Source organism: Natrix helvetica (assembly GCF_964273705.1).
Source record: "Natrix helvetica genome assembly, chromosome: 5".
NCBI classification, from domain to species: Eukaryota; Metazoa; Chordata; class Lepidosauria; order Squamata; family Natricidae; genus Natrix; species Natrix helvetica.
The window spans coordinates 51551895-51621385 of NC_138551.1; the positions used below are offsets into that span (position 1 = coordinate 51551895).

General features: G+C 39.8%; 1 protein-coding gene across 1 annotated transcript; it reads right to left on the minus strand.

Moving 5' to 3' along the window:
- Nucleotides 1-3387: 3387 nt before the first annotated feature.
- Nucleotides 3388-42763, minus strand: SLF2 (SMC5-SMC6 complex localization factor 2). The gene is made up of 20 exons (XM_081953871.1): nucleotides 42551-42763; nucleotides 38702-38745; nucleotides 36616-37196; nucleotides 35042-35099; nucleotides 32672-33492; nucleotides 30890-30972; nucleotides 28958-29062; nucleotides 28152-28319; nucleotides 27964-28066; nucleotides 26658-26733; nucleotides 25203-25344; nucleotides 23136-23241; nucleotides 22220-22396; nucleotides 20361-20458; nucleotides 20168-20252; nucleotides 18648-18770; nucleotides 17428-17505; nucleotides 12064-12150; nucleotides 10238-10306; nucleotides 3388-9952 (listed from the first exon to the last, which is right to left on the minus strand). Exons 1-20 carry the CDS (start codon nucleotides 42655-42657, stop codon nucleotides 9917-9919), a joined length of 3147 nt encoding a protein of 1048 aa, XP_081809997.1. The 5' UTR covers nucleotides 42658-42763; the 3' UTR covers nucleotides 3388-9916.
- Nucleotides 42764-69491: the final 26728 nt, after the last annotated feature.

The following is a 69491-nucleotide window of genomic DNA, read 5'->3' on the forward strand; positions in this document are numbered from 1 at the left end:
ACTGTGGAATAGGCATTTTGGATAGCATAAAATAAACAAACAAGATTAAAGTAATTAAAAAACAAATGGAAAGATGTCTCAGTGGGTGGTAGAAACTTTGGAGAATGTTTTTCTCTGCAGCTTCTAGCAAGATCTGACCCATTTTCAAATTCAGTATTGCTCCCCCCCCCACCTGCCCCACATGTGATTTGTTTTCATTCTGTTCTGTTTTCACTTGCTGATGAATAAATAGTTTGGTCTAGTGCAGGGGTTCCCAAACTTGGCAACTTTAAGACTTGTGGACTTCAACTTCCAGAATTCTCCAGCCAGCTATGCAAGTATTAGCAAGTTTAATGTCCTCTGGTCTAGTGGTTAAGACACCAGGCTAGAAAGCAAGACTTTGAGTCCAAGTACAGCCTTAGCCATGAAAACAAGCTGGGTGTCCTTGGGCCAGTCACTCGCTCAGTCCAGCCCACCTCACAGGGTTGTTGTTGTGGGGAAAATAGGAGGAAAGTAGGTTGATGTGGATATCAAGGATAAGAGCCTTGAATTATTTGTGAAAATAAGAATAGGCAGGATATAAACAAACAGATAAAAAGAATCCCAAAGTAGTTTCTTTCCAACATGCCATTGGATTTGAACAAAACACAAGATAAAACCTTCCGGCATTCTTCCTACCACCTGCCAGCAGTGACCATAGAATACTGAATTTTCTTCTTTGTATTGAAGTAATATGTTCGTGAGTATCAGGGGTGGGTTCCAGCCAGTTCTAAACTCTTCTATAGAAGAGGTTCCAGAAATCTACAGTGCCATTTAGAACCAGTTCCAGCTCCCTCCCTCCACCCGTCTGCACATCATCACGATGAAGAGCGAGAGGAGGAATTCTGGGAGTTGAAGTCCTCAAGTCTTAAAGCTGTCAAGTTTGAACATCCCTGGGGTTTTTTTCCTAAAGGGTTAGGGATGCAAGGGTCTTGTAACTTGACAGCTTTTAAGACTTGGGTGCTTCAAATGCCAGTTTCTCAGCCAACATTTTGGTTGCTAAGCAAGAGCATTGTTAAGTGAGTTTCACCACATTTTACAAGTTGGCCATGCCCACCGTCACATGGCTGGCAAGCCACTCCTACCCAGTCACATGGCTGGCAAGCCACTCCCACAAAGCAGGCCACACCTACAGAAGAGGTTCTAAAAAAATTTGAAACCCACCACTGATGGGTATACAAGTCTTTATTGTAGTATCCATGTATTTGTATGTAGTAGGAAGCAGTAGGCAGACTGTATATATGGTGTGCCCCGAGGCATATATACAGAAGGGAGGAGAGCTTAGAATGGAGCAGACACCAACCTTTGGAGGTACTGCTTAATTGTGTCCCATCTTCCCTTGGGATATTTTCTAGATTTTTTTTTCCTTCTGCAGTCCCCAGCCTAATCTGGCCTATTTCAGTCTTTCTTGAACAGGCTTCTCTCTCCATATTCAATTTACTCCAATACTGTATGATTTAGTGTTCTCATGTTAACAGACAGGTGAAGGACAGAATACTGAGCCTAGAAATTACATAATATCTGCTGCATTCTTTTGGGTTGGAAAGAAAAACGTGACACGATCAACAATACCACCATCTGGTGGCGCCTCACATGCAACACTAGAGCTTTACAACATAAATTGCAAAAGATAAGTGTTAACGTAACAGGTAGTCCTCATTTAGTGACCGTTCATAGTTACAAGTGTGAAGAAAAAAATAACTTTGCAACCAAGGGTTTGTCTTTGAAAGATCAAGAAGGCATGGGGCCAGGTTATTTCGGAACTGCCACTCCCCATTACATCTATCCATCCCATCAGGTTTGTAGGAGGAACTTGCTGCAGATCCAATTCACTAAAGATTTCCATCTGATGGGATCCAGGAGACAGGTCTTCTCTGCTGTGGGACTCACCTTGTGGAACATCACCCCCCTCAAGATGAGGTTGGCTCAGACTCTACTGACTTTTCAAAAATTTCTTATAAACGTGTTTTTCCAGGAAGCCTGGGGATCCCCTGACAATAGGGAGCCCACACATTGGGCGTACATATCATTTATAATATTGGGATGCATTTTTTTTCATTTCCTTTTTTTAAAAAGAATATTTATGTTACACAGCTTTTGTATTATGTTTTAATTGTTGGTTTTATTGTATGCTGCTCATAGTCCCATAGTCACGGGGGGATACTCTAGGCCAAGAGGAGAAAAGGCCACATTGGAAAATTAAAAATCTTTCTGGGCCACCAAGAGATAACTTCTGTGTGGATTAGTTGTTTTATAGCTAGTGGAACCACACCAGCACTGGAGTTGGCAATTGCAATGGTTCTAAATTTACCTTTAAAAAAAAACGTGGACCACACAATGCTTGGTGGACCACCTGTTGTGCAGGCAAAGCAAGATTTTTTGTTGCTCTAGGGCAGGAGTGTCAAACTCTATTTCATTGAGGACCACATCTGCGTTGTGTTTGACCTCGGGTAGGGGGGGAATGTGGCCAGCTCTGTCACTTGTGTTGGGGGTCCCTGTGTCAGCCCGAGTGCTCTGCCAGCAAAAACCTGCTCCCGAGCTCCATTTTTCGGTTGCAACGGCCTCCTGCAACCCTCTGCCAGTGAAAACTGAGCTGAGGAAGAGCGTGCATGGCCCTGCTGAGCTCTATTTTCACTGGCAGAGCCACCACGGGTCGATCCTTTGCTGTTTCCAGGGTGACCCTATGGGCCAGATCTAAGCACCCTGCGGGCTGGATCCAGCCCCTGGGCCTTGAGTTTGACACCCATGCTCTAGGGGGTCAAACTGGCGCCCACAGGCCAGTTTGCATCACATGCAGGCTATGCCCACCCCCGCTCTGCGAAGGGGAAAAACGTCACAATACATCATGTGATGGCAATGTGATGCGAGTTTGACACCCGGTCTCTAGGCAAAACAAAAGTTTAAAGATCTTGGAAAGTAGAGCAGGATTTGAGCTCTGAATAGTTGAGCCATCAGAAACACCCTGTCCAACTTCCCAAACGTTCTTATACAGTAACAGAATAACAGATTAACAGAACTGGAAGGGACTCTGGAGGTCTTCTAGTCCAACCCTCTGCTCAGGCAGGAAACTCTATACCATTTCAGACAAATGGTTGTCCAATCTCTTCTTAAAAGTCTCCAGTGTTGGAGCACCCACAACTTTTGGAGGCAAGTATAAGGAGAGGCTGAGCTCGATCTAAGTTCTCAGTTTCACTTTTATGAATTTGGGGACTGTGTGATTGTTTCATGAGCCATACTGTTGACAATCCAGTACAAAGAATTTAAAAAATGCTGAATCTTATCTTACATAACAATGCAGCATAACTTCTTCCTTTTCAACTTTAGTACATTGCTATTTCCAGCTTTCAACCAGAGTGACTTGATAGTACATTTGTTTTAGAAAGTTTTAATTACATATTACAACAGTACAAACACAAACAAGAAACAGCTTAGTAAAAACAAAATATCTAGCAGCATTAAATAAAAATTAACTGGCTGTATAATTAGAGACATCTATAATTATGCAGGGGAGGGGAGGATCCAAAGCCATGAGGTTTTTTTTTAAAGAAGAAATAACTAGAATAGTTTTGATACTAATAGTCAGATAAATACACTGAAGTCTGATCTAATCATCACTATAAATTCTGCCCATGCATTCGCAAAGAGGCTGAAGGGAAATTATTCACATTTTGCAATCAATATATTAAGCAAGGGTGCATAAGAATCTGAATTGTAGTTTCATTTATATCATTTAAAGTTGCACTAGCTGTTGCAAATACATGAACAGAAAAAAGATGCATCAGATAGAAATCAGGAATAAACCATCAAGAAAGTGTGCAAGAGTCTCACTTGAATTTAGAATCTTCAATGGAACAGCAGTACGCTTCATTTTGCATATGTATGTTTAATTTTTTAAAGTAGTAAGCTAAGCAAAAAGAAACTTAATGTACAATATTTAGAGAGATGGCCTTACCAGAAATCTCACTTGTAGCTGGAAATCATATGTTGATCTCTATTTATGGTCGATTTAAAACAGTGTGTCTCAACCTTGGCAACTTTAAGATATGTGGATCTCAACTCCCAAAATTCCCCAGCCAGCATGCTTAGATACAAATACTTCAATCAGAGTAGTTTTTTTAATATATTCCAATATTCAATTTATGAATCTTTTCCTTAATTTGAATTCTTTATTATATAAAAACAATGATGGAAATATGCCTAGAAGAGAGTACTGAATTGAAGGAATAGCCTCCATTAAAAACCCTCATTTATATACTTCCAGTAGTATATTATTTAGAGAAGTCCTGTTCTCTGTAGTAGCTTGGTCTCCAAATCAGATGGAGAGGCTACAAAACAATTCTGGCAGCTATGCTGGTATATGACTATAATACAAATGTAATTTGAAATTTGGGCAGCTTAAATAAAAAATAAACAGTAAAAAAAAAAGCAAATAAATCCTGTATCCCACTCCCTCTGACACAATCATCACCTATAGGGCTCCTTGCAGTGGTGGGTTCCGTATTCCGTTCCAACCAGTACGGTTGGAACAACCCCAGTGTCACTCACATGGATGCGCGCAGCGCGTGCATGCATTGTACTTGCCTGCGATGCTCTAGCTGCTCAACGCAGCGTTGCACAGGCGCCGTATGTGCCATGCGAGTGCGCGGAAGCACCAAAGACTTAAAGCACAGGTAAGGAGCTTGGGTGGGCGGGTGGGCCCTCCAGAGCACCATACCGGAACGGTACCCAGTGCTCCAAGCAGGATCCGGTATGCCCGTACCGGGGCGTACCGCCTGCAACCCACCACTGGCTCCTTGGAACACTCTACCCAAGACCTGGGCAACAGCCAGGGTTTTAATGACTTGTGGAATACATCAATGCTTATCTTGTAGTTGATTCTGTTATAATCTTGGTGGTTGGGCCCAAAATATACAATTTACTTTTTAGATTACTGTAACAGTATGTAAAAGGTGTCTAGGTATCAATGATTCCCAGCCTGTGATCTTATTATAAAGGTAAAGGTTTTCCCTTTCCAGTCATGTCCAACTGGAAACTAAACTGGATCTTATCATAGGCAAGTCAATAATAGTCTGTGAGCGTTATTACCCTTCCTATGCAGGTGGGTATATTATCATAATTATTTCATTTACTATTTCATGGTAACTTTGGGGTGGGGCGAATGTATGCCAGTGACCTATTTGTGAGTTCTCATGAGGTTTTGGTAATAATGAAGAGGTCCTCACAAAGGAACAGATTGGGATGTTACATTTTTGTTATTTGGTTGCTGAGTTGGGCTGTTGATAGGACCCACTAAAATTAAATTTAATCATATCTTACTGCTGCAGTTCCTAAACTGCATTGCAGCACCCCAGGGTTTATGTTACTACTTAATAAGTGTGATTGTCCTAACAATCCCACAAAGATACTAAGGATGCCCAAGTAAGTTTGAGAACATCATTTTCATTAAATCAATTTACTTGTTCAGCTTTGTCCGGGATCCATTAAGTTAAAATATGCCTGGCTGATTTTTGATTCAGTATGTTATGTACAATTACAAAGTATACAATTATACCTACAAAATACACTACTTTTGAACTTTTAAAAGTATTTTGCATTAAAGTGCAACAATTAGTCTTTGATTTTTATGTCCAAAAGCCTAAATGTATTAATTAGATAAGTTCTAACTTGAAATCAGAATATTATACTAGTCTTTCATAACATGAGTATTATGGGAGTTAAGGTCCAACACACATGAAGATAACAAAGTTAAGATTTTATTGGTTTATGGTTCTCTACTTTTTGGATTAACTTTTCTTAGAATATACATGGCTTTTGAAAACATAAAGCTAGTTCACATACCTAGTTAAAGCAAGAATTAAATACTTTATAACTTAAATTCCATTCAAACAATACATTCATATACTGTATAAATCTCAAGTTGGGTTGTGCAGCCTGAATAAAAAAAAATGCACGTCCAAGACAAAACAAAACAGAATTTTAATATTAGAAGTACCAAGTACTTGGATAGCTGGAGAAGTCTGAGCTATAAATACCATTTTTCAGAGAGATTACGCTTACAGAGTTTGTAAGAACCATACTAACATGCCTGTTGTTTAATATTTAATATAAATGCATATAAACAACTGGAATGAATTAGCCTCAAATGCTGTAAGACCCTACAGTTAAAATGTTATTTTTGCAAAAGGGGGGGTTCTGTCCTCACTATATGTTTTTTTAAGAATATACTAAGGATGACATGTTTCCTATTTACTGTGAATTTTAGAGATGTAATCAGTTAATGTAAATGTTATTCTTGCACTTAGTGGTTAAATTGGAAGTTTCATCTGAGCATTCTTGAAAAACTATAAAAATCATATTTCTTCACGTAATATATAGATATTACAAAATATACATAATGTACATGTGTATTATATATACACATTATATACTATACACAATATACATTGCGATTGAAATGTTATCTCTTTAAAAATTTGGCACAGCGGTTTATTCAAAAGTACACTTTAAGAAAAAAAGTCTCTGTCCAAGCCTTTATGATCATGGAGATATACCAGGCTGTTTCTATTAGGCTAGCTTTCTTCCTAAGGGTTCAGCTCTTGCCAGTTTTTACACTTTCTACAATAGTCTTTAATGCAATCTAAGGTGCTGCAGCCAATAGAATGCAGAGGAAGTGTACAACATCTCATGAGAACAGAAATTATTTCTAATTGCACACAGGAATTATTTGTACCCTAGGCACAGAATGAAGGAAGAATCAATAAAATCTATCCCATCTAAATAATAATAATGATGATGATGATGATGATGACAAATTTGCAACAATGGCAACCAAGATAGGCAAGGTCCTAGAAGATGATGGAATACAACTTGAGAATGAAGAAATGATAAAGGCAGTAAAACCAGAAGAAGGCTACAAGTACTTGGGGATTTTAGAGGCCTCTGACTTAATGCACAATAAAGTCAAGGAATTAACCTCAGCCAAGTACATTCGACGAATTCGCAAGATATTAAAGTCCAAACTGAGTGGAGGAAACATCATAAAAGCCATAAATACCTGGGCTATACCTGTAATTCGATACTCTGCAGGAATAATTGACTGGACCCAGATGGAGTTGGAGAATTTGGACAGAAAAACAAGGAAGCTTATGACAATGAATCATGCTTTGCACTCTAAAAGTGATGTTGACTGATTGTATCTACCAAGAGCAGAGAGTGGTTGAGGAATCCTACAAGTAAAGCAGACTGTGGAAGAAGAAAGACACAGCTTGAATGATTATTACATCCAGAAAAGTGAAGAACTAATGATTGAGGAAGTAAATAAAGGAGGCCTTTTGAAGACAACTAAGTTAAAAGCTGAATATAAGAAAGAAGTAATTGAGAAGTGAGCTGAAAATTGGAAAAGCAAAGCTATGCATGGCCAATACTTGAAAAGTATTGAAGGCAAAGCTGACCAAAAACTAACTTGGAACTGGTTAAGATCAGGAGTACTGAAAAAAGAAACAGAAGGCTTTATTTTGGCAGCTCAAGAACAAGCCTTAGCTACAAACTGCATGAAGGCAAAAATTCAACATGTTGCCACCAATAGCAAATGTCGCCTCTGTAATGAGAAAGATGAGACAGTTGACCACTTGATCAGCGGGGGCAGCAAAATTTCACAAACTGACTACCTACAACGCCATGACTGCGTTGCTAATATTATTCACTGGAAATTGTGCCAAAAGTTTGGATTTGAGTACAGCAAAAACCACTGGGACCATCAGGTTGAAAAGGTTTTAGAAAATGAGAAAGTCAAGATATTGTGGGACTTCAGAATCCAGACTGACAGGCACTTGGCCTACAACACACCTGACATAACAATAATTGAAAAGAAAAAAGTATGGTTCATTGACATTGCAATACCTGGTGATGCACAAATTGAAGATAAACAGCAAGAAAAAAATCACAAAATACCGGGACTTGCAAATTGAGGTTAAGAGACTGTGGAAAAAGAAATCATGTGTTGTCCCAATTGTAATTGGAGCCCTTGGAGCAATACCTAAAGGGCTACCTCGCTATTTGAAAATTCTAAATTTACCTGACTTGAACATTCTGACTCTACAAAAAACCACCCTACTTGGAACAACTTATATCCTCCGTTACCTTAACAGTTCCTAGGTCCTTGGTTAGGACTCGAGCTGTTGAGCTACCAATCAGCCCCAAAGGCTGTGAATCTCCCCAAAGATTAACTACATAATAATAATAATCGCCTTGGGTGCAGTCCCAAAACAACTGGAGCACCACTTGAACACCATAGGCATTGACAAATTTGCCATCAGTCAATTGCAGAAGGCGGCTTTACTTGGAACTGCTTTCATCCTGAGATGATAAGGTAAGGACTCGATAGGTAGACAAAAATGCCAAACCCAGACTGAACATCTGGCTGACTGCAATGGTTAATAATAATATATCCTTACTTATTCCTTCTAAAGTACCATTTTCCATTAAAACTTTATATTGGAATTAATGAAACTCTCGACAGCATTAAAAGTCAGAACCAGATTTACACTTCAGAGGCATAAACCACCATCCATTGAATAAAGATAAAATTCCTGAAAGATTTATCAGTTCTTATTGCAGACTTAGATAATAGCAATTTGTACCATTTATTTTGCCATTTCTTTATTTAACATGACTATCTTGATTTAAATGTAAATATAAAAATGAACTATTTTATGTATACTATTTCTAAAGCATTTAATTTGTATGGCTTCTAAAATTTTATTTACATATATGGAAGTGCAGATTAAAACTGCACACAAACAATATTTACACACACATACATATACATACATTTATATTAATATTAAGACTGAAACTTATGGATGATATATTTTATGTTCATGTCATAAAATAATGCATATAGTTAGTCCCAAGTAATATAAATTAGGGGTCCCCAACCCCTGGGCTGCAGCCCGTTCAAAACTGGGCTGTGGGATAAATGGGCAAGCCCGTGTGTGAGAAGCTCCACTCGCGAGAGCAGATAGCGCTTGCGCTCACGAAGCTCCGCTTGGCTGGAGCTTCCGGAGCGAAACCAAGCATCCTCTGCTCATACAAGTGGAGCTTTGTAGGCAAACAGAAGCAGTTGTGGCGCCAGGCCGCCAAGCTGGAAAGGTTGGAGACCACTGATATAAACAGAGGAATACATGAATTCTGATATAAAAGTTTGACCAAATTATTGCATCAATTTATTAGCATGTGATATTTATGAATACTTGAATGTTAGGTATGAACAACCAGCAATCTTAAACATTTAAACAATATGGACTTGCTATGACTGATTTCACAACCCTTTTATTATAAATATAAAGCTACAGACTATCCAAATTTACTTGAAGGCAAACTCTAACCGAATAAATTCCAACTTGCTTTCCAATTTGTATATGTCTGTATTTTTTGTGTCATCCAACAAATTACTGTTTCTTTCCATTTCAAAAGCTAACATTCGATATGCTAATAATGCAAGTTAAAAGTCACATCCATATAACTGATACTATTGTAAGATCACCAGAGAAGCATTTTCAATACTGAAAACAAATACCAATGATGTTTTTTAAATTCTGCTTCACAGTAGGAATGAAAGAATCATATTTGTTGTAAAAGGGACAAAATAATCCTACCTTGATTTTTTTAAAATGTGTCCATCAAGTTTAGAATGACTTAAAAACCAGATATTATCATCAAGTAGAAAGAAGCAACTTTCTCAATGTTAAATGTGTCTTTTAAAAATACAGTTTACTATAGTTGCTCAATTAAGTAATTGGGGGAGTTAAGTGCACTTTACAAGAATGCCTCTTCTTAGACAATAGTGTAGTCTTCCAATTCATTTTCTTGATCATTTGATCATCCAGTCTCTATTTTTTTATGTATCTGGGACCCAAAAGTCATGGATCTGACCCTATAATAAAAGATTGTCAAAGGAATTAGATGGAAAGATATAAACATTTAAAACAGATTTGAAATACAAAAACTAACTAGTAGAAAACTATTGACATATCAACACAGCTTTAAAATCAACTTAATTGGTCTAAATTCAACAATGCATATCCCTTTACTCCATTCCAGGGTTAGTATACTCTTTCTACTTTTTAAGGGGCAAAAAAAAATCTTTCCAGAAAGTTTTATTTCTATGCCATTATTGATAATATGTAATATTTTTGTATGAAAATATATTATACCGTACCTGAATAAGCTGAGAACTGTGTATCATTTGCTGCCATTTGCTGTATGTTCTAGCAACTAAGTCTTTTACCTAGAGACAGAAAGTTAGGAACTGGTTGGAAGATGAAGTGATGACTATTGCTGCTGGTCTACATTATTTTGGGGTGTTAGGAATATAACAGTACTTACTTTGGAAGAAATAAGGACAGAATTTTATTACAAATTTAAAGAGAGCATTCTACACAAGTAGGACGCAGGGCAAGTCTCGTGCCCAGGACTTTAAGCAAAGTAGCATTTGCAAGTTAACAGAATGTTGCTGGTGTTATGAAGGTAGACCTTGACCTGCAACACTTTAGGTTACGGATGGTGCTGAATGAATGGTGGCTACAACCAGTCCTCAGTGTTCTGGCCATCCCAGCACCCCTGCAATCACATAATTGTGACCTGGGTGCTTGGCAACACATCAGATTTATGACCTGTTACAGTGCCTCATGATCATATGATTGCCATTTGCATCCTTCCTGCTGATCTCCCTAGAAAGTTAATTAGAAAGTCGGCATAGAAGACTGTAAGTTGCTGGGGTAAGTTTTTCCCCCACCGTGCATCTTTCTCCAGCCCCTCTTTGTTCATGCTGCACCAGCCATTCATGCACCCTTCCTGATTATCTCTTTCTCACCATCCCTGGCTTGTACCTCTCATGCACCCTTCATACACCCTTCCCCAACCCTCTCTTGCATTCCTGCATCCCTTCCCAAAGTCCTGTGTTGTGCCTCTCGTACATCCCCCCAAACCCTTGTGTACCTCCCCTGCATCCTGGTACTCTTCCATCCAATAGCAGCCATTTATCTGGCTTGGGACTTGCAACTTCCTGCTAATCATAGCAAGCCAGTAGGAAGTTGCCTTACCTAATAACAATGGGATTTGGTTATCAATGGCAACCAGAACTGCAGGAATTGCCTTCACTAAGCAATATAGTCATACTTTATTATTTAAAGTCGTAACTTATTGTGAAACTCTGGTTCCAATATCTGTCATTAAGTAGAGGACTTCCTGTACCTTGTGAAATTAAGAGTTGCTTCTAATATTCTGGATACATTTCTGTTAAATACCCTTTCCATCAATATTATAGACCAGCAATGGCTAACCTTTTACATCACCATGTGCTGACCTGTGTGCCGGAAATTGCACGCAAAACCATCCCGCCTGGACTGCGCAGCCTCCCTGGCCTTTGTATGCACAGGAGCGCCAAATTCTGAAAGAGCAGCATTCTGTCATGCATCCATGCGCTGGCACCCGAACTTCCAGTTTCCGGCACGAGCCCGATGAGCAGCTGGCCGTCACACATGTGCATGACAGAAGCCTGGAAGTTTGGGTACCAGCATTCACATGCGCACCAGAACGCTGCTCTTCCGGGTTTCGGTGCTCTCACATGCATGAAGTCCAACTGACTGGCGAGCGTGTGTGCACAGGAACACAGAAGGAGCCAGCGAGGCCACTCATGTCGCGCGGGATGGCTCTGCATGCTGCTTCAGGCACGCGTGCCATAGGATCATCACCATGGTGATTGACCATAAATGGAACCAGTAACACAATGTTCTAATACAAAGGTATGTTCCCCCCCCCCCTCACATTTGGATGAGATAGAAGGAAACTATTTGCAAACTTGTCTTCTCAGAATTCTCAGAAAGTAGGAACTGGTACAAAGACTTCAGAGCCCAGAGTTAAGAACGATCAAACAATGTGTTTGCTCTGATCAAGGTAAATTGTTATAATGGTAAAGAGGAATTTTAAAAGACAAGAGGATATAATGCATATCTTCCAGGATGAGAAAAGAAATGGCAAACTCACCTTAGTTCTGTAAAGCAGTCTGACGTCTTCCCTAATATCACACTTTACATGTTTTTCTAGGGTGCTACAGAGTTTCAACAGCCATTTCTAAAAGGACATTAAAGATTTAGTTAGATTATTTCAAACAATTGTTGTTATGGTTTGTAAGTGTAAATAATATTAATATTTTGTCCAAAATTTGTAAAGCTGCAGTATATTTCACATTTTTAGTGCTTTGTAATGTAATCATGTCAGAGATGATTACAAATTACTTAGGAATTTCTATTGTCTTTCCACTTCTAAAAATCCCCAACCCTAAATGGCTTAGAAGTTGGCTGGGTAAACAACTGTCTACCCCAATACAGGTAACCCGCAATGCACAACCACAATGAGCCCAAACTTTCTGTTGCTAAGAAAGTATGTTGCCAGTTGTTAAGTGAATCGCCTCAACTGTTAAATTAGTAACTTAACTGGTTGTTAAGTGAACTTGGCTTCCCCATTGACTCTACTTGTCAGAAGGTCGCAAAGTGATCACATGACACCAGGACACTGTAACCATCATAAACACATGCCAGTTTCCAGGCATCTGAGTTTTGATCATGTGACCACAGGGATGCTGCAATGATTGTGTGAAAGAAGTTGTAAGTCACTTTTTTCAGTGCTGTTGTAACTCTGAATGGTCACTAAACAAATGGTTGAGGACTAACTTGCACCTATCAGACTGGACATTGTAGTTGAGTTCTCTTATATTACTCATAAAGTATAGGATGTACTACTTTTGGAACTGTGTTCCTATCTGCCCACATAAGGAAAGGAGTCAAGAATTTCTGCAGGCTTCTTCTGTTTTGAGCTGATATATTGTGGTGTTAGTCATTTATGATATATGACTTTTCCATCACAGTGGAAGCAAAAATAAATTGAAATAATATTGATAAATATTAACAGTAAATAACTTCCTGACAAATTGACCATGGCTTACCTGAAGGGTCGTTCTCTGTGTGCTGCAGGAGAGTCCAAGCATGGGTTAAATTAGTCTGGTTGCCCAAGGACTGAGTTCAAATTCCTTGGCCATGCCTCCTGCTCCTCCTTACGGCTAGTTTTTTAACGATTCCTGGAACCGGAAGGTACGCTGAGATGGCGTGGAGATCATCTGGTGTCCCCGAACCCTGGGCCCGCGTGGTATTTGGGCGGGGTTGGACTCTCCCACAGCGCACAGAGAACGACCCTTCAGGTAAGCCAATGGTCATTCTACTGTGTGCTGCTTGGAGAGTCCAAGCATGGGATATACCCAAGTTAACTGTCCCCAGGGTGGGTAGAAGATGAGGCCAAGGGTCCGGCCGCAGTATGAACTTGCTGCAGCACCCGCCTGCGAAATGAAGCCTTGGTCGAGGCAAACATATCCAATTTATAGTTCCAGACAAACAGTGAGGGGGATGACCACGTTACCGCTCTGCCAATGTCCTCTATGTTCGTCTGGGTTGCCCAGGCTGCTGTCATTGAAGCACTCCTTGTGGAGTGGGCAGTGATGTTGCGTGAAACTGCTCTGGACTGATGCTAGTCTCACCGGCCTCCTTCTGAGGTCTGCTGCCACAACTGAGAGTTTTGGTGAAGGCCCTGGGTGCTGACGACAGGCCGAAGGGCATGGTCCTGTATTGATAGTGTCGGCCCGCCTAGAAGAGCCTCAGGAATCTTCAATGATGGGGCCGAATTGGTATGTGTAAGTATGCCTCTTTTAGGTCTACCAATGTGAGTAGATCCCCGTGCCTTATCCCTACAAGAATGGTTTGCAGGGACTACATTTTGAACTTCCTGTACGTTACGTGGTAGTTGAGGTTCTTCAGATCTAATATTGCTTTCCACCCCACCCACCCAACCCACCCCGAGCTCTTTGGCACCAGGAATAGGATGGAGTAAAATCCCCTCCGTTCCTCCTCTACTGGTACTGGCTCTATGGCGTTGATTTCCAGGAGATGTTGGATTTCCTTGTGCATGAGCTCTCTCTTGGTTGGGCAGGAGGGAGTGGGGCAGCAAATGAAGTTCCTCAGGGAAAGGGAAATGAACCCGAAGGTGAGGCCCTGCTTCACCATCTGTAGAACCCAAGAGTCCGACGTGGTGAGTTCCCATTGTTTGGAAAACTGCTGAAGACGCCCCCCGATGGGAGACAGACAGTGCTGGTCATTTGGTCTTACAGAAGGGCCTCTGGGAGGCTCCTCCTCGGCTATTTCTACGGTAGGGATACTGTTGCTTGCCTCTATCTCGAAAGGACTGCCTGTCCTGAGACCTACGTATCGGAAGATTGGGAATATGGTCTGTGAAATGTTGAGGCGTTGAAGGAGGCCTCAGACGTCCGAAAGGATTGCCTCCTAAAGGTTGGGTCTTCCTCTCCTGCTTCTTGGTACTGGTGGGAAGAACCTTTCTCTTATCCTTAGATTCAACCAACACCGAATCCAAGGTCTAGCCCAAATAGCTTGTCACCTTTAAAGGGAGCAGCGGCCAATTTCCACTTTGATTTCATATCTACTTGCCAATAGCGAAGCCAAAGGAGGCGTCGAGATGTTACATTAGACGCCAGCGCCCTGGAAGCAAATTTAGCCACATTTAACGAGGCGTCAGCTGAATACTGGGCTGCTGCAATAATCTTATTCATGTCTTGACGGAGACGTGTGTCCTCTGCAGGCAATTTAGCCTGTAGTTCTTCAACCAAAGGATGGAAGCCCTTATTAAAAAAGGAGGCAGAAGTAGAGGCCTTAGTGGCCCAGACTGTTGCTTGGTGTGTTTTGTGGCAAGCCTTTTCCGCCTTCCTATCCTCTGACTTGAGGCCCTCCATAAGGTCAGCCGGAAGAACCGAATTAGATGTCAAGGAGGCCACAGGAGGATCTACAGGGGGTAATTTGAGAACATTTTCCAAAGTCACCTCCACTGAATAGTCTCTTGTCCTCTCCACTAGGCGTGGCCAGGGAGCCCAGCTGGGACCATTGGTGTTGCACCATGTCCATAAAAAGTTCAGGCACAAGATCCTGGGCCGGAGCCTGCTTTTTTAACATGCTGTCCCTGGGATTAGGAGCATCTGCTCCGGAGGTTCCCTGTCCTGTCTGAGGGGACATGCCAAGCTGCATGATGGCTTATGCCCTATGCAAAATGGACCTGAAGGTATTGGGTTTGAATAACCCTGAGAATGCAGGGGTGTCTGGAGGAAGATCTTCATCCTCAGACAGTTCCTGGTCATCCTGATCCTGCTCATCCCCTACAGAAACCTCGCTGTTGGCAGAAGATTCCAGGGATGGGTGCCTCACCCTGCGCGTGGAGACCCCAGGGTCCTTCCTGTTCCCGTCTTCTAATTGGCTATCCTTGCGCTGAAGTCCTTCAGCTTTGCCTTGAGAAATTGCATGTGCAATCACCTCCTGCACTTCAGAAGAAAGCACTAGGCCTCTATTCTCCCTGAAGCGATGCCTAGCCCGAGGAGCGGTGGGGGAGAAGACTCTGGGCCTGAAAGCCTAGGAGGAGACTCAGGAGGGGAGCCTGGCTACGACTGAAAAGAATGGCCTTGAGATCTGGGGCCCACCCCTGAGTTGTCAGGGGACAAATCTAGGTCCTCCTCTAACACCTGCAGAGGGTCTGGGCGATTAACTGGGGAGAGATCCCCCTCCTCCTGAAGCCCAGCAGATCTGTCCTGTCGCTGGGCCTTTGGGGCTGCTTCTACTGAGGCCTTGTCCTTGCCAGCCATCCTGCTCTTCCCTTTGGCCTTGCCCCTGGTGTTGGCCCCAGGCGGGCCAGAATTACCGTGTCCTGAAGGCTCCGGCTGCTCCGATGTAGTGGTAGGCATCCTGTAGGCTCAGATGGATTTACCAGTTGGAGCCCTCTCACAGCAGCCAATAGGGAGGAAACAGCGCCAAAGCATGCCTAGGAAGGTGCAGCCGCGTGGTCTCCAAGCCTCGGCTGGTTTCACTTTCGCCGCTATTGGAGGCAGAGGCTGCACAGTAATGTCTGATGCAGAGGTGGAGGATCCAAGGAATGACCATGTGGTGGCCAAAACAACGTGGCCGCCCAGAAACAAAATTTAAGGCTTGGGTGGTAGCGGCGCTGCCGGCAACCCGGACAATGGCCACACACCACCTGGCAGCAATGCTCCAGGAGCAAGCAGCGCAGACAGGTGTCTCCAACAAAAGCGTGCAAAAGTGAAGGCTTACGATTGGCTGCCACGCAGAGGGGGGTGAATCCAAAATGGGCAGCCGCAGCAGCCGCAAAAAGGATAAAAGCCTCCCAAGTCAGCTAGTTTAAATTTTGAGCAGGGGAAGCTGTCCGCGGTGCCAGACACCTGCAGCAACCCTCAGCTAATCAAGCCTCCCCGCTTAAGGCACGGAGGCAATCACCGTCACCGTCCCCCCCAACAGCTTGCTCCTCACTCTCTCACCTCTGTAGCTCGATCCGATGCAGTCAAATAAAGGGGAAAAAATACACACAAAGAAAATAACAAGTTAAAACAATAAACCTGTGCTCAATTTGGAGAGTCCAAGCCGAATTAAATCAAAACAGCTGGAGTTCACTTAAATTCATCTTGAATGGGCCAGACTGAGTTAAAAAACTGGCCTTAAGGAGGAACAGGAGGCGTGGCCAAAGAATTTGAACTCAGTCCTTGGCCAACCAGACTAATTTAACCCATGCTTGGACTCTCCAAGCAGCGCACAGGAGATTATTTAAACTTTTCAAGCCACAGGAAATATTTCTCCCAAACCTAAAACCTGAAATCAGACAGACTTGGAGAAAAGCAAGTAACAAAACATCTGAAAGGGACACAACCCGATATATGGGAGCATCTAAGAGGCACTTCATTATGGATTATTAAAGCAGCCATATCATTTCCAAAGCTACCATAGCTGCATTAGAAATTGTGGGCTCCTTTTATGTTCTCTGAACATGGTTGTTTGTTTGTAGACATTTCATTAGGCAACTAGGTAACATAATCAGTGATAGTGAGTATGGAGTACAGAATAGAAGATCAGTGACTGCAGTCTGATACTTCACTATTATATTTTTATGAAAGTATGAAGAAGTATCAACAAGTGATTTAATTCAAGTGCTAAAATGGATTGCAATTATGACCATATTTTAAGTACTCCATATACAATATTAGCTGGAGATCCATAACCGGATCTTCACCAATTTTCATAAAGAAGCTTTTATACAAGTCATTTTTTTCTTAATAAAGTACTGTCTAGGGAAACTTCAGCGTTAAAGATTATAGCTGCATGTATGAAATGGGAACCTGTTATTTATATGAATAATAGAACAGTGGTCAAAATTCATTGATTTCCAACCCCCAGTACATGTATGTTCATGAAAAAAAACGTGTACATGTTAGTGAAAGAATTTGAGCAAATTACTTACTCTTTGATTGGAACTTGTACGCTCGAAATTACTAGCTTCCCTAACCAGGTGAAGGAGGACGTAAGTCAGATAATAGGCCTAGAAAAAAAAATCAGGCAACATTTAGTAAAAATTGTTACTTAAAAGGCTACCAAGTTTCTGGGACTAAGAAACCCAACAGGCTTTTTTTAGGTAGTTCAGCTTTTGAAGTGCTTCATAAGGCTTACACACTACCCAGACATTTCTCTCTTATTGCACATTCAACATCCATTAGACTTGAAAGCTATCAGTGACAATTGTATGGGGAAACATAATTGTATGTCAAACTCTCAACCATCTGCAAATAGCGTAAGAAAATTTATGTTCTTAAAACATGTTTAAAAAATACAGGTAATCTTCGACTGACTACGAATCTTTTAGTGATTGTTACAACGGCACTGAAAAAAGTGTCTTTATGACCAGTTGTAACCATTGCAGCATCTCCATGATCATGTGATCAAAATTTAGGTACTTGTCCACTGGCATGTATTTATGACCGTTGCAGTGTCCTAGGGTCATTTGATCATTTCTAACTTTCCCAGCTGGCTTCCCACAAGCAAAATCAATGGCCAGACTCACTTAACAATCACATGATTTACTTAACAACTGTCTCACTTAGCAACCGGAATTTTAGATTCAATAGTGGTCATACGTCAAGGATTACCTGTATGTTTATATTTAAAAAAAGAAGAAATTCATTTTAAAAAAGCCTGTGGGTTCCCACCCTATTCCCACCCACTCTGCTCCTTGCATATTGGGAGTTACATGTCAGACTCTTTGGCAGTTGCCAAAGTTCTCAAATGGAGAATAATCTTTTTCCCAAACATGAATCACACAGAGTTTTCTTAACAGGGGTTACAAGAATCAGAACTAAACAATATATCTCCCCCACCCCCCTCCTCTCTCCACACACACGAAACAATCTTTTCCGGTAAATAAAAGAGGAACTAAGAAACTTCTTGATTAACCATGATCCGAGAACTTCGCTTTTAATATCAACACTTATACATCACTCCTTTTCAGTGAAGGAATTTTCTCAAATTGAGTCCATTAACATTACCCATATTCACTCTGCTGCACATAGAATAGCAACTTGGTTCTGTGACCTCGTGAAACATGAGCATCTCCAATATCACCAAGAAACACAAACACAGTTTAGACAGCATATCTTGTCTAACTCTACTTTAAAAAAAACATATTACCTGGTGCTCAGATTCAGAATGAAAAGGCTCTGTAACACCATCATGATGACCTGAAGTTTCTGACAGCCTCTTTAACAGACCTGAAGGTTTCATCTTCACTAGCTCCTTACACAGAAGTGACATCTATTGGGAGATTAGAGTGCAATACGGTTCACATTATGGGGTTTCTTCAACCTTGAGAAGAATGATCTTAAATCATTTTAGAAACTAAAACACTGCAGCAGCAGGGGTAGGAGGCAGTTTCCTCAAAATCTTTATGCATGCAGCTTCTGAAACTCTGATGCCAGGAATAAAATAGGAGGGACTATCACAGCAAGAGGAATCAAGCTCTATCAAAAAGAGCAGCTCTGAACTAAAATAAAGTAGATGAAGATTATAATTCCCTTCATCTAAATTCTGAAAACATCCAGAGGATACATTAGAATTTAAACACCAACCTTGAACAAACTATGTTTACAAGTTTAAATAAAAAAGAATCAAAAAATATAGTGCTGGGGCCATATTTAGTCAAGGAATTTGGATGCAGCTGACAATGTCTCTTCCACTTGGTAACTAATCTCCCCCTTAACACTGCTGTCCTTGACATTTTCCTGTTTATTTCTCTTTAGCTTACTTTCTGTTTCTACCATCTCCATTGTTTTGTCTAGGTCTAGTTCCTCTATCTGTTCCCTGATTATTTTTGTGTGTGCCTAAATTGCTGACTTGCCTTTCTCCATAATCTCTGCCTTTTGCAAAGACCCATTCTAAATGCTGTGCCTTCTTATATCTTGCACTCATTCTACATAATAGCATAATAAGCTGCAGCTTTGGGGAGGACTTGTGCTGCAGCAGTGAATATAGAATGGAGTCCATAATACCGAGGATAGGAAAAATTAAACAATTAGAAAATTAAAATAATGAATATAAATAAAATATATTATGTAGAATATAAAAAAATAAAATGATGTCTCATCCATTTTCTGGTGTAACTTTCAATTTGCTATGCAATAGTGCAGTGTTTCTCAACCTTGACCACTTGAAGATGTCTGGACTTCAAGTCCCAGAATTCCCCAGCAGCTGGCTGGGGAATTCTGGGAGTTGAAGTCCAGACATCTTCAAGTTGCCAAGGTTGAGAAACACTGCAATAGTGGGTGCAGCTCTCAAGTACATGAGGGCTGCACACCACTAAAAGAGAAGTAATTTTTTTACAAAGAAATGGAAGGAACATGAATTAGCAGGATGGTGAGATTACTAATGTGAATTTATGCTCTGCTTATTAGATCCATGCACTGATTCAACCCTGAGCTGTAGACTAACCTAGGAAGTTTTTAAAAAAACATCCAGAAGGCGGCCAACTAAACTACCCCCATAGCATGCCAAGAAGGCTACATGCTCATTTTTAAGCAACTGAGTTAGATTCCTAGAAGACTTACACAAACACAGTCAAATTCAAAAAATATAATTAAAAAAGCTCCCTTCACTGAGAAAACAAATCTTAAGTCTAGCAAACTATTGTTCTAATGAAAGAATATATACTCTACCTGATGGTCATAACTTCTGGGTATTTTCACATGGCTTTTAAGAAGTTTTGAGATTATTACCAAGCTAAGATGTCGTCTTATTTGTCTAGAAGAATAAAATTAACATAAACATAAATATGTGAGTGATTATAATTTGGCGCTTTTGGTATGAATTCTGATAGGCATACTAAGTGGTATTGTCTTAAAAGTTTACCTTCCACGAATTGTCCAATTGGGGATAAACTGAACAAGCCACAACAGATTATGATGGTGGTTGGATAGACAACTTATTGCCAAGGATAATTGGGGCATCTTTTTAAAAGAGAAAGACAAATTTGTTAATAGAATTTGAAAGCAATTGCTAAATTCCGTATCAGTATGTATCCAATTGTTAGACAATACATATAAATATTTATTATATTTAAAGACTATTCATAGCATGTGATTGATAGGTATTGGCTTATTACATTAATATTTCTTAATATTTCACATTTATTGAAAAGACAAAATATGACTATCAGAACCACAGCTTAAAATGCTCCCTTTATGCAAAAATATTTCCATTTAAGGCATCTAACAGCAGTTACTGATAAGTGGTTTTAGTATATTTTATTAGATATATCAGTTCATAATTAATTAAACCCACTGACTATATTTGCACTTAACATCAAACTAGACTTTTAAACATCTTTTGTAAATGACAAAATAATTATAGCTTTTATAGATCATTTCTAGGTTTTTTCATTATTAAACAGAAACCCAATCTGCATAACACTTTTAAAATTATTTTTAATACAAAAAATAAATTGTGGTTTCTTTTGGGCAGGTTTGCCCACTGTGGTAACACAAAGTGAGCAGGTAGTATATACATATGCATTAGAGCATATACCGTATTTTTCGGAGTATAAGACACACCTTTTAAAATCTGGGTGTGTCTTATACACTGAATGCAGCATTTTTTTTGCCTCCCGAAGCCCCACCCCTTCATCAAAATGGCCGTGCATACCCCCATGGAAGCTTTCAGAGAGTTCCTGGAGGCTGGGAAGGGCTGAAATTAGCAAAAAATGGGCCGTTGTTTGCCCCCCCCAGAAGCACTCTATAAGCCTCCATAAGGCTATTTTTTGATAAAAAACGGGCCGGTTTTTGTTAGTTTTTAGCCCCCCCCCCCAGCACACTGCAAGCCCCCCCAAGGCTATTCATGCCTTTTATTTGAAAAATAACAGGGCATTTTGGGGAGGTTTGCAGAGTGCAGAAAGTTTTTTTTTTCCTTTTGGAAAGTTCTTTAACTGATTGATAAAAATTACGTTGATCAAGTGCTGTGCCAGCAGAAACAAAATCTTAGGTGCTCCAGCAATTTCCTTCTCCAGCACATGGATAAATACACCTAGAAACATCTACCTACCTACCTACTCTATCTCCCCCCCCCAGTACCTACTGTATTTCTCTCTCTCTCTCTCTCTTTCTATTCCGCTACCTACCAACCTACCTACTCCCTCTCTCCCCCTACCAATCTACTGTACTTCTCTGTCTCTTTCTATTTCTCTCTCTATCCATCTCCCTACCTACCTACTGTATTTCTCTCTCTCCCCCTCTATCTACTACTCTTTCTCTCCCTCTCCCTACTGTATTTCTCTCTCCCCCTCTACCTACCAACCTACCTACTCTCTCCCTCTCCCTACCTACCTACCTACTGTATTTCTCAATCTCTTTCTATTTCTCTCTCTATCCCTCTCCCTATCTACCTACACTTTCTCGCCCCCTACCTACTGTATTTCTCTCTCTATTTCTCCCTCTCTTTCCCTTTATCTACCTACCTACCTAGCTACTCACTCTCTCTCCCTACCTACCTACTGTATTTCTCTCTTTCTCTCCCTCTCTATCCCACTATCTACCTACCTACTTTTTTTTTTAATTTGCCTCTTCAAAACCTTGGTGCATCTTATACTCCGGTGCGCCTTATACTCCGTTTAATACGGTAATTTATAGAAAGCTTACGGTAATTGATGCTGAGTTTTTATAATGTTAAAAATTGGATCTTTCAAAAATGCATTCAATTAGCAGAAATTAAGTTACCTCATTATCCCAGTTTCTGACACTTTCAAGCAATTTTATAATAAGGCACTCCAAGTCTACTAGTGGAAATTGCTTCAGTTCTGTTTCCAAACTTAATTTAAATAGTAGCAGTAGCAATATAAATATTTCTCTGTCTGTGTAACATTCTGGACACACATTTATACACAGTCGTAGAAACTTAAGGAAAGGAAAAGAGAGATAATGACTTCAAATATTTTCAGCAATATTAATTTTCAATTTCAAAAGCAGTTGTCAGGCCTGCAGCCACATTCCTTTTGGATCTTTGGCCTGCCACACTTTCTATTATTCTACTATGCCTTTTCTATTGTGGGAAAATGGGAGGGGGGATTGTACGGTGTTAGATGCTATGTAGCCAAAATAAAATTCCTTTCTAGAAAACCAAGGTCATCCTTTGTCTACACCTCTGCACCTGATGGGTGGAACTGCCAGCTTGGCAGTGGAAGATTAGACCATGTGATGGACTTGTGGGTGTGGGGGCAAGATCAATGGGGTGGGGTAAACCGGGAAGCTTTCAGATTCGGCTTTTCCCAGATGTACCAACATGACTCTTAATAAATTGGAACGTTGAGCAATACTTTGCCTTGGACTCTGATTTAATTTTGGATGCTATTTGGAACCCTGACAGCAGTATTTGTGTGTGTACATTCTGAATGTATCCTTGATTCTAGTGAACTTTTTAAAGATAGCAATATATTATATAAAGGATTAAAAAAAACCTTTAACATTTTATTATATTAAATTCTTGTTAATTTTCTCTATCTTAGGAAAATGTTTCCCTGTGCATCTTGAACTACTTTTGCAAGGAAAATTCCAGCTACTACTAACGATTTTCAGTTGAAGAGGCCATATTCTTATACTCAACAGAGGACTTTTAAAAGCAAAACACCATTCTTACCTTTGTTATATTGCAAAGATTGCTCTCTATTAGAAGAAAGAAAGCTGTTGGGTTTATACAGATGTCTCTTTTTGATTGGTTATTCACAGTTACATGCATTCTAGACCTGGTTAAAAAATAAAGTCTTGTTTCCATACAGTTTATTACGTATTTTAAATTACATATATTCATTTCCACATGTAATCTATTATTTTTATTTTTATTTATTTCTTGGATTTCTAGACTGCCCCCTCTCCCAAAAAGGGATAACCTAGAAAGAACATTCTATATTTTAAAATTTCAAAACTAATAATTTTATTGCATAATGTGGTAGGTAGGAGGACCATACTGTAACAAGTCTCAGAGCCATGGCAATCTGAGTTTTAGTAAAATCGCAAAAACAAAGGCTTAAGTCAGGATTGTTCAATCTTTTGTCTTGCCTGAGCTGACAGAAGGGGAATTTTGCGTCTGTGTGTACACACCCCAGAAGTGGGGGTTTTTTTTTCAGCACAAAGCTCATAATTGGACTTTGACTGACATGCTGGGAAACACACTACTAAAAGTAGGGTGGGCCAGGACCAATGTTCCCTCTAACTTTTTTTTCAGTGTGAGCAGAAAAGTATAGTGTTTGAGCGGCACATTTTTATGCCTGAGCACCTGATTTTTTTTCACAAATGTCACCTAAGACAACAACGAAATCAGTATTATTTGAAACTCAAAGTTATGTTTCTTCAAGGTATTCGCTTAATTAAAAGTGTTATATAATGTCAGTATCACTTAACAACGCTCCTGCTTAGCAACCAAAATGTTTGCTTAGGAACTCTGGCATTTGAAGCACGCAAGTCTTAAAGCTGTCAAGTTACAAGACCCTTGCACCCCTAACCCTTTAGGAAAAAAAACCCCCAGGGGTCTTCAAACCTGACAGCTTTAAGACTTGTGGACTTCAACTCCCAGAATTCCTCCTCCAGTCATGTTGGCTCAGGAACTCTGGCATTGAAGTGTGCAAGTCTTAAAGCTGTCAAGTTGCAAGACCCTTTGCACCCCTAACCCTTTAGGAAAAAAAAAACCCAGGCGTCTTCAAACCTGACAGCTTTAAGACTTATGGACTTCAACTCCCAGAATTCCTCCTCCAGTCATGTTGCGGCAACGTCATCTGCGTGGATCCATCTTCGGCTTTTTTCACAGGGGGCAGGGCTGCTGCTGAAGATGCCGACGACGAGCCCCTGCCGCGACCAGAATAACAGCTGCATCCTCCTCCTCCTCCAACAGCACCACTACATTTTGAGTGAAGCCGCCAAAGCTCCCGCTGGCGCCCCCCTCCACTCGGAGCACCGCGTTACCCCTGCTGCCTTCTCCGCCGCCGCCATGCTTTTGAGAAGCCATGAGGCCTTTTTCCCCTGCTCCTGCCCCCCCGCGGCCTCATGGCTCCTCAAAAGCACAGCAGAGGAGGAGGGGGCAGGGTAACGCGGGGCCCAGCTCAGGTGCTTTGAACGGAGGGGGAGGCGCTGCTGCCATGGGCGGGGGCGACGGCGGGAGCTTTGGCAGCTTCACCTCTGCCGCAGTGTCGGGTGCTGTTAGAGGAGGAGGAGGCGGTAGCAGATATTCCGGTAGCGGCAGGGGCTTTACTCTAGCTGCAGCGCCGGGCGCAAGCAGCTAGGATTGGCCACCCACAAAGGACCTCCTCCCCGGGCTTGCTTTCCTGGCGTCAGTCGCCCCGCACTCACCAAAACAAGTCCGGGGAGGTCCTTTGTGGGCGGCCAGTTCTAGCCGTCTGCAAAGGACCTCCCCAGCCTCCGGCGCCTGTGACAGCAGAAAGCACTGCGCGGCAGTTGGAAACTGCTGCGCGGTGTTTTCTTGCCACCTGCGCGGGCGCGCAGCCATGCACCTTAGAGGGAACAGTGGCCAGGACACAAACTAAATTTTACTTAATTCACATTTACATTTAATTAAAATTAATTTACTTAAATGCAATTAATAGAAGTATTCCAAATTATTACAGATTTTGAATCACATGAAAAAATATTAATTGGTGGCAAATCTTTGGACAGATTGCATACTTCAGATTATAACCTTTTGCTAAATACTTACATAATATCATTTTCAGTAAAGCGAGGCTGAAAATGTTGCAAAGGGAACAACACACTGAAGGAAATACCCATATTGATTAACACAGTTGTTATATCAAATAATGATGGAATCCATGGCTTGTGTTTGTCATTCTTATCAGAAACTGCAGAGAGAAAAAAAGTGACAATTTTCTCTTCCGGTCAGAGAAACTGGAGTCCACTTAAGAAGAGCTATGTAATTTTTTTATTCAGTAAGCAGAACAGAATTAACAAATAACTAAATGTGATATGATCACAACATACTTTTGAAATTACAGCCGTTATGTTTCCTTAATCAAACTGTACTAAATATAATTCCTATCGTTCTTGTACTTCTGCTCTGCATAATAACATTCAGAAGGGCAAACATCTATAATAGCCTAAGCGCTTAGACTTATATACCGCTTCACAGTACTTTCCAGCCCTCTCTAAGCAGTTTTCTGAGTCAGCATATTGCCTCCAACAATCTGAGTCCTCACTTTACTGACCTTGGAACAATGGGAGGCTGAGTCAACATTGAGCCAGTGAGATATAATCGATGTTATAAAGCTAAGAAAATGGATGAAAATATTGTATCTGTACAGAATATCTTTTGAATTGTATATTCTAAAGTCTCCTCCTTGAATCTGATTTGCTATCAATTAGTTGCATCAACTTAGTTCCAGTTTCTATGTAGATATAAGAACATACCGTATTTTTCACACTATAAGACACACTTTCCCCCCAAAAAAGGTGGGTTGAAAAGTCTGGGCATCTTATAGAGCAAATATTGCGGCAGAGGGAGGGGAGTTGGTGCAGCAGCAAATGTCACTGCTGCCACCACTTGCTGCCGTCACGGAATATTGGAGCCTTTGGTGCTGATTAGTGGTTGGATCGGCCTCTTGGAATATCACCAACCAGCTGTTCTAGGTGGCAGGGATCACCGCTGCTGATCCCTGCCGCATCCCTGCCACCTAGAACAGCTGATCTGCGGTATTCCAGGAGGCCGATCCAACCGCCAATCAGCTGCTTGGCAGCAAAGGCTCCAGTGTTCACCAGCGTCGGCAGCAGCTCAGCTCAGTTGGCCGGGGGTGTGCACAACAGAATGGAGCCCTGATGAGCCACGTGCTGAGGCCGCGATAACATGCTGAAGCTGACCAGGCTGTTTGCTGCAAGGATGCTAGCCAGATGAATACCGGATGGATGCTGGGAGGCAGAATTATTTTTTTCTTGTTTTCCACCTCTAAAGCTAATGTGCGACTTATGGTCTGTTGCATCTTATAGTGCAAAAAAAATGGTACTTTTATTATATTGGTAAAGCTATAAGGCACAATCTGGAATAGGAATCCTTAAAAGCTTAATCGGTTTAAGTTAACAGCAGAATCTAATCAGGTTTCTTTTGAATGAATTATGCAGTAAGTAAGGTTACAAGGTCTCAAGTTTTAATTCAAATACTTACAATTTCTAATTGTTAATAGCATCAACACATCCAAAAATTTTCTTGAAACTGTGCTATCTGAGTGAATTGACATCATCTATTTGAGAAAAAACATATTTAGCAAATTAAAACATTTGTTACGGATTTAGTTAGAACCTAATACAACAGCTTGTAACACTGGGATTGCAACATGATGCCTTTGAGAACCATAAGAAACTGCTGTGACCTGATCCTCTTACTGCCCCAATTCTTTGGAAGAATAGGACAGTGTTTCTCAACCAAAGTTAGCTGTGGAATTCTGAGAGTTGAAGTCCACCCATCTTCAACTTGCCAAGGTTGAAACACTAAAATAGGACTGTAAATTTTCTCTGAAACATTCCCAGCCAGCTAAGTTCTGTTTTTGCTTTTTTAAAGGTTTTTGAAAGGAAGACATTTCTATGCTTCAGAGATTATTTTTTCTACTAAATTTGCTGTACACCTTTGAAGGGAGCATTTTACTAGTATGCCTCTGAGAATGCACTGTTTCTCAAAACATCACCTTTTTTTCCTCTGAAATTGATATTTTGTGGTATTATCTAGGAGCAAAACTATTGTTTGGTATTAACCTTTACTTTACCCTTTGTGAGTACATAGGTCTATTGCAGCCATTGTGCCACTAATAATTCTTCAAATTTTCAAATGTATTCACAATTTTTAAAAAATGAGACACCAACAGAATATAGCGATTTGTAAGTGATTTAGTAAATGATTTCTTGAAATGCTATGTTCAAATGCAGTACAGCTTTTTCTAAAAATCATGCATGTCCTTATGGAACCCCCTTTTGATGTTGGAATAAATATAAAGTAGATTACTAAACTGACTAGTTTCTCAGGCAAAACCAACGACCTGGGGGTACTTTTAGTATTCCTACATCCAACCTGTCAAATAAATAATACATTCTGCTAAAGAAGTAGAGGGGAAAACAACAGGCAAGCACACTGAAAATGTGAAATGCAAAATGTCAGGTAAATTTTAAGCATTATTGAATATAATCTTATAATTATTTTTTAAATGAAGTAAAATTAAATGAGAATATTCATTCTATACACTAATGCTATTCTTATTGACACTGCAACAGGGCAGAAGTACTGGCTAAAAATGTAAAAAAAAAAAAACCTCAAGTTTTCTGAATTTGGCAAGTGATCAAGTTCCAGCAACTAATGGCCAAGAATAGGAAAGTGGAAACAGTCAATGCAGAAAACTAAGCTAAAGTAGTGAACTAATTATAGTTCATACTCATTATGTATTTAATTATATTCATCCAAGGCAAAATAAAAGATAACTTACCTGAAACATCCATTTTAAAATTGGTACTGGACAAGGAGAATTATGGTAAGTAGATGCAAGTAAGCCTTCAATAGTTACAAAAAGCTGTTGTGTTATTTCAGATCTGCAGAAACAACCACAAATTAAGGTTTGATCTGATATGTTCATAGTTAGCCTAAACATTCAAACATTAAAGGATCCATTCTTACCTAAGAAGATATTGTTCAATCCGATTCTGAGGACGAAAACCAAAATTTCTCAAATCAAGATTATTCTGGCTGAAGATTTTCCCAGCATTCACTATGTGAAATATGTTTTCTCCAGGGTGCTGGTCGGGAATAGCATCCTGGCTGAATGAGTATTTTTCTATAAATTCTCTGAAAGACAAAATTATATCTGGAAATACACTAAAAAGAATTTAAAGCACAATAATTTGGATGTTAATTCTCTTCAGTTTATTGACCTGGGTGAGATTTGTACTTAAACAGCACGTGGGTAACTCACTTTCAATACAATCTCTCTATACCTCCTTTCTAGCTAACTTTAGGATATCCTATAAAGCAGCTACTATGAAAAGAGGAGAACTTTAGGAGTCAGAGTAACTCAAGAGTTATGTTAAGTTCATGTATTGTATTAAAACATAGTTCTGTATGTATGTATGTATGTATGTGCCTTAGGATGTTGATAAACTCAGCATATTATATCAAACTATGGCTGAGCATGATACATAAATACAGATACTAAATGACAATGTCTGAAACGGTATAGGGTTTCCTGCCTAGGCAGGGGGTTGGACTAGAAGACCTCCAAGGTCCCTTCCAACTCTACTATTGTATTATATTATTGTATTATGTATCCAAATAAGTATAATGTTAAAATAACTAGAAAGCTAAGAAAGGGAATAGATTACAGAAGTCAATGACAAAATGTATGAATATGACAAATATGACAAACAGTATGAATATAACTGTAACAATATGAGAAAGCAATTAGCAACTGAAATCAGAGGACCAACCTATGTTCAGCAGATAATTCACCATCAGTAGATTGATCTTCAGATTCAGAGTTTATTCCAACTATCTCTTTGACTTGCTGTAACTGGTTCTCTAATTCATCTACCCTAAAAAGAGAGATAAAACTTCTTTCAAAAGAATCTTGATCCTTGGTTATAAAAAACTTTTCAGAAACTTTATATGGCAAGATAGTAGCATTACCCAAGATGCTTCTCCTGATCTTTTAAAATAAAATCTGGTGGCTATCTAATTTATAAGCATGTACTGTCACATGATGTAAGCACATTTCTGGTAATAAAATAAAAGTGCTGAAAGTCCCGTTTCAACGTCAGTTCTTTTCTACTGAAAACAGTTAAAGCAGGCTTGTCTGTCTAAAGTGGTAGGACAAACAATATGAAATACTTTCAGTATAGAAAGGAAAGAGAGTGGGCTACACAAAGAAACCAGGAAACTTTTGTTAGGAGGAAATTACTGCATTACCAAGCTTCTATAACAAATCGTAACATTATTTTATTCACACATCACTTCTACAGCTATTACATTATCTTTCCTTATGGATGGGATATGGATAATCTTTCTATATCCTTTTAAGGGCCTAAAGGCGTGGCTCTGAGAGCTGGCTTGGGGCCCCAGTGGGGGAATAACAGAGTGGAGGTGGTTGATTAACAACAGATCCCAGCTTCCTCTGCATTCCATCCTGCCCTCCTCACATGTCCTTATATTCTAATGTTTAATTTTGTTTTAATGTATGGGTGGAAACTAATCAAGGAGAGAAGCAACTTAGAACTGAGGAGAAATTTCCTGACAGTTAGAACAATTAATCAGTGGAACAGCTTGCCTCCAGAAGTTGTGAATGCCCCAACACTGGAAGTCTTTAAGAAGATGTTGGATAGCCATCTGTCTGAAACGGTATAGGGTTTTCTGCCTAGGCAGGGGGTTGGACTAGAAGACCTCCAAGGTCCCTTCCAACTCTACTATTGTATTGTATTGTATATATAGACAAATTTTATGACTGTAAGCCACTGACTATGGTAAGATGGGCAGCCATTATAAATAAATAAATAATAAATAGAGGATAATATATGTAGCTTAGGGTTGAACTGTGCTCTCTGAGTTTGGTGCTCTCTGAGTTTGGTTGTGTGGATGCAGATGTTTCATTACCAAGTAGGTAACATCATCAGCGTGAAAGGGATTTCGCAGGGATTAACACCAGACAAACAAGCAAGCAGAAAACAATATCCCAGTCAAGGAATAACAAGGAGAAAAACCATATCATCACTAACACTGGCAGGGCATGCTACTGTATATAAACAGAGAGTATGAGGTACAACCCCATCCTCACCAGCAATGATGATGTGACCAAGTTGTGTAATGAAACATCTGCAAACAACCAGGCTCAGAGAGTACAAAGGATCCCATAAACTTAATTTATTAGTACTAAGATTCTGGTAGCCTTTGTTTTAGTTTATTACTAATTTCACTGCCCTCCACCCCCAAGTGATAAATCTTTATTACTGTCCTTTTATTTTTTTAAAGTCACTAATTAGCTGTCCCAAGAAATAAGCTGGAAACATTAGTTAACTGCCTTTTTGTGATAATGTCCCAAGGCCATAAAGAGGAAAGTTATCTCTTGCTCTGTCTGCTTGAAAATAACCTTCATTTATTTTTTATTATTGTTTTTACATTTGTCCCTGTTTTTCTTCTCTCTTTCTAGGCTCTCCCATACCTACATGAAGTCAAGTCACACCTTCATCTAAAAAAACTTTTAAAATCTTAACAATTAAGTACTTTTTTCATTATATATGTAAAAACAAAACTTAGCTCCCTTGCCAAGAGGCAGGTGAAATGCAAGTAACAGCCAAGTTATAATTATGTGTAAACAATAATGTGTAATTGTATAAATGAGGATGGACCAGAAAGGTAAGCGTGCATACCTCCTTAACTCTTCCTTCTCTTTCAGGAGATGCTCCAAATGATTCATGTACGAGGCCCCACGCTCAGTAAAAGCTTTAGAAGACTGAAGCAAAAGTCCATGAAAAAGATAAAATATTTTCAGACCACTGATGGCTATTAGACTTAACATCTACATTTCTTAGATGTTTATTCAAGAAAATGCTTGAAAGAGCTAGAAACACCTGAAAATCAATTACGACAGTTGAGCCCAAAATTTCTGTTAAGTTAGACATTTATTAAGTGAGTTCTGCCCCATTTTACGACCTTTCTTGTCACAGTTGTTAAGTGGATTACTGTAGTTGTTAAGTTATTGGCAGTTATTACGCAAATCTGGTTCCCCACTTATTTTGCTTATCAGATCACAAAATGACCAAATGACTATGAGACATTGTAGCTATCCTAAATATGTGCCAGTGTCCAAATTTTGATCTTGTGACCATAAGGATGCTGCTTATAATCATCGTGAAAAATGGTCATGTCACTTTTTTCAATGCTACTGTCATGTGACTAAACATCACTAAATGAATGTTTATAAAGCAAGTATCTGTATCTCAAATGTAATAAGTGGAATATCAGAGGGGAAAAAACATGATCTCTTTAAAAAATTGTTTGTTGGTCACAAGCCCTCTAATAGACTCCAACCTATTAACTGAAAAACAGTGACTGAGCTAATCACAAGGATGTCAATATGGGATTTTTCCCCCTATGTGGTACAAGTACAAAGTTTCAAAAGTTTCCACCACAAGCAGGATCAATTGAGAAACAATTTTCTGGCAAATATTACTTTGTATGTTCTGTCTAAAACTCTCTAGTGTGAAAATATCTTCCCTTTTGCAATGGCTTATACATACATACACATATACACATACACACACACACAAACATGTATGTGTGTTACAACCCCTGGTATGCCCAAATATGGGAGGGAACTCACTACTCCCCCTTTCTGTCTATCGGCTCACTGCAGGAGACCATCCAGGCAGAAAACCATATTTTTAATGTAGCCTTTTTATATTTGTGTTGTATTTGTGCTGATAAATAAATAGAGGGAGACTAATATAGATCTATTTCAAGCTATTTAGCTCTCATCAGCTAGCCATACCCTTCGAACCTGGGCTGTATTACATATTAGGCAGATGTATTAGCCACTAAGCCACAGGCTCTCCTCCTTATCAGCTGAGCCAGGGAAATAGGTATGTATTTGTAATACAGCCCAGGTTCGAATCCCAGTAAGGGTATGGCTAGCTGATGAGAGCTAAATAGCTTGAAATAGATCTATACTAGTCTCCCTTTATTTATTTATCAGCACAAATACAACACAAATATAAAAAGGCAACATTAAAAATATGGTTTTCTGCCTGGATGATCTCCACAAATACATATCTATTTCCCTGGCTCAGCTGATAAGGAGGAGAGCCTGTGGTTTAGTGGCTAATACATCTGCCTAATAAGTAATAAAGCCCAGGTTTGAATCCCAGTAAGGGTATGGCTAGCTGATGAGAGCTAAATAGCTTGAAATAGATCTATACTAGTCTCCCTTTATTTATTTATCAGCACAAATGCAATATATACATATATATACGATTCAATTAAAAAGACAGTTGCTATCTTCATATTATAATGAGGGTTTTCTGGAATTATTAAAAAATTTTAAAAGGTAAAATAGGGCTGGGGGCTGTACAAGTAAAGAGTTGGTTTTCATGAGGATATTTATGCCTATGGTCATCTCAGTAGATAAGACTTTCTAACCAACAATTACTTACAGAAGCATTATGTGTTGTAGAATTAGTGCTTGTTATTTCATCCTCATCCACAGCTTCTTCTGACTTTTTTGTAGTTGGTCTGACACTCTGGAATAATATTTTTTCAAGAGGGATGAGTGTCTCTTCTTCGCTACTGTCCACGCTGCAATCAGAGACCTCAGCATCGCTATCAGAAATGCTCTTTAATTTTTGAATTAACTCATAGGCTTCATTGTTAGATTTATTTAAATTACTTGAAGAATTTGGAATAGTGTCACAAGTATAATCTTCGAGTGAGACAACACTGTCACACTCTCCCAAAGAACATCCAAGAGGCTCAGCAATTTTTTCTGAAAGAACTGTAGAAGCATTATTTCTTGTTTCTAAATAAATAAGAGGAGTAGATGTCTGTAATTTCCTATTGCTAGTATCTGAAATTTGGATTTGGTCATTTTTACTTCTAGTGCATCTATATGATTTATTTTCATTTTCATCAGCTTCAGATTTTTTTACTGAAATAGACAACTTACTGCCAGACCAATCTAGATCTGCTGGCTGGAAATTCTTGTGAGCAGTTATTCTGTGTTTTGAGTAATTATGGGAAATGTGTGAACTACGATGTTTGTGTTTATTTAATGTCGGACCATTTTGTAAATGTTTCATATGTGTTTTTGATGAAATCCTTTTCCGCTTTCTAGGATGTTTATAGTTAGCTCTTCCAAATGAAGTTGTAGCACTGGAATAAGGTGTAGGACTAGGCTGGCTTTTTGTGACAATAGTCTTATCAGAGCTTAATCCTGAACGAAACACACTTTTTGAAGCTTGTGCTGAGGAAGACTCATCTGTAAAATGAAAATAAAATGATCACATTGTATATCTCTGTCATTATTAACTATACAAATGGTCAAAATAATAATGAAAGTGATTATTCTCTCCTCTTGCATGCATGCACATCCACAAAATGTATAATGTTAAGCAGTATATATTTTGAAGCAGTAAACTTCAGGAAATTAAATGCTGTAGGAACTGGGTACTGTATTTAATTCCCTAAAGTAGTTCAATACCATTACTATGACATTAATTGTGAATGTTAAGCCATGAATAAATTTCATAGCTCAAGATTAAGGAAAAAATGTGAGAGATAAAAGAGTTACTAAACAATATCATTCAGGGTCAAACATTTGTATGTTGTGGAGTCCTTGGTGCTGTCTGAATTTAGTTGTTTACATGCTAATCCCTGAAGAGATTACCCAATTGAGTAAACAACCAAGGGCTCCACAGTTCAACCCTAAACTACAATATATTCTCTTCTATAAGTATGTAAATTCCTAAGAATAGAAACATCAAAAATATAAGAGACTGATGAAACAATGAATGTATGTTTTAATCTATATTTTTATTATACTGTAAGCCATCTGGAGTCATCCCAAGGAGTGAGATGGGTAGTTCAAAAACGTGATAAAGTAAATATATTTGGGTTTACTAATGTAGCTTTTTAAACATATGTAGCATACATTAATTTGGAGTTAGGATTTAAAATGACATCTTCACAAAAATATAATTTTAAATATTTTTAGTCTGAAAAATAGATATCAGTTTTTAAAATTATTACTTTTAGAAAGTTCAGTCGGCTAGAGTTCATGGGATAGTAAACAAGATAATAGCTTAAAAGTTATGTAAACAACTCTGAATTTTGGGGCTAAAAGGCATACATGACATTGTACAATAATTGCATCCATTCTTTACGCATGTGACTCATGCCTTAGCTATATTCCATCTGGATTTCTGAAACACATCTTACAAGGGGCTGCCCTTGAAGAGCATTCAGAAACTGCCGCTGATCCACAAAACTAAAGCACAGGCACATTTTAACATTTCTTGCTACATTTATATACCATTGCTGTTTCATGAACTGCATTAACTCTCAGTAGCCATCTGAATGCATTTTAAGGTGATGGTTATCACCTATAAAACCTTAGTTGTGCAAAGAGCCTATTCCAGGTCCTTTCCATCAGTGCCATGCTATTGCAATCAGTTGCACAAAGTTGCTTTTGTGACAGCAGCACCTGCCCTGTGGAATAACATCCCTCCAAAAACTGTATTGCCCCTACAGTGTTAAACTTTCTCAAGGCTTTGAAGACCTGGCTGTTACTCCTAGAATTTGATGGTTAGGTGAGATTCTTTGATTGGAGTGAGGGGTTTCTTCCCCCTTTAACTTCAGGCTTTGTGGATTACATATGGATACTCTAGTTGTTTTAATTCTTATGCGATGCCCTGAGTCACTGTTGTAAGAGAGGTGGCCATATCATTTATTTGAATAATAGTCAAGGTGTAATGAGTTAGCATATTTTTTTAAATTTTATGTTACATCATTTACTTTTCTGTTTGTACCTGAAGAATATTCCAGTGAAGCTGAGCTTGAATTTTTTCTTAAGAAATCTTTGGTGCGCTTAAAATAAGAATATACAAAAAAAAAAAAGGTTTTAGAATACACAGGTAAGCTTTTACAGAAAATAGATATTTTCAGTATAGCAGACATTTCAGGATTAAAAAGTACCACTACTGTTTATTTGAAGCAGTTAAAATATTGCCTACAGAATCACAGCATCTTAAAAGAAGTAATAAATTTAGAACTGATAAAACATTTAAACAGATTCAGAGGTAGAAAGGAGCTTTCGTTTATAGCAAATCAATCAAGGTGAAGCAACTCACTTAGAAAATCATTACATAGGCAAAGTTCAGAATTTAGCCTGTGTCACAATTGCTACTATCACACAAGACAGTAATGTAAAACCCAACTACATTATGGTTTAGTACAATTAAAAACCTAATATTTTATTGGGCTTCTGGGTGAGGAAATGGCAGGCTCTTCAAAGGAGTAGAGGCAATATTGTGCTGAAGACCAGCACTCAGGCATTAAGCCAGACAAGGAAAAGCCAAGAGGCCACCCTCTTGGGCTCTAGAAGGTTGCCCCTCACAAGGAGATTGCAGAATTCTTCTGGTGGATTTGTGACTTTGAGGGCCAGGAACTATAGAAGAAACAATGAGCTCCCAGCTGCAGCAGAGCCTGCATTAAGACACTGGGTTAAACCCTCACTTTCTTAATCCAATTAGCATTATAATTATTTTAAAGTCAAGAGAAAATGGCAGCCATTTCTGGACTGTGCCATGTGGGCAAGAACAAAGAAGCATGCTGTACTTCCCTAGCGTGAGCTCTGGAAAGTGGTCGAGAGTTTGAGTTATGGAAGTAGAGCAAGCTGTTCCATCCCTAATCTATGTGGTGCAATCCTGAATTAGCTGCTACTTTTGGAGTGCCCACCATTCAATGTGCCCAAAATATAGTGGTTACTTTCAGGATTACGTCATGTGGCCCAGGAACAGAGCAAACTGTCCTTCCCTAACCCGAGTGCCTGAAATCTTCAAAAGGTGAGGCCCAAGGCCCGCAGGAATATGGTGGGTGGGTGGGCAAATAAACCGGGGGGGGGGGGGAGAACGGGATGACACGCTGCAGCATTTCTACAGCCAGTCATAAGAGTGAACAACTGCAAAGGTGCTACAGTGGCCATAATTTTGGAACCCGGTGGTAAATAATTTTGAGGAGAGTATCTCCTGGAACGCTGAACTAAGTGACTGGTTTCAGCCCTGGTGGGGCAGTGGTTAAAGTGCAGTATTGCAGGCAAAACTCTGCCCACAGCCTGGAGTTCAATCCTGACAGGATTCTATCCTTCCAAGGTTGGTAAAATGAGGACCTAGATTGTTGCAGGCAATATGCAAATGCTTCTACACAGCAAACTACCCAGAGAGTAAAGCTCTATAGGCCATATCTAAGCCTAAATGCTATTGCTTTAAGTCAAGGACTACCTGTATTAATATACTATGCAGTTATTATTCTTTAAATATACATAAATAGGAAAAAATAATGTCTAAAGATTTATTTTCAGAAACAACAGTGCAGTTTTTTTTACCTTCTCATGTCTTTTTCTGCAAATGGTTCCTAATGATTTTGGAGATGAAGAACTATTTGAACTGATTTGTGGCAACCTGGAATAGTCTGTTTTTTGACACTGAGTTACGTGGCTCTGCTTCTTCAGACTATTTCCTGAAGTGGAAGGCCATTTATTCAAGCTTGAACCAGTTGTGTCTAGGTCTTCATGTTCTGTTTTATGTTGTCTGCTATTATTATCTATTAAATGTGTCCTTGTCTGAACAGGATACTTCTCATTTCTTTCCAAAGTTGTTGTGTAAATATGATCTTTTAATTGGAAAGAACCATCAGGTAAGGCATTAGATATGAACAGTCTCCGAACCACAGGTTTTGGATGATTAAATATTTTGCAAAGACCATTTTCTGAATTGTTGTTTTTCTCTGACTTAGTCTTTCGGAATAAAGCATCAATTATTGGGCTTCTGCCTGATGGTGAGCAAGGCAATTTCTTCCTTCTATTTTTCTTTGAAGAAGATGTATTCTTTTGAGCATGGTCTACGCATGAAACTGTATGTCCAACTTGTCCATTTCCTTTTTCTGGAGAGCACAACACAGTTCTGCCTTCATTAATACATGTAAAAGAAATAAATAACAGATTAATCGTACACAATTTCTAGAATCTCATGAATTATGTCATAATTGTCATATTTCAATGGCCAGTATAAGTCCTTGACTATTGATAATTAAATAATTTGTTTGATATTTATTGAAATATATATTTCTTTGGGTGAGATTATTTGAACAAGGGTTAATGCTGCACCACCTACTGGATTTTTGAGAGGAATATCCTTCCCAAAACATTGTTTGGAATCTCTTTAGGTAAGATTACATCTTTCCAAGAGTATCAAAAACATGCAAGATCCCAGTAACGGGTTCTTGGAGTCAAAAAAAATGTTGCTTGCCCATGGTGTAAGTCAGGAGTGTCAAACTCGCATCGTCACATTGTCATCACATGACGTATTGCGACTCGCCCCCCTTCGCTAAACTGGACATGGGCATGGCCAGCACGTAACGCATCCAGCCAGCAAGTTTGACAGCCCTGGTCTAAGTCATACAATTGAATTATATTTCACAGCAAGAAATGTATCAGCTATAAGAATACTCATTGATCAGTAATACTAATAAATACTTTGCAGGTAAGAGAACCCAGCATTTCAACTGAATAGGAAAAACATAAGGGACACTGCCATCAGTGTAGACCTATTTTCAGGCAATTTATTTTCTCTTGTTATTTTGGATAGCAACATTCAATCAGCTTCAACGTATGGTCAGTGACCAAAGACAAGGGCAGTTGTAGGTAATATTATGAAATGTGTATTAAAGGAGAAATGTTGCAATTTAGTAAATATTCTAATCTTGGGACAGCTATCCCAGTGCATTATTTAGCAAGATGTTTTTGTTTCTTCAAGCTAGTGAGATTTGGAAATTTAACTGCCCGTATAATAGCATAAATCCATCCCAATTGTCATAAGATCCACTAAGGAAAAATAATAGAACCATCATTTGTTTTCACCAGTGCTCAGAAAATATGATCATAAAAACTTGGGAGTTCCTGGGAGGAGAGAAGAAGCAGAGGAATCTACCAAAAAGGGACTGTAATAATAGTACTCCAGATCAAGTACCTCTACATCACAGCACCCAACGTGAAGGAAAGTGGTTAAATCTGGAAAAATATTTCTTAAGCTGGCTTCATTTCTAGTCCATTTTATGAGAGATATGCAGCTGTTCATAAAATCTCTATGAATCAGTAAACATTCATCAACAAGCCTAGAACATTACCTTATTCCTGAAGTTCTGAGGTTTCTTTTACCTATGACCTTTATCCCTTCATTGCCTAGCCAAGAAGCATGGCACTATAAATCACATATTTTAATTTCCTACTGTGCATTAAATCACAATTTTTGAAATTCTAATTTTGTTAATGTATACAGCTGCATATGATTTTTCATTGGAGGACAACTTTATAAAACATTTTAACATACATTTATTTATGTATAAATGAAATGTAAAGGCCACTCAACACAAAAAGCCACGCAGGTATCTATATTAAAAGAAACATTGCTTACCTTGTTTGACAGTTGGTTTGAAAAAGTCAGTAATACATTTGCTTCTATAATAAAAAAAGAAATATAATAAAAAAAACTTAGTAATGTTCAGAAAGGACATTTTAAAACATACAGTAAATACTTTTTCTCAATCAGATCTTTCCAGATGTACTGGAATCACATTTCCCATCAAATCCAGTCAACATTTGTAGGTTGGAGAAGGAGGATTTACTGCCAGGAAGTCAACAGGCGACCACTCAAGTTGAATTACAGGAACGCAGCAATCTTTAGTGTGTTGAATATTAACAAACAATACAGCTCTCTCAACAGATTGAGATGTAAAGTTGTAACAACAGGCTACTGACATGACAGCTTTGATTAAATAACATGGACTCTTGCCACACATATACGAGAACGATCATCCCCAGTTAGGGTACATGAGGAATATTTACTGTACTATATTCTTAGTTCTGATTCCCAAATTCTAGTAATCCTTCACTACACTCAAGCTTTGCTTTGCAATTATATTTATATCTGCAAATCAAATTAAGAATTGAAGTATAAGAATAAAAAATAGATCTTTGCTCAAAATAGCCTACCTCACTGATAATTTGCTTTCCCTACTTCAACATTCACACCTTTGGTTCATTTGTTTGAAGGTATTTATTTGCCTTTGCTTCTAAAGCAGGGATGACCAATAAATATACCTTATGTAGAATTTTCTATCCCAACAGAGATTTTGCAGGAAGGAATATCAAAGTAATAAGTGAAAATTTATCACAACAGAAACCTTTAAAAAAAAAATTCTTATAGTATACAAGATGTTCTTCTAAAGCAGTGGTTCTCAACCTGTCGGTTGGGACCCCTTTGGGGGTTGAACGACCCTTTCACAGGGGTCGCCTAAGACCATCGGAAAACACATATTTTTCGATGTTCTTATGAACCGAGACACCAATTTTATGGTTGGGGATCACCATAACATGTGGAACTGTATTAAAGGGTCGCGGTATTGGGAAGGTTGAGAACCACTGTTCTAAAGGTATTTGGTTTGGGAAACATTTTTAAAACATAAGAGCATATAAGTAAACATTGGTAGTTTTGAATGCAATTTATCTAACAATACATTGTTCCTATTCATAAGGACTTCAGATATGTCTTCCGCTCCATATAGCTCATATTTTTATCCTTGATTCACTGCTTATACAATGCTACAGTACCTCTTCATTATATGTTAATGCACACTTTATTACTCAGAGCCAGTATGAGATTTGGAAAAATTGTACATAAAAATAAATTATTGTTATAGCTCAGTGTTGGTGAACCTAAACAGGAGGATGTGTGCCGGAAACCGGAAGAGCAGCTGCCTGGTGCACGTGCGCACGCCGGGAAGATGATCTTCCAGTTTCTAGTGTGCACATGCACACCAGCCAACTGATCTTCCAGTTTCTGGCACATCTGCACACGTGAAGACCAGCTGGCCGGTGCGCATGTGTGCACCAGAAACCGGGAGATCATCTTCCCGGTGCGCGCATACACACCGGGAGTCTGTTCTTCCGGTTTCCTGCGCTCCTGTGCGCATGAAGACCAGCTGGCCAGAACCCAGAAGAGCAATGAGCGACAGCTCACGTGCCCGGAGAGATGGCTCTGTGCGCCACTTCCAGCACGTGTGCCATAGGTTCGCCATCAATTATAGGTCGTAAGGAAAAACCTTTGTTTTTGTGAGTTGATACAATTAATTTTAATCTAAGGTACTTAAACTGTACTTGGATAAATTTTGGAATGAGGCCTCTATTATTCTGATATTCAAAATTCCTTTATTTGATATCTTTCTTAGCCAAAATAAATCTGAATAATGCCTTAAAACATTTGTATCCCCTCCAATTATTTATTTTCTTTGGTGAGATTTCCACCACAGAACTAAAACCATGACTTAAGAGTTCAGCTGAGGAACAAAAATCACTTTTGGCCCTGCAATTTTGAATGTTCTGGGATTTGTGGTTGCACTGTAGCAATCAAATTGCAATAAGGGAAGAAACAGGAAAAGAAGGAAGAAAAGCAATAGCAGCAACGTGAAGTCACAGAGTATTGCTGTGGAGATTAAAGCATTATCCTGCCTACCAACATTCTACACAAAGGGAGAGCAGATACTATGAAGGATAATTCCTTCTTTGGTAATAATGCTTCATCATTCTTGTAATATTTTAGTTTTTAAAGGTTGGAGGCCTTTTTAGAATGCTACACAATCCCCATTTGTAGACATATTTTGCTTAGTTTTGGCAAAAAGCAGCAAATGCCAGACTAGCCTTTTGCAACAAATTACTCCAATGCTTGCTGCTGATGGTTTATTTACAAAAACTGGATCCAACATGGAAGTAATTGAAACATACAACTATAATACATCCAACCTACCACCATACTAAGTTCAAACAATTTACTAAGCTAAAACCAAACAAAACTCTTTCTGGAAATGGGTAGAAAGGCTGTAAAGAGTCTTAGACAAGTACTATGCTCACAGATTCTAACTGAATTTGAAACCGCACATAGCAATAGCTGTTGGAAGTTTCTACTTTGCTTCTGGACTCTTTACTATTCAGTGTATCACCTACACCGTGCACATTTCCCCTTCTATACTGAAAATGCTACATTATTAATATAAATGTATTTAGTTTTATCAACATATCTTTTGGTCCTCTCCTTATTGGTTATATTTCCCTCAAATATTAAGTAGTGCCAATGAAGTACTTGCGGGGCATTCCATGTCAACAGTGCCAAAATTCTACCATCAAAGTTATATCAAAAGTTGTGTGACTATGTCCAAAGGTTCTACCTCCCATTAATATACTTTTTATCATAACAGAATTTAGAATTATTATGGTAAGACTTAATCTGTTCTGAATCTGTTTGAAAAAAACACCTCTGAAACTAACCTGGGGAAACTCTCCTCACTGATCATGGCAACATGCATTTTCCTTGTACCCACATTTCAGCATCTAGCTTTCCCAGACATCCCGTTCATATCTCAGTCAATTCTAAAGCACTATAAAATATTAAGCTTGCCATTCAGAATATCATCCAATATTTGTCAATTTTCAGATTAGCTACATAACGTGAAAAGGATTCCTTTTCTCCTCTGAAATCCAGAAAAGATTTCATATAATCTCAAAAGCAAACCAAGGGGAAAGGAAACACAATACCCTTGCAGGAGAGCAGCATCTTCTTCTCCAGGGTCCATTTTCTTTCTGTGCTACGTAGTGAGAAATGGAACTTTTTCTTAACTATTTATTACAAAAGAATTTTGAACACCACCTATAAGTAAATATTGTACTTTTTCTCTTTTATGTTCACATTGCTTGCCCTTCTTCCATATGGCGACTGCAATATGTGCAAACTTCTGGGGCCACATGCTAGGAGTTTGCACCTACTACTTTCAGTTGCCACCCTATTGCTGGTATTCAACTTTCAATGTATCCGTTTATTCCCCCAGAATTGGTTTCTCCTGAGATAAGGCCAACTGCGAAAGCAAAGAGCCATTCCTTGCAAGCATCATCCCAAATGAAAGAACCCAGCAAGAGTTGATCCCTCTTCTCCCCAACGTCAAATTCTTTCAGGACTGGAACGTCTTATACTGTCAGATAACATGAAAAGATATTAAGATAGGCAATAAACTTCCTACACGACGTCTTTCTTTAGAGGGAAGCCTATAAGCCACCACTTAAGAAGAATCTGTTTCACGCGCCCGCCGAACAACACGTTCCTTTCCCCGAGCGCGGCATCAGCACCCTCCCGTCAAGTTTTGGAAATGCCGCTGACCCTTCCGCTTCCCAAGCCACTCGCGGGCTATTTAAGGGGAGCGGTGACTCCCACGCATACCTGGTATCCGCGGTCCCGCGGCCCACCGACTGGCGATGCTGGCTGGGAGAACGTACAGAAACGCTAAGTTGCGTGTAGCCGCCGCTCCCATTGCAGTTCTGGGTCATGTTTCCAAATACAGCCGCCCGCTTCGGGGCTGATCGGAGTAACAGTTTCCGGACTTTTGCTTCTCCATTGCACAACACCGCGGGCGAAAGCGGGAGAGGGGGGGGGGAGGCAGAGGGGGCGTGGCGTTCCTGAGGCGGCACCGGGATTGGTCGACCTCAGGGAAGAGCACTCCGGTCCACGTGCCGACCTCGAGGAATAGAAAAACACCAAAAGCCGGAGCGCTTTTCGGATTGGTTGCCACTCCGAGCCAACGTCGAATTCCGTCTCGTTACGTAGCTCCGGCTTGGCTTTCAAGGGGCGTTTCTATGGAGCGGGAGTGGGGAATGGTTGAAATTGGAGAACCTGGCGCTTTCCGGCGGCAGCGCTTCCAATAGGCTGGCGGGGGAGCGCGCGCTGCCGGCCCAACTTCTCTGATTTCATGCAGGATAAGGGGGGAAAAACCAAAACGCGCGCGCGTGCGCACACGCCCTCGGCGGTGGGAGAGGGAAAAGGGGAGAGACTGAGGGATGAGGCGATCTTTGTTCTCTCTCAGCAGTGTGAGAGCTACAGAGGATAAACTTTAAAATACAAGAAAATGCTCCTCCTGGCAGTCCTGGTTTCTGAAAGGGAGGCTTTTTCTTGAAGGTTAAGGTTTATGGGAAATTATCAGCAATACAATTGAAAAGCAAATTTAAAATAAAAGAAAAACCATGTTAATTAGCCAGTGGAACAGTATTACAAAAGCCATGTTTCAAGTATTACAAAGTCCATCCTCTGTGGCTCTCAGCAGTGCAACCCTGAATTGTAGGTTGGGTAAATGTGCCATCCCAAATAGCAAGCACAGTGGCAGAAACTTGCAGTCTAGATGATTTATCTCCTCAGGTTTAAGGTTTGTTTATTTAATTTATAGACCGCCCCCTCTCCCCGTAGGGACTCGGGGCGGTGTACAGACCGTTCATGATCAAAACAACAAAACATAACAAGACATTGAACAAAAACAACACACACATACTGTCTGTATATAAGACCCCAAAACCAATTTAAATAATTAAAAACAATTTTAAAACCCGTTTAAAACCCCAATATAAAATTTAAAAAGCCATCCAGGAAAGTTAGTAATAGATGTCCCCTGTAAATACAATTACGATTATAATTAGGCCAGACCAGCTACTCGAAACAGGTGGGTCTTGAGTTTCTTGCGGAAGGAGCGGAGATCAGAGGTGGTTCTAATATCGGGGGGGGGGGGGGAAGTCGTTCCAGAGGGTTGGGCCCATCACAGAGAAGGCCCTATTCCTAGGCACCGCCCGCCCGCATAGTTTAGCGGAAGGTACCTGGAGGAGACCCTCTCTGAACCAGCTGGAGCCTTCGGGTGCATCTCAAGGGGAGCCCTATGTAGAGAGCGTTACAGTAATCAAGGCGAGAAGTCACTAGGGCATGGGTGACTGTGCAAAGGGCGTCCCGCTCTAGTAAGGGGCGCAATTGGCGCACCAGGCGAACCTGGTGAAACGCCCCCCTAGCCACGGCCATCACATGATCATCTAGCGACAGCCGGGAATCTAGGAGGACGCCCAAATTGTGTACCCTATCCACTGGGGGCAGTTGTTCCCCCCCGATGGCCAGAGATGGAACACATTGGCTAAAGCGGGGCGCTGGTAGCCACAGCCACAGCCACTCCATCTTGGAAGGGTTGAGTTTGAGTCTGTTGTCGCCCATCCAGATCCGCACGGCTTCCAGACACCGGGACATCACCTCGACGGCTTCGTTGGGGTGGTTCGGGGAGTTATACATTCAAACTTGCCCCAAGTAACCACACAAGACTTTGGTTCCCTATATGCCGGTTCCACATATGTAACAATGTGCAGCCTTTATATATATTTGCATTACCCCAATTATAGCGTAAGGTTTGAGAATACGTTGAGAGCTCTTTACAGCTGCATTCTGGGATAAATTCTATGCCCATAGATTGCAGATTGGTAAGAGTTCAAATGGCAAGGATCACACATTTTGACATTTGTCAGATATTCTACAGACCCTAATAACTGTGCCACAGGAAGTCAGTTGCAGGAAACTGTTGGAAGAAGAAACTTCTGGGTTCCGCTCCAAGTGGGGAAAAAGACACTGGAGACATGGAGGCTGCTTGGAAAGATGGTTTAATGGTGGACAGGACCACATGCCTTGAGTCCTGAACAGAAAAGGTGATCAATGTTGGGGAGAAGAAGAGAAGGAAGGACTGAGATGCTGAGTCCCTGGTTTTATGCCCTCTCTGGCCTTTGATCTTGAGCTTGTCTTCTGATTGGTTGTCAGACTTCCATGGGGCAATGCAGGGGCAACTCTCTCGGCTGCGTTTTGAATCCAGGTTTGGTTGAGTTCTCAGATGCCATGTGGGGAGTTGGGTAAAGGGCCAATATTATCATGCCTTAATCCCATCCCCCTGGAGCTGAAAGGGAGAACTCTTTATTATGTAAAGGGACTGGCTTGGCCTTCTTAATGGCCCATTGACGGAGACGACTTCCGGTAGCCGAGGGCGATGGACGCTTGCGTCTGCTGTTCGCTGCCTCGGTGGGCTCCCCTGAAGTCTAGGGGGAGCACAGGGTGCCTTGGAGGGGCGCCCTGCCGTAGGGGCGGCTTGCTGGGACCCCCTAGAATGGCGGCGGCCATGGGGGGTCTCCAGCTTTGCCCCAGGAGCCGAGGAGCGTAGGAGGAGCACGGAATGCCACCGTGTGCCTTTGCCGAACGGAGCTGGAAGGAAACGAGCGATTTTAAAGTTACAGCTGAAGTGCGGTGAGGAGGGAGGTCTCCCCAAGTCTTTTATTGCTTTATTCAATTGACTGAACTGCAGTTTTTTTAGGACTTTGTTTCAACCTTTGGAAGAGTTGAGATTGGAGGAGGGGGATTTCCACCCCTCTCGGAAAAGCAGCACTTGCAAAATCTCTCTCATAGGAGAGAGAGAGAGAGTTAAAAACTTACTTTCACTTCCCTTAAACAATGGGAAAAAAATTTCTTTGATCACAATTGCGAGAGAAAGGATGGTTGAACTGACTCTTCTTTAAACTATGTATGGAAAATTTGAACTTGCTGTTTCCTGACCACCTGTAAAGGCTGAGCCAAGATGGCCAACTTCCTCTTTCTTCATTGTCTTTATGAATGAGACTCCTCCCTGGGAAGATTTTATGGCTCTGAACTAGTTTCCACCCCAGAGATCTCCAGGAGCCTCTCTAAATGCATTTTTCCCTTGGATTTGGAATATTTTGATCTACTTATTTGATCTATCTCTGCATTAGAAGATTTTTTCCCTCTTGGATTTGCCTGCCTTGTGATCTCTACCGGCTGTGCTTCTCTACAGATGCCATTTCTTTGTATAGATTAATAACTATTTCTGAGCTTCATGATGGGTCCAAAAAAGCTACCACCTGGCAAGGCTTCGTCGGCCCCGACATCTTCCACATCAAGTCCAATTGCGCAGCAGTCACAACTGGGGTCATTTCTACAACCTAAAGCCCCTGAGGAGAGTGCAAGGGATTTGTCTACTCACCAGATGCTTCAATCTATTTTTAAGGGACAGGACGAAATAAAAAAACAACTACAAGACTTAAATGATCAGCTCAGAGAAACGAAACAACAAGCCACACGGAATGAACAGAGAATAGGTGTACTGGAAGAGGGTGTGGTTGGGATTAGGGAGAGGTGAAGACAATTCAAAGGGGGAATGTAGAATTTGAAAACCACATGATAAAAATGGAATTTGAAAGGATGTCTTTTTTCCTTAGGTTCCAAAACCTGCCAGAAGTTGAGAATGAAGATCTTAAGGAGATTATGACCACAATATTAGCAGAATACATTAATAGAGATAAACAACAGCTGTGGTGGGACATTGACCTAATCTATAGGATTAACTCAGCCTATGCAAGAACACACAATGTTCCAAGGGAAGTTCATGTTAAATTTCTTAGAAAGACCACAAGCGATGAGATCCTAGGAGCTCAAAGGGGAGGGCCATTAAAATATAAAGATAAAGAAATAACCATTCTTAAGCAGATCCCAAAGAAAATAAGAGATAAGAGGAAGAAATATTCCTCTTTAGCAAAAAAATTATATAACAAAGGGGTCTGGTTCAGGTGGCTATTACCAGAGGGCATGTTGATTTTCTGGGAGGGCAGTAGAATAAGAATTAACACAGTTGTGGAGGCGGAGGCTTTCACTAGAAAACATAATGCTCTCCTAGAGGAAATGGGGGATGGTACACAAGAGATGAGGGAGGGAGGGGCTGAGGCTCTGCCAGCAGGTGGGGGGGAGGGTGCAACAATTAGAAGACTCAGGTCACAAAAGTGATTTGAAACATTATTGCAATTGTTGTTACAATGTATCTTTACGGAAGTGATACAAAACAAAATGATTGAAACATACTGATGATTTAGTGTTAAACTCAAAACTGCTAATATACATTCAAATGTTGAGGTTTTTCTTTTAACTCTTGTTTGTAAAAGTTGTGAGACTTGGGGGGACTGCTCTCCCCCGCACGATGTAGCTGTCAAAATGTTATTACACCCCTTTGAACCCTTTTTCCTTGGAAAATTTGTAAAAATCAATAAAGCTTGTTTAAAACTTAATGGCCCATTGACAAAGTGGGTGGAAGCAGGAAGCTACAGGGAGCTATTCTCAATTTAAAACATGTTTCTTCCTTTTCACATTCAGGGAAATATAATATTCTGCCTTTTCAATATTTCCTAGGATATTTCATTTTTCTGGGAGAGGGCTGGATGATAACTTTCCACAGTAAGAAAGAAGAAAAGGGAGGAATGAAAAAAATAGGAAAGAAAGAAAGAAAAGGGAGGGAGGGAGGAATGGATGGAAAGAAAAAGAAAGAAGGAAAAAAGAAAGAAGAAAGAAAGAAAGAAGAAAGAAAAAGAAAACTGGGTGGGTGGGTGGGGGGGAACGGAATGTAAAAAAAGTAAATTTAATAAAGTGAAATTCATGTAAACCACGAACTGCTGCTGGAGCCCAGCAGGGAGATCATTTTATCCTGGAAAATCCCAGCCTGGCTGATCTTCTCCCAAACCAAGATTGGCAGATTAATCACTATGCTTTAATTATGTTCAATTTGTAATAGTGAAAATACATCCTGCATATCAGATATTTACATTATGATTTATAACAGTAGCAAAATGACAGTTACAAAGTAGCAACGAAAATAATTTTATGGTTCGGGGTCCCCACAACATGAGGAACTGTATTAAAAGGTCGCGGCATTGGGAAGGTTGAGAACCACTGCCTTAATGGCTCATTCACAAAGGTGGGGGCAGCTGAGTTTCTGCCTCTCTTGAGTTTCTTTTTAGGGGAAATATTCACCCTTTTTAATATTTCCTGAAATATTTCATTTCTCTAGGAGAGTGGTGGGTTTTAACTTCCAATAATAGCTTTAAACCAAAGAACTTGAACCATCCTGAAGGAGACTAACAATGGAAACAAGACTGGACTCTCTTCTTATTGTAAACAGGTTACTTAGAATGCACTAAACTCCCCTTTTCTTGTGGCAGATAAATTAGCTAGAAAGTTTGCATACTGAATTAGAAGCTTTATCAGGCAGGGACAGAGGGACCTCTAGAGGAGCATGAATACATTGCTGCTTGTTGCCTATTGCTTGCTAATTTGTAGGAATGGCCCTGCAAATATTATAACATTTTATATACCTTTGTTTTCCAAAAGTGTATAAAAGCTATGCTAACTGTACTGGAGGCTCTCAATTTGTGATGAAGTCTCCAAGAGCACACCTCTTTGTACTGTACAAAATAAACAGTTTCAGTTTCCTTCCTTATGTGTTAATTGGCTACTTTGCACTAAAGGTAACTGTAAAGGTTCCCCTCGCACATATGTGCTAGTCGTTCCCAACTCTAGGGGGAGGTGCTCATCTCCGTTTCAAAGCTGAAGGGCCAGTGCTGTCCAAAGATGTTTCCGTGGCCATGTGGCCAGCATGACTAAACGCCAAAGGCACAGAGAACACTGTTACCTTCCCACCAAAGGTGGTTCCTATTTTTTCTACTTGCATTTATATGTGCTTTTGAGCTGCTAGGTTGGCAGAAGCTGGGACAAGTAACAGGAGCTCACTCTGTCAGCGTTCCAAATACCATGCAAAAGTAAATCAGAGTCCAGAACAGAATCATCCTTAAAGTTCCAATTTAATAATACAGGCATGTTGGCATTATGCTATGAAATTTCAACTCTAATGTACATCCTGTGGGTTCACCCAGTTGAAAGTTCATATCTATCCCCACACCCCATAATTCATCACATGTTCCAATCATCATCTTCCACGCTGGCATCTACACCCCTCTGCTTCCGGTCAGGTGTCGAGGTGCGGAGACAAAAGATGACCTTGAGCTTCTAGGAAAAATCACAACAATACATTCCATAATCCTACTCTTTTTTATTCACCCCTCCCAACTACTACACTAATGAAACACATAGGAAATTATAAGAAAGTGTGGCAGGCCAAAGATTCTTAAAGGAACCTCTGCAGGCCTGACACACTCTGTAACATGGCACTAGGGATTTGAACCACCAAACTGCCGACCTTTCTGATCGACAAGCTCAGCGTCTTAACCACTGAACCACCACGCCCTAGGCACTAGGGAAAAACAAATCCAGCATTTTACTTTGCCAATCGTGATTTGCCCATCATAATGACAAAACTGGCTGTACTTCTTGTACTCAAGTAGATCTAAAAGGGTTGTCCTCTCCCGTTTTAAAAGGCTATTTGCCAGTGTAGAAAGTTATCACTCACCCCTCTCCTAAAAAAATAAAAGATTCCAGGAAATATTAAAAAGGCAGAATATTATATTTCCCTAAAGGAGCAACATGTTTCTAAAGACATAAACTCAGAGTTTCAGCTCCCTGCTGCCCCAGCAGATATATTGGTGCCAACCTATCCACAAGACAAAAGGCTGGGCCATCTTAGCTACAAAACAAAAGACCTTCAATCTCAGGACATGATAGGATTAGCCCTCACTCAAGATCCAAACTGGGACAAAGCCATTAAACCATAATAGGAATTGCCCAACACTGTAGGAAGCTAGCAACTACCTCTCTCCTAGAAAATTAAAGGGCAGAATATTTCCTCTAAAAGAAAAGTAGAAACCAGAGAAACATGTTTTTAGGCAGGAAATAGACTCTCTTTTTAATAGTCCCCCACCTTTGGGGGTCATGGGCATTTAAGGCCTGAGCCAGTTCATCTGCAACATAAAAAAGACACAATAGGGCCCATTCTAGCAACAGAAACTCACTACATGACACCTGTGAAGAAGCAACGCTCAACCAAGCTTGGACTCAAAACACAGCCTATAGAGTTGCCCCTGCATGGCTCCATGGGAGCCTGACAACCAATCAGAATACAAGCTCAAGTTCAGGGCCCAACGGAGGGCACAAAACCAGGGCACTCTCAGCATCTCTGCCCCCTTTTTTTCTTCTTCAACATCTTTGAGGCATGTCATCCCCCTTTTCCCCAGGACCTCAAACCACGTGGTCCATTAAAACTGTTAGATCAGGGTAATGAGAGGACAGACTCCAGACTGAAGGCAACAACAGCTGTGGCCTCCACACTTGGAACTGGACCCAGAAGGACATTTCTTCCAACAACACCCTTTCAGAACACAACCCTCTTCATTACATCGTCATCCAGCAAGATTCAATGTCATTAGTATTTGTGTGTGTGTGTGTTTGTGTGTATTTCTGTGCAGCCGCAATAAAGTACAAAATATGATAAATGAAAATTTCATGTAAAACCACAAAGAGCTCAGTGCCTTTAATCTCAAATGGTTAATCATCCAATTGTTGAAATTGGCTTACTCTGGAAACCAGTCTTCAGATTTGTTTCTTGGGATCTGCAAAATGTTACTGCATGTGATTTTAATTTGTGTTAAAGTAGATCCTACTCACCTGAATACAATCTTGACCACAGTGATATTTTGCAGATATTTTGAACATTTCTGCCCTAGGTGATCTTTAAAATATATTGCAATTTCTGAGAAAAAAAATCTGAATAACATATATTTAGGGACAGGCTCAGAGAAAAACAGAACTGTTTTTCTAATATTCTTTGCATTCATGCACATGCCCTAAAACACATGGGAAACCCCCTGTAATACCTGTGCTGAGCCGTCAAGTGACTGGTTACTTCTTGATTTCAGTTAGAAATATCTCATTGAAAGATCTGCATTGATCTATTAGAACAGGGGTGTCAAATTCGCGTCGTCACGGTGTCATGACGTATCACGACTTTTTTCCCCTTTGCTAAATTGGGTGTGGCCAGCATGTGATGCATCCGGCCTGTGGGCCACAAGTTTGACAGCCCTGTACTAGAAAGTTTGTTTGCTGGTGCTGGACAATTAACTATATTTCAGTGCTACAGTTTAAAGAAAAGGTTTGTGACTAGGTTCATACACCATGCTGAATTCTTTTATACTATAGTTTGTTGCTTTTCACTTACCATAATATATGACCCTAATCACTAGTTTGGTGCTGAATGGCTAATTTTCAGTGGAGGATTTAAAATAAAACTAAAATGTTAAATATATCTGTTTTGAGCTTTTGTTTGAAACAACTGTAAAACTGTTAAGTATTGGCACCATTTTTACTGTGGATTTATTGATTAGCATTACATATTAAAGTTACAATAGCTTGTTCTACAAACTGTTATTAATAGTATAGCTGTGCATGTATGAAACTACCTTGCTTGTTTCCTCTCTAAGGCTATTTATGTATTGTTACTACATGCAAAAAAGCTTTATAAACAGCTTTTGTAAAAAAAAAAAAGCTATTCCTACAAGATACAGTATATGCACTTTTATTTTGTCAATTTGCCTAGAAAACATTAGTTAAAATGAGAAAGTCACGTGGTTTTACTTTGTTTAAAAGTACTATAATGCATTTTGTTTTTCTTGTCTTAACCACTAGAGAGTGATATTAAGCTATGTACAGATAAGAATGCCTGGAAAGCAATAATATCACCTCTAGTGCTAGAAAACTAGTAGTTTTAACTGATAGTAGTGGATAAGTACTGTATAAATAGACTTCTATTAATAAATAATTTTAGTTGCTGCTCTGAAATGCTGAACACTATCTATAATAAAATATTTCTTTAAAAATATGCAACATACCTAACTTGCACTGATTAATAATTGTAAAGTCAAGCTCAATTTAACATTCTAATATTATATTTTTTAAAAGCCTTCATAAAATACAAATCCTTCAGATGACTCCTGAGTGCATAAAGCCTTAGAATTTCTCTCTCTCTGTTTCTGTGCTTTAAAATCAGTGCTGATTCCTGGCAACTGTCTGGACAAGGTCCTTGAAATGTTAAGATTTCAGAAGTGGTTTGCCATTGTCTTCTTCCTAAGGCTGAGAGAATGAGTGTGACTGGCCCAAAATCACCCAACTGCCTTCATGCCTAAGATGGGGCTAGAATTCATGGTGTCCTGGTTTGTAGGTTGGTAGTTTAATCACTACACGAAACTTGCTTTTGGTGGTGATAAATGTTTGAAAGTATCACAATATGTATTCTCTGCCTTCCTTTTTTTGTCCTTTATTTTCTGGGTAGATAACCTGTAGCCCTTTGGTTCCAGTGGCATTTTTTATGACTCTTAAAACTTTCTCCACCTATGAGTTCTGCAAATTAGCAGTGAGATCTCTTAAAGGAAATCTATTATGTAATGCATAAGAAGGCTTAACATAACAGTAACAGGTCTAGAAAAGTCCTGATCCCTCTTCTGTGTCTTTGTTAAATGCTATAAGGATCAGGAAGAAAGGAGAAATTTTAAGTGAAAATTTCTGAATGTTGGTTTCCTATGAATTGCTTTTGTGTGCACACTGCAGATATTAACAATGAGTCAAGAAGATCTATTCAGATTCTCATATATGCCACACAGTGAGACAACTTTCAGAATGGTGGCACTTAGAGATTTAAGTGACCTATAACTGAAGTAGAGAAATGTGACTGGTTTCCTTAGGAAAATACTGAAGATTGAATTAAGTAGTACTAATCAAATACAATTGCCAGTCTCCCAAATAAATTGCTGGAAGGTTGTAATAAAATCAAATATAAGAATATGTGCAATATTCAACAAGTACCCATAGGCAATGGCTATTAGGTAGAATATGGCAACTAGCAATTGAATGTGACTGGATTTGATCCAATCATTTTATTGTGTTGAGGAGAAGAAAAGGGAAAGTTGGTGAAACAAGTTAAACATGGAAAAAGAGTTAGAATTATAAAATTAAGAACTCTGTAATGTATACTGTCTTAAGTTGTCATGGCAAGAGAACTGGCAGTTTCTACCATGTTCCATCAAGAGAGCAGGGAATGATGCTGTAGTTCAGGGAGCTCCTGGACCCAGCAATGGACTCTGGAGATCTAGCACTGTGCTAGTACTGTGCACAAAGTTTAGGAGTCACCCCCAAATTTCCTTGCTAATAAATAAGAAAAGTTACTGAGGCAACAGTATAAAATAATTGTATTAGTTGAACTTTAAGGTGGAGAAAGGTGAAAGAAGAGAAAAGAAGGATGGTAACTATGTAGAAGAAAATAAAGCTAAAAAGAGGGCAGAAGGCAAAGGATAAAGCAAGATGGAAGAATTAAAATAATCAAAAAGTGGTCGGGATTCTCAAGTGAGCCAAATCAGGCCAGTTATGTAGGAGGTAAAATGATTTTGCCAAGGGAAAATATGCTCAGTCTTGTCTTATTCTAGGTGGATTGTGTACTGGTTGTGCATTGGTGAATAGGATGTTGAAGAATCAAATGGAAAATATGAAAAAGAAAACTCTCTTGCTCTTTGAAAAAAATATTCAGGGTCTTTGCGTCTTTCTCAAATCAAAAGTGATTCTTTTCTGAGTAGAGTGCTCAGAGCAGTGGCTCCTGACGGTTTAATAACCAGTTTGGTGGATGCTTTGCTCCGCACATGTGCACAGTTTTAGCAAAACTTACCTTCCACGTTACTTCTGGGGAGTAACACAGCTGAGGCGTGGCAATCCACTCTGCTGCGCAAATCAGCTGGGAGGATATAGGTAAGTAAAGCGCCGGGGAGGGCAGGTGGGCCCACCTGATCATTGGAACAAACCGGTTCACTCCCCCCCCCATAGAGAATAAATAGGAGCAAAAGCGGAGTGGTGTTTGCAGGAGACAATTAGTTCACTTATTATTATGAAGATTTGTTTATCAGAGTTTGTGCCTCACAGAGACTCCTTGCCAAGTATTTCATTTTACATTGTTGCGACTGGAAGCTCTCGGCCTGGCAACTATCCAAGGACTGATAAGGTCTATTTTTCCAATTAAACCTTGAAAGACTTATTGCCAGGACTTTTCTGGATGTCAATGTCAGAAATTCATATTAACCAAATAAAAAGGGTTTTTTTCAGGACAAGGAGTCTGTTTCGTGATTCTGTTAAGCCTGGCTCAGAACAGTGGCGGCCTGTTTTGGCTGGCAGAGGCATTGTGGGCTGGTCCTTTGATATATCCAGGCCAGCCCTGCAGGCCAGATTTAAGCACCCTGCGGGCTGGATCCAGCCCACGAGCCTTGAGTTTGACATTGTTAGATCAGCACAAAAGGGAAGAGACAAAAGGCTCGAGAGACGTTCAGCACTTTTTTATTTCTTAGCCGCTGCAATACGAACTGCCGGCTAGGCTGCCAGAGCTCGCCCTTTAAGGAGCTCCAGCAGACTAGTCAGCCAATGACAGCAGTTTAAATTTCCCCTGGCTTGGTGAACCAATCCGCGGGGACATGCAAATCTGTGTTATGTCTGTCCGTACGTAACAGATACCCCTGGTCTACAAAGATGGAGATTTTCTCACTCTTTTACTTGTATCTTTGTATAAAACTGCAGCTTTTCTGTTCATTGATCCTGGATGGAGGAATGTCCAACAATGTTTATGGTTCTAAACATACCATTAGACTGAATCTCTTTAGCAAGATTTATTGACAAAGAAAGTATGAGATACAAAAATTCCAGCAACTGTATGCTTCCATCTACAATCAATATATCTCAAAGTACATTAAAGGTGGAGACTACTTTCTTGTTAATTTCTTTTCTATGAATTGGAGAAGTTGTTAGATTTTTCAGTGATAATGAAAGAGCTTGCAGCTGGTTATTTAGACAACCACCTCCTGAATCTGGGAACTCACCATTACAAAGAGCCTTCACTAAGGGGGAAGACTTGCTATATAAACAATCAATAGATAATATCGAAAATTAGGTAGTCAGGAACTTCTATTTTTACTTGATGCTGATAAGAGCATACTTTATCTCCTCCAATTGCAGGGTAATTTCTCAATAGCCATTTTGGGCTAAGCCAAAAGAGAGTCTGGAAGTGTAGCATCTTCTTGCATAATTCCTGATCACAACTCTCTGAAATAACTTTGTGAATATTGTGTGAGTTAGTTATAAAGAGGTATTTATCATTCTTTTGCAAGAACATTACACCTTCTTTAAAAAAAACAGAATAGCTAATCCTTAGACGTGTATACTATGTGTGTGCAAATATGTCTCCTTGGATTTTAGAAAGATGAATATATTGTGAATCACTTTTTTAAAAAGTTTTTATTTTTAAACAAACATAGACAAACAAAACATGTAACATAAAAACATCTTCCATTACGTACAGTGTGTCGATTGGTTACAAGGTTTTTGGCATCCTTTCATAGTCATCTGTTGTGACCCAGCAGGAGCTGTTGGAGCTGCAACCAGACTCCAACAGTGAGGGGCCTTATGACTCGGCTCTGGAAGATCTGGAGGACCCTCGACAGGGTTCCGACTTCGAGCAGGGATCAGAGAGGCTGGTTGGCCACCAGGAGGCTCCTGAGGTATGGAGCAGTGGTGAAAGCCAAAGGGAGTGTGCTCCTGACGTCATGCATTGGAGCAGTGGGGAGGAGACAAGGGAGGTGGTTCTGGATGCCCGGCAACGGAGGGCTAATAGACGTAAAGAACAGCTACGCAGTTACAGGAGATAATTGGACCCAGGTGGTTGCAATTAGGCTCCTCTCAAGACTGTATAAAAAGAAATGACTTTACGCAAACTGTTTGCAGGAATCAACTTATTTACCAGAGCTGGAGAAGCTATCAGGCCTTGTCTTATTTTGGCAGGCTGGATTGCTGCCAAGGTTTCGTCTGTGCTGGATTGCTGCCAAGGTCTCGTCTGTGCTGGATTGCTGCCAAGGTCTCATCTGTGCTGGATTGCTGCCAAGGTCTCGTCTGTGCTGGATTGCTTCTCTTGGCAACTTGTTCATTGCATATCTTGTAAAGACACAAATCCCTCCATCTGTTCCTTCCATCAGCTTGCCTTTGGTTATCACTGGTGCTTCTGCCAAAATTACTCTCATTGTTTCTGCCAAATTTTCTCCCCTTTCTTCATCTATGTTTTGAAGTTTGAGATAGAGTTCCAGTTCGTTGACCTCTCCTTTCAGTGTTCCACATATATCGTTTCCCTCCATTCTCAATTTGCTGTCAGTGTCAACAATTTTCTTATTACTTTGTTCATATTTTTCTGCAGTTTTTGGAGCTCTATCCTCAAGTTTGATCATTGTTTTGTCAATATTCTCAACGCTTCCCTCCATTCTTTCTGTTCTTTGTTTTATAATCTCAAGTCTCTTTTCAATTATCTCTGTGCTTATTAATACTTTTTGAATTTCCAGCATAATTATTTGCAATGTTGATGCCTTTTCTTCGTGTTGTGCCATTTTTCCAGGTTGTAAACACTGCCACTAAAACATCCAAGGCTTTTTGCTGTTTCAAACTAATTCAGTATAATCTTTCAAGTCAAAGCTTTCTCTTTATTCCAAAAGAGCACCACTATAAACAAAACATGCTTTCCCTCTGTCCCTTTCAGTAAACAAAACCAATAGCCTTAAGATATCAGATGTAACCAGCTCTCCAGCCTCTAGATGGCAGTGTTATTTCTTTTTCTTCTGCTTTTACCTCTCTTTAAGCTCCGGGTTTAAGAAGAGAGAAAAAAATGTTTTAAATGCTTTAAAGTTACGATGCAGCCGAACCTTAAGAGGAAAGGGATTCTTAATCCACAAATACAGATAATGGAGAAAAATAGAAGAAGGAGGAAAAAAGAGACCAGTAAAATTTAAAAGTAAGGGGCATTTGTAAAAGTTCCATCCATAGAAAAGAAACAAAATTAGAGAAAAAAAGATAATACCATAGTTTTAATTCAGGCTAATTCGCCGCTTACTCTCTTTTATCTTCAATTTTAATTTTGCTCAAAGTCTTTTGGGGTTTTCTCTTCTCTAATAGTAAAATTTATCTTAACAGTAAAATTTTGACACGCTCTCCTTCTCTGCTTTCATTCAGGGGGCTGTCCCAACCTTCTGCAGCTTCATTAACTGCTTCTCTTGTAGCCAGAAAAAAAGGCTTCTCCTGGATCAATCAGGGACTTTGCGATGCCCCTGAGATCAGCAGGACGTGCCCTTCTCTAACACCGTCTCTACAGGACAGTTTAGGTCCAAAAAAGACCATCCAGCAGCAGAGATACCGACAGCAATCCTGGAGCCCCAAGATTGCATGTCGTGTCGTAACCCCGCCCTCCATTGTGAATCACTTTTGATCCCCTTTCCTTATTTTACCATGCATCTAACAGGGCAATGCCCAACTTATGCTTCGCAAAACACAACTCAGATGTTACTTTGGCTTATGTGCTCAGGCATACATAAAATAATTTCTTTTTTTCAAAATACTGTTTAAACATAGCCTTTAGAAGAGCATTGAACATACATTTTTAAAAAGATAATATTTTGTAAAGCGATCACTATGATCTATAGCTGTGATGGGGAACCTATGGCCATAGGTTTGCATGTGGTGGGATCGCACGCACATGCAGGGGTCATGCACACATGCGGGGGGTCTCACACACATGGACAGGGGCCAGGAGAGCTTGGGGATCATGCACGTATGCGGGAGGGGTGGGACATACACGGGGGAGTGCGTACATTGCATTATGGATGCGCGTGCATGCATGGGGCACATGTGATGGTCATATGTGCAGGTGTGTGCGTGCATGTGGATGGGATGCATGCGGGGGGGTCATGCATGCATGTGTGGGAGATTGCACACACAAGCCCAGGGGCCAGGGGAAATCACATGTGCATGCGTGGGGGTGGGGTGTATGGAGGTCAAGTGCACATGCGCTGGGGAGAGGTGCACATGGGGGTCACCTGTGGGGGGCACAGGGTACACATGGTTGGGTAGCACACACATTGCATTATGGGTGCATGCGCACACGCTTTTGGCTGTGACTTCTCATTACTTGTACTGCCACATTTTTGTAGCACTTACCAATTGTGTTCTCCCAGGAAAGCACTAGCCATGCAGTATATAAACAGGTTTCTTCTTGTTACCTGTCATTTAGGCAACTTGAAAATTGGATTATGTCTCTGCCCGTATTTACCCAACCCATCTTAGTCACATGTTTAAGAAAGTAGTGGAGGGTTGTTTTTTTCTTGCCAACTAATGACATTGTAACAAGGAAAACACACAGCCAAGAAAATCTACCAACTACTGCTCTTAAATGATTTCATTTTAAAGGTGCAACACAGCATGGTTCACAAGCCTTGTTATTGAGGCAGAATTATTTTTTGATTTTGTGACATTTATTAAATGTAAAGATGCAGTTGCTCAACATCTGAAGAGTAAAATGATTAAAAGAAGTTTCCAACACAACGGATGCACAGAGTTCATGATATCTAATAATCTCAGCCATCATAGAAGGGAAATAATCCTGATGTCTTTAAAAGATAGAGGGAGAAATGCATTGATTCTGCCAGACAGTTTCCTATTGCCCATGCTCAACAGACAGATACCAAATTAACAGATGGAGGAGATAAATGCCACTAAGACAGTGTTTCTCAACCTTGGCCACTCAAAGATGGGTGGACCTCAACTCCTAGAACTCCCCAGCCAGTCATGCTGAATTCTGGGAGCTGAATTCCACCCATCCTTATTGAGGCAGAATTAAGCTTGGCCATTGAGGCAGTACAAATTACAAAAAGAGTATGGCTAAATAAGAAGCTGATGGAAGATACAAAGATCCAGGTCTACAGAGCCTGCGTCCTGAGTACACTCTTGGACTGCAATGAGTCTTGGACCCTTTACACATGGCAGGAGAGAAAGTTGAACATCTTTCATATGCGCTGTCTCTGACGTATTCTCAGCATCACATGGCATGACAAAGTTCCAAATAGCGCAGTCTTGGAACGTGCTGGAATTTCTAGCATGTACACACTATTGAAACAGCGACGTCTACACTGGCTTGGGCATGTTGTGAGAATGGCTGATGGTCGTATTCCGAAAGATCTCCTGTATGGAGAATTAGTGCAGGGAAAGCGCCCCAGAGGGAGACCACAGCTGCGATATAAGGATATCTGCAAGAGGGATCTAAAGGCCTTGGGAATGGACATTAACAGCTGGGAAACCTTGACCTCTGATTGTTCAGTTTGCAGGCTAAATACGCAGCATGGCCTTCTCCAATTCGAAGAGACACTTGTTCGGCAGGCTGAGGCAAAGAGGCAGTCCCAGAACCAGTGAAATCTGGGGGTTGGGCAGAGGACAGAATGTATCTGCCCTCAGTGTGGAAGGGATTGCCACTCTCGAACTGGCTTTTTTAGCCACACCAGATGTTGCTTTAGGACCTCTTTCCAGAGCACAATACCATAGTCTTTTGAGACTGAAAGATGTCAATGCATTTTTTCTGTTACTTCAAGCATGTTAATATGGCTGTGAGAAATATCCCACAACTAATGCAAATCAATAATACTGACAGGGATCATATACTGTGGTAAGTCATGGTTTATGGAGTAAGTCACAAAACTGGATTCACACAGTCCAAATTAAGCAAATTGCATTAGAATTTAATATGTGTATGACCCTAACTACAGCATTCTAAATAGCTGACCAACCTTAAAACCTCCGTGACAGAATTTGGAGCAGTTCAAATTCTGTTTGAGTGGTTTACAAAAGCCACATCACAGGTTAAGCATTTTACAATGTAACCGTGACCAAAATTCATTATAATATAATGACGTCCAACTTGGTTAGAATCAGTTTGCTAACACACTGGCAATGCTAGAAAGTGGGGGGAAAAGGCAGGCATCAATGAAAATGGTGATGGGGTAAACAGGCAGAAATCCTGAGGTTTCCCACAGAGTACAGAAATTTGGATTCAGGCCAATTTGGTTGTGATATAGAGCTTGACTGTAACTCAGACCAGAAAGGAAGAGGGTGTGGGTTGGGTGTGGGGAGCTAGCCCTTTTGGCAGTAAGTAAGTCTGGTTCCACTACCAGACAATTCATTTATAAAGATTCTCCAAAATGTCTCAAAGTTATGAGCCACCGTTTCAGTTCTTAAGAATTCTTAATCATCTGCTAAGCTAAGAAGGAATGGAGATGGGGGCAGGAAAGAGAGATGGGGGAGAAAATCTTCTGTTCAGAAAATCAGTAAAAGTGAAAAGAGTGCACACAGCAATATTAAATAGCAAACAATCTTGACAGAGTATTACGCTGTCAAATTTCACGTTGCATCTTGCTGCTGCTTGTAAAGGTTCCAACTTTATAATCCCTAGTAAACAAGATCAATCATTTCTTCTTCCTGTGTGTGAAGGGTCTTTTATGTTGCAATCATCTTATTTTCATATAAAGGCTGGATTGTATTTGGAAAAAAAATGAACTAAAATGATTTCATAAAAGAGCTATATGTCCAATGACATGTTGTAACCCAATAGTGTTTATTTTTTAGGGGAGGAAAGGAGTAATTAAAAAGCAAGATGCTTTTTAATGCTCACGCTCCATGTAAAACACTTCCTGTAAAGCTTTGCTTTTATCACTTTTCCCATAACATAATGATTTGCAGAATGCTGTTTCTAATTATTGTAATTACAATTACCTGTAATATGTTATTCAGCCTTTTGAGGATTCCTCAGCCTGCAACATAATGATTTTTAAATAGCTGAGTATGATCTTTTCTTCTTAAAAAACCACTTTGCTGTTTTCTGCTGAGAGGCCTCTTTAGGAATCAGAACGTAAGGATTTTGGTCTAAGAACCAAAGGCCATCTTCCCCAAAATTCAACTATTTTTCATTGCTTCCTTCCTCCTACCCTCAATAATGAAAAGCAGCTGCTGGAAATTTCAGTCTGGAGAGGAAGCAATGAGTATCTTGATAGTATTTTTCTCCTTACTGTCCTAGATGGAAAAAAATAGTCTGAAAAATGTTTTGGGGAGAAATGGCATGGTTCTCTTCAATGGAAGAAAAAGATGCCCAGAGAGAATTGAAAGAAAAAACAAGCCTGAGGGGACAAGATCATCATGACCTCATCATTTTTTTTCTTTCTCTGATTCAGATTTTATGCTAATTTTCAAAAGAGAACAAATCTATTATTTGGAGGTCCTCCTGGACTCACACGTACTGCTGGATCGGTAGGTGGAAGAAAGGCAAGATCAAGATTTCTCCCACCATCTTTCGCAGTGCACTAATTGGTACATGAAGACAACTGTAACTAACTCATGCCCTCCTCATCACAAATGCAGACCAGTGTAATGTGGTTTAGATGGAGCTGCCTTTGAAGAACACCTGGAAGTTACAATTGGTACAATGACGACCCAGTTATATGCAAATAAACATCAAAAGGATCTTATCCTGTGCTCAAGATCCTGCACTGATTTAATGAGCTTCTGAGTACAATTCAACGTGCTGTTTTTATCTATAAAGCCTGTAAGACTTGATATCAAAATACATATAGGTCTGCTTCTCCAGCCATAAGCAGCCCACCCATTATGTATGTATAGAAAAATTCCTAGTAATTTTACATTTTAGGAAGGCATGTGTTACTTGGGCGCTCCCAGGTTCAGCTTACACTGAACTCACTCATACTTACAGTGTGGAAAACAGCCACACTGAAATCACTGCCAATTAAAAGGCACAAAGCAATTCTTTAGAATACACACTCAGTGAATTTAAGAACAGCAAAACTTTACTGATTACAGGGCGTGTGCGTAATGTACATATATACACATGGGTGTATGTATGGGTGTATGTATGGGTGTGTGTGTGTGTATACACATGCACATATTTACCCATGTCCACATCTAGGCTGGCAGATATTAGCCAGAGAACAGGAGCCACCAAGTCTGGATCCAAAGACAATTTGAAAGGAATATTCAACAACTTGTGCGGGCCAACTTGCCAAAGCCAAATCACCGCAGCCAACTTGCTGCGGCCAATATGCTGCAGCCAACTCGCTTTGAGACAAGAATTACACTAATATTAAAGAAATTATAGAAGAGAATCATTAAAGAAAAGATGTCAAAGGAAGAACAAAATAAAATGGGAATGACAAAAATTAAAATACCTTAAGATTTGTTTTAAATAATTAAATTGAATTGTTGAATTGTCCCACAGTGGCTAATTGGCAATGATGAGTTTTCTATGATGAGTTGGCTGCGGCAAATTGGCCATGGTGACTTGGTTGTGTTGAGTTGGCTGCGGCGAGTTGTCCCATTCTGTTCCAAAGTGGGTGGGTTTCAGGATCCCTTTTATCCCTAAAGCTCTTGCTTTGTTGATTCACAAGACTAGTAGCTACTCTTGCCTTGTTGATTTACATGTCTGGTAGCTGTTGATGAGATTTGGGGGGGGGGGTACCCATAGCTCAGGCCCAACATCTTTTGTCTGGTTTAGGTGACATTTTTCCTTTCTTTCCTTAACAACTTAGTTCCCTTTTATCTATCTCCTGAAGGGATCTTTTAGGCAAGATTCCTGGTTATCCACCTGCTTATATGCCTGCATCATCTTTAGGTATGGCAGCTTCAGCTAGTAGTCTTACACATGGAGTCGGTACTTTTATGCCTGATTCCCTGAGCTGCTAGGAAGGTCTCAAATTGCATGGTCATGAATTGGGGCCCATTGTCAGAGACCAAGACGTCGGGCACGCTGTGTGTGGAGAAAAGTCTCCGTAGCACCTTGATGACCGCTTCTGCCATAGTGGAGGTCATCAGAACTTAGTTGACATAATAATTAAGTCTTATCAAGCCCTTTAAGGCAGATAATGTCTCCCTCAAGTTCAGCTTGCATCCTAGCATCTACATAGTCTTTTCTAGTCTAGGAGATGACCAGGCAGAGCCTGAGGGAGAGTTTAAGAGTCAAGGTCACTAGATACTGCTAACTGCTGTGATATCTAAAAATCAACTTATTTCTGAAGAGGATTTTGCGTTCCTGCAGAGATATTGAAGAACCTGTGAAGAACTGGAAAGTAATAGTCCTTTACCCCTCCCAAAACTCAATTAGGCTGATGATTCCTTAGAAGCAGCAATACCTCACTGCAGGATCTTTGTAGTTAACATGTAGCACGGAACTGCCATATTGAAGCCAATGAAGCGGTTAAAAGAAAGACTTGCAGTGAGAATGGCAATCGAGTATTCAATTCATTTGAAGTATTAATCTTGCTTATTAATATCTTTCAAATCTTAAACTTCATTTATATCTTTTTAGAATATCAGAAATGATCTTGGTTTGAGGAAAGATTTTAACAATGTGCAGATTTAAAAAAGTAAATAAAATTATATATTTTTTCATAAATTAAAAAACAATACAAAAGTATAATAATACACTTCTGTTTTTAAGAGAAAATCCGTGCAGGAAACTAACATTAGAGTGAATGCTGGAAAACCCCTGTTCTTCCCCTTTATTCCAAAAGAACAAAATGGTTACGCAAAAATACCACTTGAAATAAGGCTTAGCTTTTTGGTTACTTTCCTCTCTAGGAGAGGACAGAAAAATGTTTTTGCAGTAAAAGTAAAGCAAATAATTTTGGTAGCTATCAGTCCCTTAGAATTAGATCAATACTGATGTCAACATTATGTGGTTTAAAAATAAAATATAGACTAAGTTTATACTTTAGACTATGCCCTGGTTTGCTTGGCCATGGTTAATTGAATAACATCTCATTATAACACAGTATATTCACAAGCCTTCAACATGGCTTCTAATCATAAAGATCGAAATCATCAAACACATTAAACCCAAGTCAAGCAAAGTACACCATGGCTTTACACAACATTATGTTCTTCTTAGGTAAACTTGGGCAATAACATCCAATGATGGCTATCTGGGAAATATTTTGAGGTCTATATAGGAGCCATTAGAAGCCACGATGATTGCTACACCATGATCAAGAACATCATGGCATCACTGCCTAAATGAAGCAAATGATATGACTTATAACAAATTACATGGTTTATGCAAGATGACATCCCCACCACTTCAACTCTATGGACACCTATAGGCAAGTAAAACTTAAAATATGTTATTGGCATTAGGCTATCTTTAGCATATTTTGTCAGTTATCAGAAAACATTTATTCAAAAGCAAGCCAAAGTGATTTCAATCTGGTTTACTTCCCCCAGTAAATATTCAGGTTCACAACCAACAGCATTAAAAATAGCTTCACAGTTAACTGTGAACCGTTTTCAATGTTTTCCTTGTCTTATTAGGTATTTTATCTTTATCAAAAGGTGTTAAGGTAGGATTAAGTAATCTCATTGTTTACCATAGCAGCATCAAAGGGAGCTTTTGAGAGTAAGAATAAAATGCAAAATACATTTTTTTTAAAAACAGCCCCAAGCAATATTTAGTTGTATGCCTTAAAACCTTGCTATATTTCCAAGATTAAATAGTAGGTTTTCATACACTATAGTCCGCATCACTAACTGGACTTTATATTTCTATTGGGGTATCAAAAGGTTCAGAACCTGTAAAAATATAATGATGGAGAATTATCAGACATCTGCACTGACTCTAATCTTGTTCATTAACTCCTTTTGTTGTCAGACACTTTTTATAGATAGTCTTTGTCCAAAAGGGAGACTAGATTATTATATTCTCAGAAAAATCTAAGATTGATAAAAAGTTTGGTTAAAAAAAACTTCTTTTCCTTTTAGGTAAATTCAGCATAGCTCTTACAGTTCTATTATTTAAATAAAAAATATTGTTTAATTGTGTGGATTATATTATATGGTAAAATGATATTACTTGCCAATAATGTCCCTGGTGATATGATAGTATTTTTTGTTTGAAATGTCCTAAGCTCTACATTTATAGCTCCACTCAGAAAATGCCATAAAAATGCCATCATATTGTCTATGATGAAAACTTGTGATAAAATTGTACATCTCTGCAGTGCTTTGTGTTTGATTTCCAAAAAAAACACAAGAGCAAGAATGTAGCCCCTGTCTAGATTTTCTTAAAGCTCTGGAGTCTTTTTCTGGGCTCACATAATGTGACTACTTTTAAAGAGACAAATTAGCCATGCATTCTGAAACACCTTTTTAGAGACTGAATCAAAAGCACACCATAGCAGGGGTGAAATCCAATCAGAGCATAAATTTTATCAGAACAATTGCAATCTTTACTGTATTTTAAATGTATTAACATTCCTCTTTAAAATATGACTCACTTAGATCTAATTTGCAATTCTGTCTTAATACCGAATTTCACAATCATAATAGTAATACGCATAATAGTAAGAAACAGGGAAGGAAAACTTATGATATACCGTATTTAAATAAGCAGAGCAGTGCAGAATTCCTAAAAACCATATTCTTTCTACCATAGGGGCATTTTATTTACATACCACCCAGAGTCTTTCTGCAGGGGAGATGAGCGATTTCAAAATTTCAAAATAAATAAATAAATATCCTCTGCCCCCACAGAAATTATTATTGATATCTTTATCCCATATTGGATTCTGCTCCTTGTCTTCTTCCTTTAAATCTGATTCCAGGAACTGTCTGTTTTTCCTTCTCTGAGATACCATATCTCCTGAGGAAAATTGAAAAAAATAATCCTTCTTACAAAGGTTACCTCTGTCTTCTTTGGAAGTCCATATGGCAGTATGAGACAGTTGATTTTATATGGCAAGATAAGCAAAGACTCAAGCCTAATTGGGTTAGGTTATGTGATGGCTAAACAGTGATGCCTAATTCAAGAAATTATGATGACACAAAATAACACATTGTATGAACCAGGCCATTGACAAGGAAATAACTTTACAGATCTGAAGGTGGTTTCTATTTTTAATGTGTTATTTATGTCAGCAAAGAAATATGCAAATCTATGTGTTTAATGAATTATGGCATGTTACATGTTAACAAGTCTGTTGATTCCTTTTGAATACAGTTAGGGTTAGGGGTGGACTGCTGTGGGTTTGGGAGAACTTCTAGCTAAGATTCTGTGCAGTTTGGAGAACCCCCAAATCCCACTCCTGGCTGGCCCCGCCCACCCTCCCCTCCCCTTCCAAGAGTCCTTCCACTGCCCATTTTGGATGTGGATAAGTACAGGGTGCGTGCAGAGGCTCAGGAAGGGCAAAAATGAGGCTACTGGAAGTTCAGGAAGGGCAGAAAGAGGGTCTCTGGAGCCTGGTGGGGCTGTTTTTGCCCTCCCGGAGGCTCAAGGAAAGCCTCCAGAGCCCAGGAAGGGCAAAAATGCCCCCCCCCCCGGCCGTGGTGCAGGACACTGACTTGGCCATGTCCACCATGGCCACGTCCACCCAGCAACCGGGCAGAGAACCCCTTGCTAAAAATTTGGAAGTTCACCCCTGGTTAGAATAATATGATGGGAAAGCTGACACCTCTAAATAATGTGTTCACATGGCAGAAAAGGCTACATGGCAGCAACTGAAATTCATCCTAAAAGCTTCATTTACTCTCATATTGGCATGAGAAAGATAGCACATTATGGGCTTGTTATGTGTAAATATCAGCTTGCCATGGGTACATTTTAAAGATACCAATATGTGAAGTGGTCCTATATTTGAGGAGCATATTGTGGGCTTGCTTTGAAAAATGATTCCAGATATGAGGAAACTTTCAACAAAATGTTCTTTGCTGGACTCCTCTTACAAGGCCAGGCCTATGAGTTTGGCTTACTTGTACAGTGAGTAACCATTTTAATTTCTTACAATACTAACCTGGAATATCAAAAGAAATTTTTGCCTTGTAGAGTGGAGAACTCAAGAAGACAGCTCCATGGCTCTGTGTCACGGCGTCAAAACGATAATGCCACGCCTGATGAAACTGATAATCTAGGCAACCTTTAAAACACAAAACTTACAGTATTTGAATTGAGTCTAATCATTGGCTTGGCTATGAACTCAGGGCAAATTCATACATGCCGTTTGCTATGTGAAACAATTGCTACCACTGTGCTTGGGCGCTGTGCTCATTTTTCTCTATTTGGCTACCAACCAGTCTAAACAAGATCCAAAGGCCCAAGAAATGTATTCAGTGGTTATTGTATGTATTTGGCAAAAGCAGGAATGCTAACAGCCGTAGCATTTTATCTTGGCTGCTAAGTTCTGAAAAGGGGAAGGGGAAGAAACCATTTCGCCAAGATAGCATAAAACACCAGCTTTCTCTTGAATTATCTGTTCCAGTCAAGCAAGGTAAGCATAAATGCCATCCCCTACTGAAGTACTTTGCTCTCCCACTCACCTTTCTGTTTCAAGCGTGCTTTCCTTTTCTTGGAACAGGCAGTTGCAATGACAAGTCCAGAGATTTTCTTGAGAACAAGATGCTGGCAGAGATTCTTCTGCGGGATGCTTGGCTTGCCCTCCCACACTTTCCTCATTTCTCAGAAAAGTCTGGAAGCTGAAAGATTGGAAGGAGGGGGCAGTGGAAGTTGCTCAGACCATGTGCATGCCTCAGCAATCCAGGAAGAGAAGTGAGTAAGTAGCTTGTCATACTTAAGTGCCTCCGGCTAGGTCTCTTGAACAGTCTGGGAAGAAACAGCTGGAGCGACCACACAGAAGGTTAGTACTTTGTTCCTAACTTGATCTGCCTTTGGGTGTTATGATCCAACTCTGGAACAAGAGATATCTTGGGAGAATTCGGGAAAGAGTTCTGCAGTACCATAATCTTTGGTCTGGTCTGTTTTTTTGTGGGTGGATGGACTGACAGACTGATTTCAGCACGCCACTGACTACAGGCTAGCAATCATCAAATCAGAGCAATATGTTTAATTCTAATAGAGTCCTTTCTACTGGTTAGCCAAAATATGATTTGTGGAAACAGTTAAAAAGACAGTTTCAGTTTGCTAGAAATGTTATGTGTTTTCTTTTTTAAAAAAAGAGTGTGGAGAGTGTATTTGCACACCAGGGAAGCTGTTGTTCTCTGAGATGGCAAAGGAAAGACAAGAGTGGACAGTGTGTAAGATTCAGGAAGGTTACTTTTGGAGGGAGCAAAACTTCCTGGACCTGGAAATATTTGGATGTAGAATGATATGAGAAATTAAGGTTAAGTAGTTTGCATAAGTAGCAAGGATACTTTAGATGTAACTAATTTTTCGTAACCTTAGGCTGGGAGAAAAATTCCATGAATCACAGCAGCTGCATTTGGCTTAAATACACATTCACAAAGCAACTGGCATATAAAATTATTTAAACCTGTTCAAGGTCTAGATGCTAGGTAATTATGATTGGTCATTATTACTGAGGAAACTGAATGAACTTTACACTTTTTGAGGTTCTGGATAAGTAATTTCCTTTCCTCCTCTTTAAGGGTGCACATATGCACAGTTTGTATAGAATTGAGATCAATATACAAATGGAAATGCTCTCTCATCTTTCTGGAAACATATAACACATTTATGGGATTATTGCTTACTGCCACCATACTGTATATGGGAACACAAAAATCCAAATGATCACTAGAGGGCAGCAGAAACTGTTATCCAATGGTTAACTGGGGTTTTTGAATTATTCAGAGTTACCTTAGGTGGGTTGTAACTTTGAACGTCAAGAGATAGCTAATTCATATATTTATCGGATATTAAAAACAAGTGAAGAGAAAGGGGGGGATTTTCTTTGCCTTTCAGGACTAACAAATTTAACTTTCTATTTCAGAGTTGGCCAATGTGGTTTTCTTCTAGCTAATTTGTACTATAACTCCCAACTGATTTAGCCAAAGGCAAGGATTATGGGAATAGCAGCATCAACAATTAAATAATACAAACTAAAACTAGCTGCATTAGGATTAAATTGTATCCAGTAAAACCATGTCCAATTTCTAGGGGAAGATACATAAAAAGAAATACTAATATTTCAGAATTGTATCTTTACCTTTCTTTCAAAGATTTAGTTATATGATCATTTGTCAGCTCTGCTAAGACAGCACTGAAAAGAAGTGATATTGATCTTAATTTGAAACAGACATACATGAAGCAAAAAATTCCTAAAACGATTAGTCGCCTCAAACCATGACATGTGGGGGCAAATAATAATAATATGATGATGATGAAGATGAAGAAGAAATATACTTGTAACTTAGGAGGAATAATATTAAATGCACAAAATAACAAACCTCTCTGAGCATCTAGCTCATGTTTTCCCAATCTGTAATCTGTCAGTTGTATTGATACTGCAACTTATAAAATTCTCCAACATGCATAATGGAGAGGAGTTGAAAGGCATTAGGTTTAGGGAAAGCTACTGCAGGTATCACCTATCAAAGTACATTTACACTGTAAATACTATATCACCAGATGGGCTTCTTGTAGCACTTGGAGATTGGTAAGTGGATAGGTATGTGCGTATATGTATACACATACGCACGTATTTACCCACCTACATACATAGTCAGAGAGAAAGAATTCCAAAGCAGGAAAAAAAAATCACCTTGGCTTTCTTCTTGGCTTAGTACAATATATGAATCAATTCAGAGTCCATCCCATCTATCACTCAGGTAGGCTGAAGAGCACTGTAGGGTTCAAGTTCCAACCTGGCTGCTTCACTAAACAGGAAGATGTGTCTTTAAGATGTGTGAAGGCAGAGAA

Coding starts and splice junctions, on each gene's coding strand:
- SLF2 (XM_081953871.1), bottom strand. CDS start 42,657: ATGACCCAGAACTGCAATGGGAGCGGCGGCTACACGCAACTTAGCGTT. Junction 26,734..27,963: donor TTTTAAAATGGATGTTTCAG/GTAAGTTATCTT, acceptor TTTCTCAAATAG/ATGATGTCAATTCACTCAGA. Junction 20,459..22,219: donor TCAGAAACTGGGATAATGAG/GTAACTTAATTT, acceptor TCTTTTAAAAAG/ATGCCCCAATTATCCTTGGC.